This window comes from Tenrec ecaudatus, chromosome 15, assembly GCF_050624435.1.
Source record: "Tenrec ecaudatus isolate mTenEca1 chromosome 15, mTenEca1.hap1, whole genome shotgun sequence".
NCBI lineage: Eukaryota > Metazoa > Chordata > Mammalia > Afrosoricida > Tenrecidae > Tenrec > Tenrec ecaudatus.
In genome coordinates this window covers 87,586,366-87,658,454 of record NC_134544.1, presented here as the reverse complement: position 1 = coordinate 87,658,454, position 72,089 = coordinate 87,586,366, and the positions used below count along the sequence as shown (strand labels likewise).

Genomic DNA, 72,089 nt, shown 5'->3' with positions numbered 1-72,089 from the left:
CTGTGAACTCTCATATGTTGAATGAGGTGTGAGGATTTAGTAAAAGTTTTCTCACATTCCTTGCATTCATAAGGCCTCTCTCCACTTTGAGTTCTCATATGTTGATTGTGGCTAGTCATTTCAGTAAGTTTTCTCACATATCCTTACATTTATCAGGCCACTCTCCTTTGTGAATTCTCTTATGTTGAATGAGGCATATGTAGTTGAGAAAAAGCCTTACCACACTGCTTATATTCATAACACTGGAAACTCCATGAAGAGTGTTTTCCTTATATCTTCCCCTAGATTTTACTGGAAAATATCTTCTGTTGAAAACAAAAAGTTAAAAAGACATTTTTTACCATTTCATTATTAACATGGATACTAAACATTCAATTTTCTCCCTCAATTGTCTAGTAAACCATTATTTAAATATCTGGGTGTGATACAACAATAATGGTCACAGGGTTAATGAAATATATAGTGATTCTATATATGAACATAAGAGAAACATATTTCAAATATTCATAATATAATTCACAAGTACATAGTGGCAGTATGGCTAACATATTAGTGATAGACACAAATTCAAACACACACAAACATATATAGATATGAAACAAAGAAAGTATAACCAAAGTCATACATACAGGGTATATATTTTTATCTACATACATATATATGTATAATTACGAACATACTTAGAAATTACACACATGTAAATATAGATAGAAATATAAACTGCATTCTATTCAGTAACCCCATAAGATAGACTATAAATATGATTTTTATAAGAATAGCCAGCATCATATGTATGATAGGGTGTTGCTGATATGCTAGAGGCACTCTCCATTCCGTTACAGGCCAGATGGTTAATACAATGCACCACCAGGATCATGTTCCTCTGTCTACATGTTCATAATATATAAACATATATAATACATTAATCTACAAATACATAAGAGGGGCATCAAAATGTGGAAAATTTTCATTTGCCATGATCTTTTCTATGCTCCCAGCATATGTTTCAAAATTGCCTTTGATTGAGTTGATTTTGACTCATATCTACTTTATAGGACCATACATAAATGGCCCTATAATTTTCTGAAACTATAGCTTCTTGTGGACGAAGGCCTTATTTTTCTCCCCAGGAAAATGTTGGTTTACCAGGCCAATGATTAAGCACTACACACAATGAATTAGGTGTTGGCCTCCTAAATGATGGTGCTGTTGAAACAAAGCTGCTATCCAGACATAAGAGGAGGTGATCTACTTCCATTAAGTTTAACATCCTCAAAAAATCTTATGCAAAATTCCACCATGTACTATGCTGTCACTATGATTTCAAATGCACAAACGAGCAGTGGGTGAAGATGTGCAGACGATGCATTGCTGGTGCACAGATAGTTGTGGTATATATCATACATAACAACTGATTTTATGTATAATATATAAACATAACTATATGTAAAATATTATTAGATGATAAGACAATTTTGGCTCATAGTGACTTACATGGAAAATTGAAGGAGATCACCAAAATATTTCTCCCCCATACTCAATGGAAATTCTGATGGCTATTTTGTGTTATTAGCTGAGAACATAATCATCTGTACCACATGGATTTAATTTCTGAATATTTGCTCATCTTTCCTTATAATACTGGTAGTAATTGAAATATTGGTTGGGTAGAGTCCAGAATAACAACATGCAAGATTTGACAGTGTGGCAAATAGACAAAGTAATGGTAGACTGCAATATGTAGATATTTGTGATCATGGGAAGCCTGTGATATAATTGTCCTGGAGAGAAAATTAACTTAATTGGCATATCTAACCAGGTATTCCTAAGCCATTGTTGTATATATTTGGTAAGTAAGGAATTAATTTGAAATGATGAAGTTCTTTTTACCTACAATAGCTATGTTTGTGAGGTTTTCAACAATCACATCTCTGTAGAGACACTTCTGAGAAACATCCAGCATTGTCCATTCTTCTGTGGTAAAATCCAAAGTAACATCCACATCAGTCACTGAGTCCTAAAAGAGCCCACATAATCTCTTTAATCTGAATCCTAAGCAATCAAATACATGTTAAAAGAAAGATGAGGCTTATAATCTTGAGGGATGTTCATTTCATTGTGATTTTGATACATAGTATGAGTTCCATAGCACTATTAGGCTTTACTCATTGTTATCATTCTCTAACCATATACATTTACTTCTCAAAAGATTTCATCTCATCTCATGGACATATCAATAGGAAGAACCTTCAATATTTTTGTAACAAACTTCCACTAATTACCTTTAGTTCCACTTTATCCCACTCACTTTGTGAAGTCTCCTCAAGTTTATAACATAATAAGCCCATCACTTCCCACTTGGACTGTCCGATTCTGTTCTAATCCTAACTTAAGATTTTATAATAGCTCAGAAATTCTCTACTATAAACAACATATTCCATATCATGTCCTTGCTCTCTTTATATCTCTCCCTTTCTGTGGTATTATTGTGTGTTTATGAAGGGAGGGGAAACACCTTCCACAGGAAAAATGAAATATATTTCTTTATAGACTAAGCAAACATAGAAATATTAACAATCAAGAAATACACCAAGACTGGCATCTTGTTTATTTGCTATTGTCTAGGCATGAGCTTGTGAAGCATGCTTCACCAGGAGCTTGGAAGGGTAGGAAGACAAAATAAATGTGATGGAAAGAGGTTATGCTGCAATAAAGTAGGGAGGCATTAGCCTGAATGGCTACATAGTTATCACTGGTATTGCTCTTTTGCAAGCCCGTGAGTTTCTGAAGGCAGGGAGTTGTGAGGTGGCAGTTACTTGACAGTGGTGTAGGTTGGTGCCCCTATAGAACTAATCTGCAAGTTAGGCTTGTAGAAAAACACACAATTCTCAACTTTCTCCATGCTTAGTCATCGTGCATATGTGGAATATAAGGTGCACCATTCCCCTAGGTCTTAAATCCAGGTTTCAGTTTCAGAGGTTTTAGGCAGGCTGATTGAAAAGTAAGGTTGAATACCAGGTGGCTCTTTGATCAACATTTTTAATCTAAGTTTTAATTCCTTCCAGAAAAAAGGTTAGTTTATGCAAAAAAAAAAGTTAGGTTATATAAAAAAACAAAACAAATGGTGAATCAATAGATACATTAAATTTGATAAATTTGTTGGAAAATGCCTCTTTAGAGTGTTGGGAAGCAAAGATATTACTTTGAGGACTGAGTTTACCTGACCTAAACATGCTATTGTCAATGGTTTCATATGCATGTGAAAGATGGACGCCGAATAAGGAAGGATGAAGAAGAATCAATAAGTTTGAATTGCAGTGCTGGTCAAGAATATCCCAAGTACCATGGACATCGAAAAGGACAAACAATTCTGTTCTGGCAGATGTAATGTCAGAGTGCTACTTAGAGGTAAGGATGGTGAGGGTTAATATATAATTTGGAAATGTTATCAGAAGAGAACTGTACCTGGAGAAGAAGAATATGTTTGGTAAAATAGAGGGGCAGTGAAAAAAGTAATCCCTCTACTAAATGGATTAACAAACTGCAACAATGGGTTCATCTTAAATTGAGAGGATGGCACAAGAGGACCGTGTTTTTTTCTGTCATGCACTGGGTCCCTGGGAGTTGGAATTGACTCAATGATAGCTAACATAACAACAGACTGAGAAACCTCTAATGATCACACTAGACATACACAAAGACATGCTAATGTGTTAGTTATATTTACAAGTTATTATTTCTCTAATTTATAAAAGGGACGGGTTTCTTTTGTTAAAAATTAGAACAAACAAAGTGACTACAAAATCAATGAGGAATTCCTAAACTTCATTAAACCATTCCTCTGGAGGTTAGCTGAAGGAAATTGTCTAAGGTCCACCCAGCATGACACAAGGCAGGACATTTTCACAAACTTGGGCTTTATTGTGATGGCAACACACACTTAGGTGTGACTGGCTATTTGTCTGTCAAATGGAGTGTAAATTATTTAATCCTCTATACTGAGGTGTCAGCTGGAAAATCAGAAGGTCCAACAGAGCTATGGATCCATAGTAATCACTGTTTCAGGCTGTTTAGAAGGTCAATAATTGTGGGAAATTAACACTTTGGGAAATATGACTAGGACTATATTCCCTAATTTATAACAGAGGGTATCTGGAAAGCTAGTATTCCACGGTAGGAAAGCCACCACTTTGGTAAGTTAATGCCCAAGTACATTATCCTGCATTAAACATCATTCCTTAAAGTGAGCACATGTTTGATTCTATCTCCCTATACAAGTGGACATTCCTTTGCTATCTTCTCCTGCTGTGGCACCCATCCCCCTCTTTCCTTCTGCCCTGAAGCAGGTATTAGTTTTTCTCACCTGTGAGCTTAGAGACCTTATTGTGGTTGCCACCCACCTTGTGATGGATGTAACTACTGAGTATTCATATATTATGGCTACCTATAAATATCCCAAGATAGTAAAGACTCTCTCTCTCCTATCTCTTCTCCCAACTCCATGTGGACCAGCAAGAGAAGCTGAGGTGAGCATGCTACCACAAAATGTGTCCGACTCCTTTATTTTATTCTCTCTCTTATCTTCTCTAACTTTACTATGATCTTTATATATTATATCCGTACAATTGTACCTGTAGACGCCTCGGTTATTAGAGGCTGGTTTCCATTGACAGTTATTCAGTTGAGTCCAAAGAAAATTTCGTGAGAAACTTGTAGCCTAACTGTAAGATAAATGAAAACTGAAGATCTGGTAGCTAACGACAAAAGTTTTCAGATATGTTGAATAAATCCTTTAAAAAATCATTTCATTGGGGGCGCTTGCATATATCATAACATAGCTTAATCACATCAAGCAGTATTGTACAATTGCTACCACAGTCAATTTCAAAATATTTTCTTTATTCTTGAATTCCTCGATATCAGACCCCTTATTAAACACCTTTTTACTGTTTTGTTGTTTAAGTTCGAGTTATTGGGTTGAAACAACATTAGTTTGGAAAGAACACTTACTAACTTTCTATGAGACCAGAAATAAACTGATACCAATGTCAGATAAAGCTATTTCAAGAAAATTGTAGACTAATAGTCATTGAGTCATTCATTCTTGATACAATATTCAATTGTATCAATATTGGTAATGGATCTGCATGAAAAAGTTCTTTAAGAACTGTAATCTGAGTCAGACATATTACTAAGTATCATATACACTTGAGAATAATCTGACCCGAAAAATCAGCCAAGGCACCAAATTTTACCACAAAAACTGCATTAAAAATGTGCTGAGAAAACTGGACCTATACACGAGTCTATACGGTATATATCATGATTAATCAAAAACAAAAAATTAGCATTCAAATATACCAATTGATAGGGGGAAAACTATTCAATTAAAGAGACAGAATATATACTAAACAAAGCATGACTTTTCAAATTAAAAGGAAAAAACACAAATCTAACATGAAACAGGTCTTACACATATGCTAATATACTCATAACAAAACAAACTTTGAAAAATGTCATATATAGCAGAAAGAGATAAAAATATCATCCAACCTCAGAAACAGGACAAATATACATGTTCATTTTCAACACTCATATTTAAATTTATACTGTATGTTCTAGCTAGGCCAATCAGAAAAATAATCATTAAAAAAAAAAAGAAAAACGACTTTGAAGGGGAAGAAATAAAAATTCCCTATACATCATAAATTAATGTGTACATATGTAATACATTAATTAGTAAAAATAGAGGTATTGGCCTATGTACATGTATTTATATGGCAATACACTGGGGTCGTGGATGGACTTTGGACCACTGTTGGAGCCCTCCCTCAACACAAGAACACTTTGTTTTAACAACTTGGCATTCTGTGATGCTCATCATTCCAACATGATTGCTGCAGGAAAAAAAATGGGTGCACAAGCAAATGTGAAGAAAGCTGATGGTGACCAACTAGTTAAAAAAGCAGAGAAGCAACAAGCCCACATGGAAGAATCACACCAGCCTGTGTGATCCTGAGGTGTCAGTGGGATCAGCTAAGTGGTATCAGAAGACCCAAAACAAACAAACAAAACATAGAGATCCAAAACGCATCTGTAGACAATGGGACATCCCATCACAGAAGCGTCACAAAGAAGGGATGAGTCAACCAGGGTGCAGTATAGCTCCAATGAAACACATTATTCCTGTAGTTCCTTGAGATTTCCTCACCCTCTACTATCATGGCCCCAGTCTTGCCTTTCACTTTGAGCTACACAGGAGCATGTACACTGGTACACATAAGAGCTTACCACATGTATACCAATGATAAAACCCTTTAAACTGGCCATAATACCTGCCTCTTAACTCATGATATTTATCTCCCAAATCTATCCCTTGCCTCCTGTTCTTGAACTGGGAACAGTGATTAATCCCAGGACCTAGATTCTGATCTTAAGTATAGACGCTGACTCTAGCACTCTAAATCCCTGGAAAGAACCCCAAACCAAACCCATCAACAAACTCATGTTGTGAATTATGCTTGTGGAGGTGTCTCCTCTCTCACGTTTTACCTAAATGAAGTGAACTGCTGTAGGTAGACAAGCAAACCCAGGAATCAGACATATATCGTCTCTTCTCAGTTAACTTTTATATCATTTGCATATGGTTCATTACCCTTGGCAAAATAAAGTAGTATATAAATGTTTAAATATGACAATATCATGACCAAGGGTTCTCAAAGCTCTCGTGTGGACCTGTTTTACTGTGTCCTGCCCTCAAGGAGCCTTCTCTGCTATTAGACATATGCAGGGATGTGTTCCCATATAAGCAAGGTGCCCAAGGGATCAATTATACTATGTTACTAATTTGTAGATCACAACTGTATTCTCCCTGGAAAATGTGGTGAAGCTCATATTAAAGAAAACAAGTTCATTACCGGTTATTCTATCATCCATCGAAACCCTCCATCCCTTTATTCCCAGGTGATCCTATTCTCACAAGATGGAAGAGGTAGCAAATTAAAGGTGCTTACATTGGAAACATTGTCTCCATTTTTCAAAACGAACAATTTACCTTTTACTCAGACCTAGGAAAAAGGGTCACAGGAATACTTTGTACATCCCCTCTCAGTTTGAGCTGGCAACCCTAATATTTGTGTCCATGGCTCTAGATTCCTGTGAGCCAGGAACTTAACCTCACAAGACATCCTGCACAAGTGGGTGCTGTATCTTCACCCCCAAATGGAAAGATGTCAATCCCACATACACCCTGTGTGTCCAGAGCCAACAAGTCCCTCTCTCCCAGCACATTGGGGCTCTCTACTCAGAGAAAAGAGAAGTCCTGAAAAAGTTACTCATGATAAAAACAGCGGGTCAATCCCTCTCTCACCTAATGGGCTAAATGCTGGGGAGACATCCTGGGTGCATGGATATCTAAATATATCCTGAAATGCAAGGGAGACCAAATGTGGACAAATCAGCAACTAAGTTGTCATTAGTGGGAGTTTCATTATCTCTACTTTTGGCACAGGACTGAATGCCTTTGAGCTTCCAGAGGCAAAAGGCAGGGTTCCTGTCTGAGCCTGTCTTACATACATACTGGCTGAGGATACCTCCCCTGAGATAAGTCCCCCTGCCCATGTTCCAGGCCCGCTTACCTTCCAGGAAGCACATAACATCCAAACAAGGTTGATCCACTACACTTCTTTTTGAGATCCTGCCTCCAGGTCTACCTGGGTCCTGAGAGTAAGCTGGGAAATCAAGAAGAAAAGGCTATAGACAAATGAAATGGCAATCACTTGTAATTACTTCAGCATGATTAATAATAAATCAGTAGGATTTATCTTCCTTGAACCTTGCTTATTGGAATAGCCATCCTTGGGTGAGTCCAGCTGAAAGCAGAGTGGACCTCATATAGATTGCTTTAGGTTGCTGCAGAGAGGCCTTCTTAGGTAACACAAGGCAGTCCTAGAACACCTTTGCTCACACATACACTCACACACGCAGGAAAACACTCATTAAACTGATAAAAAACAAGGACTTAACTAGAGAGAATCAGGAAGCTACGTGAGAGTAAGAGACCATGGATAATATTTAACATCAAATAAGGGTACACCTACCACCCACAGCCTAACACCGTGTTCTGAATATTTGCTCCATTAGAAAATGTAATCTTTGATGAGCTTCTTTCTGTTTATATACATTATCAGACTAATTTTGTATGTTAGTAAATTAATTCTTTGTCTAACTTTATTCTTCCTTGATCGACCATGATTGTCCCTTAAGTTTTATATATGGCTTCTCTCTCTTCAGGCTTGGACAGCTTAAAATTATTCATGTTCTAAATTTATGAGTACTGAGAGAGAATTATAACATGTGGCAGAGCATAATAACCAATGAAAACCAATTAACTAATTATAAAGTTGTACTGGCTTAATTATGTCTTTTTAGTGTGCTGCTTATTTGAGGATATTTTAATTAAGGGGATTCACAACTAATAGTAGGTTATTTTGTATTCACAATGTCAACAGTGTCTAGGGGTCCTCCAAGATTTCTTTCTGGGAAAATGGATATGTTTATTCATAAGGTATAAGTAAGTAACATGTAAATATTGTGGGGTTTTTCACTAAGAAAGCCCAGAGCAATATACTTTATCAATAAAACACATATTTTAAGCCTTATAGTTTCCACATTAAACAAGAATTCCTTTCCAAATTAGAAAACATTTTAGTTGTATAAGTATTATTGGCATGTTCAAAGAAATTTTTAAGTCAATATATACCCAATATGTAATACCAAGTTTAAAAATTTTTAAGAAGATTGATGCCAGGACAATTCTTAAAATTTACATTTAAACTGGAATTAAGGTAATCCGTGGGTAATTTTTTAATCCTCCTATTATTTGGCTGTAATCTATGAGTATATTTTAGCACCTATAATAAATACAGTATTACAATGAGTGAGTAAAATGATGTACAATTTATGAAAACATTTCTAGCCTTCTAAAGGCAGCAGCTTTAACCATGTTTAACCACCACAATGACTCCCTTTGATGACCCACTATCAAGTTTGGAAATCCCATTGAATACCCTATGAGACAGTACACGTTTACTGTGCCAACATGGTTAATGAACACATGTGGGATTAAGTGAAGGGTGGAAAGATAAATGGCTCGGCAAGCCTCGCCTTTCTTGTCTCTTGCCTTTTGATCATCGGACCAGTGTGTGGCTGCCTTGCTTGCTCTGTGCCTCAATTTGCAAGCTACACAACCTGTGGGACACCTAACCCATAGACTGTGTCACTTTAATTTGAGGTTCCCTCAAGACCTGTATTGCCACACTATTGGAATTTATATCTCTTGAGCTGGGGACTACCAGACCCTGTCATCTGGCTGACTGTTGGTGACCTACCTGCCTTGTTGTTTGCTGTCTGTGGCCAGGTAACCTGGACTGCTATACAGAGGACTACCCAGCGGCCTTAAAAACTTGAAGAACTGCCAGTGTTTCACAGCTGTCTCACCAGAGTGAGTTGCACTGTGCCATTTATACTGCTTTATAGATTAATTAACAGTTTATTTCTTATGGTTTCTATATCTACATAAATACATATATAAAATTATTAGTGTTCTGGTTTTGTTTCTCTAGAAAACCCTGTCTAACATACCCTATTTAGGAAAACATGTCTGCATGTGTTCTTATGGTCAATAACTTTGTACTAAGTGTGTATGCTTGCCTCAGTGAGATTTAAGTGCATGCACTTAATTGGGGAAATGTTTGTAAGAGAAAGTGCAGAGAATACCATGGAGGCTGGAGGATCACTCAGCTAAGACGCCAATCTTACCCTGAGAAAAGGAAGAAAAAATGAGAGGTAGGAAAAACTTTCTTAAATGTCAGTGTAACCCAACAGATGTCCAGTAAGTTGACCAGGTTACCTCAAAACGAAATCACCCATTAGAGAACCGCCTCCTTTATCATAGACAAATTCCTATGCTTCGTTTATATACTAGTCTTGAATTGCGCTTTGGCTAGTCCTGAGAACTCCAGTTCTCCGCACAAACATGCTGATGCAATTTAGAAGCAATGTTTCTTCATTGTCTCATTATGCTCATTGTGGTTGGAGTAGAATTACATTATTAGGTTTTATCATGTTGTTGTATTTTTATATATGAAAATGTGTTCATGTTTTCTAGTAAGATACATAGATATATAGGATGGTTTTCCTTCTGGATTAGGTTGAAAGAAATGTTTCCTCATTAGTGACATTCTTATGTGTATTAGTTACAAATGTTCCCAAACAATATCCTGCTCCTGTTTCCTGGGGGCTTTCATTTCATTTCCTGAAGACTGGCTCACAGAAGGCTCAATCTCTGTAGTGGGTGCTCAGGATCAAATATGCACAGGAACCAGACTCTGAGGCAGGTACAGATGAGTTGCCAGGGTGGGTTTCCTGTTGTGCTCACGGAATTCTCAATCTCTTATTTTCCCCTAGGGAACATCTCTTTATTATTATTTTCCATGTCCTGAGACCTATGAATTCAATTTTCTCACTTCTTATAAATTAAAATAATCCTGTGTGAACTGTTTGCCTTCAGAGGTCCTCACTTCAGTCAGAGCCGATATTCATTTAAGAGAAAGTATAGAAACCCATGACCAGAAAAGAAAGCGTTACCTGCTGGTCTGAAGGGAGTGGTCTCATTTCATTAAGAAACAAACCCTAGACAAATGTTTGTCCTTAGAGAAATGCTCAACTTGCCATGCAGAGGCTGCCAGTGAGAGAAGTTACCTTGTATAATGTTATCAATCCTGTAATTAGGGAAGAACTTTTTTCTCTGCTTTTAAGCGATCTAGGCCACATGCAGTAGGCTAACCAGATTTTGCCATTCAGTGTGTTTTTTAAATACAGCTTTCTCCAGAGGTCCCATCAAAAAGACGGATTTTGAGGACCTCACTGTGTGAACTGGACTTTGCCTTCAACACACCTGATGCAGGAGAAAAGACCCTGAAACACTCCTTTGGACTTTAACCAGAAGCAGCCAAGCTTGAGAGGAAGCAGAGGATTACTATCCTCAGGTCCTGAACTTTGGATCACTGGGCATTGGTTCAAATCTCTATTGCTTTGATTTTACACAATGATAAACAACTTGGAACTTCCTTTTACTGGCCGTGTTCACGTTTCCTTTGCTGTCTATGATGTCTCAGTTCAGAAAATGGTTTTGCCTTTTCCTGTATGTCACATCCATATTGTTTTCAACAGTGTTCTGCCAATGAAATTTGGAATCTTTATAAGTGTACTTTTAGAGGTGGGGGGAGTGGGGAAAATGAGCAGCAGATATTAAGGGCTCAAGTAGAAGGAAAATATTTTGAGAATTATGATGGCAACAAATGTACATATGTTTTTGACACAATGGATGGATGTATGGATTGTGATAAGAATTGTACGAGCCCCCAATAAAATGATTAAAAATATAAGTGTACTTTTAGTGTAAAAGTCTACAGGAATTCAGATTCTACATCATTGGCCAAGTTGTTATTGTTCTTACAAATACCAAATTTACCATATAAATTCTTACATTATTTTCAAGCTGATAATGCTGCCTCTATAGTGGACCATAAATGTATACGTATACCTTAGATGCATGCAAGTATCTTGAAATCACATTTGATCAAAGCCCTCACCTAAGAACAATTTGTTCTTCTCATGTGACTCTGCTCAATACTCAATCCCTCATTCATGGATCATTGCAATGTAAGTAAATGGCAATGTGTGGCGAACAGATTAGATGGTGGCCAGTTATCAGAAAGAATAGTGTCTAAGGTCTTAAAGCCTTGTCCAATGACAAACATCCCTCTAAGTTAGCGGTTCTCAACATGTGGTTCGTGACCCCTTTGGGGGGTCGAACGACCCTTTCACAGGGGTCGCCTGATTCATAACACTAACAAAATGTCAATTATGAAGTAGCAATGAAAATAATTTTATAGTTGGGGAGTCATCACAACATAGATGCTTCAGCGAGCATTGGACACATGGGTTTCAGTTGGACTGGGATGGGATGTTCTCTTAATAAAATTTTACTTTGTGATGTATAGCTCTTTCTTATGCATCTGAGCATCTATACTTTCATATTACTAGACAACCCAGCCTAACACCGTTTCCCACCACACTGGTGTCAAGTGAGGGAGAAAAGGTGTATCTGACATACTGCTCTTGGAGAAAGGCACATCACAAGGAGTCTGGAAAGATAATCAACACTTCCCTGACAGCGAGCCAATGTTATATTCCTGTAGGAATGTGGATTTTTTGGTGGGTGTGAATCTTATTTACAATAAAAGTTTCATGTTAAACTTGTAAAAAAGAGTGTTTACAAGGCACAAGGCACACATATTCTCTCTGAACTAAAGAAGGTCAACACATTTAAAACATGTAAGGAAACTTAGTAGACTTGTAGTCACACTTGATATAAAAAGTTAGTGTGATACTAAGAGCTTTATATTCACGGGGAAGGCATGACATGCATGCCCCTGAGAGAAAATTCCACTTGATTATTTAAGAAAGTATTCCCATTACTGAGCCCAAAATATTGGAGTAGCACTGATGAGAATGACTTATTTCTGTTTAATAAAAATATTCATACCTACTGAGGCCAGATTGTTAAAAATTTGCATCATCACATGACTATAGAGTTTCCTCTAAGAAAGGACGAGCAATGCCCATTCTTCCAAGAAGTCCACAACCACCTCTCAAACATCCAGTGTCCTATAACATCCCATATATTCTGGTTCAGCAAGGTTCCATGCACTCCAATAGGAAAGCAGGGAAGATGGCCATCCTGGGAAATTGAGACTTCACATGGGGATTAGACACATGGGTCTGTATTCTACTAAGGATTTCCATCAGGGTTTAGCTCATCCCTTCACTCACTAGACTCACTCACTAATTACACGCTATCTCAAGTACTGCATTCTTCTAGCACAATAAGCTTATCTCTGCAGTTTGTCTGGGACAAACTGTAATCTCGCTCCTTTCTATATTTATGGTTCAGAATAGAGAACAGTCAGAACACATAACATAAGCCAGACAAATGATCAAAACTAAAACCCCGATTCCACATTCGAATCATCTCTTTCATTGGAGGGGAGAAATTCACCTCCTTGCACAGGACCAACCAGAATATTTATCAAAATATGAAACAGTGAAAGCAAGGTAACAATGAGGCTGCTGTGCTTCTTCCATGTGGGCGTTGTTGCTTCTGAACTAGATGGCTGCTTGTTTATCTTCAAGCCTTTAAAACCCCAAATGCTATATCTTTTGATAGCCGGGCACAATCAGTTTTCTTCACCACGTTTGCTTATGCACACATTTGTATTCAGTGATCATATCAGGAAGGTGGGCACCCATTTATATGATATTTTTTTCTTTGATGTCTGATACCTGGTCCCTTCTACACCTTGTGACCACAAAGGCTGGTGTGCTTCTTCCATGTGGGCTTTGATGCTTCTGAGGTGTTGTAGGGATCAGGTATCAGGCATCATCAGAACAAAAAATCATATCATTGTAAATGAGGGTGAGTGCAGACTGGAGACCCAAAGCCCATTGGTAAGCAACTGTACACCCCCTTACTGAAGGGTAGCAGGGAGGAGACGAGCCAGTAAGGGTGCAGGGTAGCAACGATGAAACATAGAACTTTCCTCTAGTTCTTAAAGTGCTTCCTCCTCCCACTATCATGATCCCAATTCTACCCTACAAATCTGGCTAGACCAGAGTATGTACATTGGTACAGATAGCAACTAGAAACACAAGGAATCCCAGACAGATGACCCCTTCAGGACCAGTGGTGAGAGTGGTGATACCTAGAGGTAGAGGAAAGGTGTAGAAAGGGGGAAACGATTACAACGATCTACACATAACCTCCTCCCTGGGGGATGGACAACAGAAAAGTGGGTGAAGGGAGAAGTTAGACAGTGTAAGATATGACAAAATAATAATAATTTTTGAATCATGGAGGGTTTATGAGGGAGGGGAGAGTGGGAAGGGTAGGGGGAAATGAGGAGCTGATATTGGGTCTCAAGGGGAAAGCAAATGTTTTGAGAATGATGATGGCAACAAATGTACAGATGTGCTTGACACAATGGATATATGTATGGATTATGATAAGAGTTGTATGAGCCCCCAATAAAATGATTAAAACAATAACAACAACAACTAGGAAACACTGCAGAATTTCTCTTTTTCCTTTTAGCTTCTCATTAGCCATTGGAGAACTTCTGGTATGAACTAACAAAGTAGCAACTCAAGGCCCTGGATTTATGACATCCTCTTGAAGAATTCTAGGTGACTAAAAGGTGACACATTACCTCATGAAAGAGATGATTAATTGAGGGAATTATGAAAATGTCTGTAGTGTTTCTGTTACACACCTACATTTCAGTCACTGTATGGTTGCACTCTTGAGTATTTTGTAGCTTCATGGAGACAGGCCATGGTATTGAAAAGAGAAACAGCAAAGTGAAAGATAGGTAACAATAGAATACAGATATCATCAAAAGTTTTCCACTCTGAGACACAAAGCTACAGTAATGCAATTATTATAGACCGCTCCCTTCAAAAAGTACCTGGATACTCACATGAATACACACTAAGGTTACATACTGAAAAAAAAAAGCAGGGAATGAAAGTATCACAATAGCATGCCCTTCTGTTTTCTGATTGAGAAACTGTAGTTAGATTCCAGTTTTCTTAGAAGTTGACTGAACTTAAATGCATAGTACTGTTAAACTGTGCAAGGATCCTAGGACTTATACACCAGGCTTTGAGATGGTCCACTCCAAGATTTTTTCACATTTGCAGACATGGAAGGCAATTAGTTGAACATGATGTGGGACTCTCAGTTGTGGGACTGAACTCTATGACTTGTCATACATTTGTTCCCACATTTTTTCAGGACAGAAAGGTCCCTGGAGAAGGATATCATGCTTAGTAAGGGAGAGAGAGGCAAAGAAGAGAAAGGCCTTTGACAAAATGGATTCGCACAGGGGCTGTAACAATGGGTTCACACATGGGAACATTTGTGAGGATGGTGCAGGATAGGGCAGTGTTCCTTCTGTTATATAAAAGGTTTTATGAGCTAGAATGGACATGATGACACCTAACAACAACATAGAAAAGGCTGTACTCTGATGCTAACAGTTCACAGCATAGCCAACTGAATATATCATACAGTGACACGAGCTGCCATGGTCACTCTACAATTCTGCTGTGACAGTGTAATGTAGATATAGATCCAATAAGTCTTTCAAGAATTTCGTACACAGCAATGCATCAGGTGACATATTTTAAAGTCTCCACAAGTCTAAATTCCATTCCTTTACGATGAAAAAAAATCCCAAATGTAGTGCTGTCAATTCTAACTCATTTTGACCATGTAACAATGAGTGAAACTGCTCATTAGTGTTTCCAAGAATGAAGATCTGCATGGGTGCAAACAGTCTCATCATCCTCCTTTGATGTGGCTGGTATGCTTGAACCACAGAGGGTATGGTCAGCAACCAATCAATTAAACCAATGAATCAATAGGGTCTCTTCCACACAACAGTTCATGATAAAACATTGCACTTATTCAGCCACTACAAATTTGAAGCAATTTCCAAAAAAGATTTTGCCACACTAGCTTTTAGTCCTCTTGTCTCTTTTAAGCAGATGTTGCTTCCAATTGAAACAGGTGAAGAAAGTCACCAACATTAATCACAATTTCAGTATTGCTCAAATGGTAACTTGTTGAACTGGGTCAGCATGCAGGCCCATGTGTCTACAATTAAATTCCTGGCAACTACATTTCTGTTCATATGCCTATAGTTGGTTATTCTGTCAGTCATAAATTACGATTACAGAGATGATCTAGAGGTCTTCTGTGTAGTACAAAGAGGAAACAAAGAAAACAGCCTATTCAATTCAGACAACTAGAACTCATTTCCCTGGAAAATCCATGAATCTCAGATAATACTGCTTACCTCAGGCCCATTTATCTGGCTCTTGCATTATTAGGTTGATTGAGGTAATATTAACACCCAGGCAAAACAGACACAGCATTGAACACATCAAAACAAAACAAGACCAATCTGTTCTGAGAGGGCACACCATTCCAGAACCAATGGAGTTCTACCCTGGACACATGAGGTGACTATGAGTTGAAAATGACTCCACAGCAATGAACAAGAACAAAACCACAATGTTAAATGGTTATCAATTGTATGAGAAATGCAACAGAGATGGAGCTTAAGCAGTAACACATGCATATTTATATTAGGGAGCTTGTGTACGGATTAACACAACGATCATTCACTTTAAGACACACTAGACCATGAACCCTGGCTTGATTAAAAAAAATTCTAACAACATAGAAGGGTTCTGTGATGCGTTTAAAAATGCACATTTAAAAAAAGAGAACCTGATGCAAAGGGCTTAAGTGGAGAGCAAATGCTTCAAAAATGATTAGGGCAAAGAATGTACAGATGTGCTTTATACAGTTGCTGTATGTATATGTATGGATTGTGATAAGAGTTGTATGAGCCCCTAATAAAATGTTTAAAAGAAAGATTATAGTAAACAACAACAACAACAACAAAAACACATTTAGGTTTCAGTTGCTCAGACTTCCATTCTCAACATAAGGGCAAAATAAAGCTCCATTGTCACTCACCAAATGAAAAGCTCATTAGCAATTAGTTTACATGAAAATTCCCACACTGGAAAAATAAATGGATCATGAAGAAGCACTAGCAACAAAGTAAACCAAAAAGGGAATAGTTACAAGAAATGCAAATGAGGACTTTCAAGTTTATGATCAATATGTGAAGAGCCCAAAGCCACCATTCCAGTCCCAAAGGAAAATGCTGACCATATTGAATTCAGAGTACTGAGATCACAGTGCATGGTTTTGTTCTGTTGTACATTAAAAAAATAATCAGTCACTGAGCCAATTCTGGCATATAGCATCCCATATACACTGTAGAACAGCCCCTGTTTGTTTCTGAAACAGCAGCTCCTTAAGGGAGTAGGAAGCCTCATCTTTCTACTGCAGAGCAGTTAGGGGTTTGGATTTCTGAACCTGTGGTTAGCAACCAAATGCATAACACACTACATCACCATGGGTGCATAGTATTGCTATGAATTGGAGAAAACTAGATGGCAGCTAACAACAAGAAAGGCTTTCTTTTCAATGACTCTAGTTAATTGGTCTACTTAGCACCCAGAATAAACAACTGTCCTAAAAATGAGGGGAGGCACACATAGGTATTCTCTCACCTGATTTCTACTGTGTTATCATGCTGTGTATCTGCCTATAGGATCCTTTTGTCTAGTGGTGGTTTTCATCTTGTGCCATTAGTCGTCTAATTAATTGAATTCATTGAAAACAGTGATTTGAAGGATGTGATGGAATTAACTAAGGGAATAGCCAAAAAGAGTTTGTTCCAGGAGGGGACAATATCTGACCACAGGGGATCAGGAAAGAGTATATTTCATGTTTTAAGGATAGTCAAATCTCAGGATGATCAGATAAATATTAATAAGGATGAATGGTGTCAGAAAGGTATGATTGAGACTTCAATGAAGAAATGAATACAAAAAGACTGAAGTCAATAAAAAGGTAGCATGTTCCAAAGCAACTGTCCTCCACAAACTGATTAGTTTCCAAAACTGTCACACACAAAAATTTCTTGCACTTCACAAGAGTCCACAAAAATGTGGATTTAATTGCATTTAGCCTAAATAACAATAAATGGTAAAGAATAAGGCCTGGATTGGTCCACACATAACTCCCTGCCATCACGTCTAGTACAACTCACGGCATAGCTATCAGAGTAGAGCTTCCTATAGGAGTCCCAAGCCAGTGTATCTTTACTGGAGCAGGCAGACTCATCTTCTCCTGCACATTTGCAGCTCAATGTGTAACCCACTGGACAAAAGGGCTCCTTTGTTCATATATTATACACATTACCCAATCAAGTATCAATACAGGAACACATGAAAGGCCAACAGAGAAAGATAAGCAACCCTAGAAAAGGCCTACCAATTTGTAAGGGAAGCTAATTCATGACACATCAGGCTCTGACAGCAAGTACTCACACTTTAAGGTGTGGGTCCCTAAATGGAAGTTCCTGAGTAGTACCAACTCACCAACAGCTGAGTGCTCAGTTACCAAACAAAAGATTGGAGGATGAAGACAACACAGAAGTACCTTAGAAGAACGATATGGCAACCAACTCCAACTATACCTTACAGTGTATAGTTTTACTCTGGAACCACATACAGTCACCATATGGAATTAAGTGGTAGGCAAAATGACTGATATTTATCAAATTATTATCTAATTTGGAGAGTCTATTCCTATGCAAAAATAAACTCCAAATAGATTAACATAATTATGATCATGTAAAACTATACTATTTTGGAATTTAAAAAATAATGACAGCAGGACAGAGAAAAACTAAGATGAAAACATAAGAGGATAGACTGAAAAATTCATCTGTATTAACATTCAAAACAATTTACCAGAAGGCAACAAAAAAGAGTAAGATATGCAATGGATGCATGTATATGATTGTGATAAGAGTCGTACAAGCCCCAAATAAGACAATTTAAAAATAAAAAAGAAGATACAAATATCCTGAGGCAATTTTACAAAGTTTATAAATCTGCTGTAAGTTGTCAGAGAAAAATAAACTAAGTGTGCAAAAATATGAGAAGTCTTCTCGGTAGTAGTTTTAAGAGATTTGAAGTACAAAATCAAACTAAGAAATCACTGTACACGTGGATCACAAGCCCTCAAAGTACTTCATCAGATAAGCAAATGGAATAACTATACATGCACATTTTGGGCAGGAAAATATATTAAATACTTCGGCTCTTTTAGTAAATTTTAACTTGGATATGATGTTCAACTCAACAATTTCCTCTCACCAGAAAGTGCTTTCCAGAGAGCAACAGAAGTTCAGAAAGGGAATGACGAGAATAAGGGCAGTAACATTCACAAGAGTAAAATTACATTTGAACCACTTGAATCCTTAAAGCGCTACAATAGGTAGGTATAGCCTGGGCCAATCACACATTGGAAACTTGTGTATGAGTCAACACTGATAGACCAAAGACAAAACAACCAACATGTGAAAAACTCAAAAGCATTCTGAAGAAAATAAATCAATGAGAACCCAGACACAGTTTATCATGGAATATACAGAAAGCTCAAAAGAGGCAAAACTAAACTACACAGTTTATGGATTAAGACATGGGTGTCACAGTTATGAATATTTCTTGGACATAAAATAGTCTCACGGGATAGCTAGATTACTTGTCTTAATATCATCCAAGCTTTTTTTTCCACGCTGAACAGCAGCAGGAGCTGGTGTCGGAGCTATCCGGTGCCATCCATGTCACTGCTGCGACCCCCGCACCCGCTGCCACCCTGACTGAGCAAATGACCCTTCGTGGCACCCTCAAGGGCCACAACGGCTGGGTAACGCAGATCGCTACCACGCCACAGTTCCCCGCCATGATTCTGTCTGCTTCGCGAGATAAGACCATCATCATGTAGAAGCTCACGAGGGATGAGAGCAACTATGGCATTCCCCAACGTGCTCTGCGTGGTCATCTCTTCTGATGGCCAGTTTGCGCTCTCAGGCTCCTGGGATGGAACACTACGTCTCTGGGATCTTACAACGGGCACCACCACACGCCGCCATGTTGGCCATACCAAGGACGTGCTGAGTGCGGCCCTCTCCTCTGACAACCGGCAGATTGTCTCAGGCTCCCGAGATAAGACCATCAAGCTGTGGAATACTCGGCGTTTGCAAGTGCACCGTATAGGACGAGAGCCACTCTGAATGGGTGTCCCGTGTGCGCTTTTCGCCCAACAGCAGCAACCCCATCATCGTCTCCTGTGGCTGGGACAAGTTGGTCAAGGTGTGGAACTTGGCTAATTGCAAACTGAAAACGAACCACATCGGCCACACAGGCTACCTGAACACTGTGACAGTCTCTCCGGATGGATCCCTCTGTGCTTCTGGAGGCAAGGATGGCCAGGCCATGCTGTGGGATCTCAATGAAGGCAAGCACCTTTATACCCTCGATGGAGGAGACATTATCAATGCCCTGTGCTTCAGTCCCAACCGCTACTGGCTCTGTGCTGCCACTGACCCCAGCATCAAGATCTGGGACTTGGAGGGCAAGATCATTGTTGATGAGCTGAAGCAAGAAGTGATCAGCACCAGCAGCAAGGCCAAACCACCCCAGTGCACCTCTCTGACCTGGTCTGCTGATGGCCAGACTCTGTTTGCAGGTTACACAGATAACCTCGTGCGAGTATGGCAGGTGACCATCGGCACCCGGTAGAAATGTGTGGCACAGCTTTTTTGAAATTCAAAGACTGGCTTTCTGAATATATATATATATATATATATATATATATATATATATATATATATATGTCAATCATCCAAAAGTGTAATATTCTACATTCTACTTTGGAGAGTCATGTCTGGGATCTTATCAGCTGTGAGTGGCCATCTGAGATAAATTATTGGTCTTTACTCAACTGGCATTAAAGTGAAAGATAGAAGTCAAAGATTCAATGAAGAATCTAGTCTACATTATCGAGTCTGGTTTTATCTACCCTGAAACCAGAACTAGATGGGATTGTGCAGGTTACCATGACAGATCATTCTAATTAAGTTCTGGACAGAATGGGAGTAAAATGTCCAATAGTATCTCAAATTCCTGAAAAAGAAAAACAAGTAAACAAACCAACAAACAATGAGTTGAGACACTTTTTAAAAAAATCATTTAAGACACTCTTTAAACCTTGAACCCAAACTAGCCTCTGCAGTCACCTTTTAGCTAAATAATGGATTGGCTCATAAGAGAGTACTTTAAGAGTGCCTGTGAGTACTTTCCTCCACTAAAAAAGTTAATTCTATGAGACCAAAGGACAATTATTTTTAAGTAGAGGTGAGGATGAAAGGGAGCAGGGAAACTAGATTAACTAAAAGAGAACAATAAGAACAGAAATGCTGAGAATGTTTTACAAATGATGAAGAATGTAGCCAATGTCACTGAACAATTTGTGTAGAAAATGTTGAGTGACAAAACACACTGCTGTCTAAATTATGACTGAAAAACCAAAATAAATAGTCAAATGGTAAAAACAAACAAGCAAACAAAAACCTCAGAATGTGTGGTAGTTATAGAATCTGTTATCAATTTGAGAAGATTAATGGTGAAGGGGTGGAGCCTAGCCCATCAATCAGGTCAATGAGGCCTCTGTGTGGGCATGGCCTTCTCCTGATTCTGGGAGCCCTGGTATTCCTCCTTTAAGGTGGAAACACTCTCTCACTGCTCACTCCCTGGGAGACATTGCAGCTGAGAAGACTCATGGAACTAAGCTAGTGCCCTGAGCTGGAGAATCACGTGGAGACCCCTTGTCAGCACTGAGATGCTTACAGTGCCACGGGATCGACAAGACTTCCTACCCATTGGCCTATGATCTTTCTGCATTCGGTGTCATTCCATGTGTTTTGTGAGTCTGAAGAAGACTTTATAAATTGGAATTGGGCAATATGGACTAATGTCAGACATATGGACTTGATCTGGACTGGGGCTGGGACTGTTTTCTCAATATTCAATTGCTTTTGTATATAAACCTTTCTTATACACATGAATGTCTATGAATTTGTTTCTCTAGTCCACCAGCACTAACACAGATTGAAACATATTATAAGAGCAATAATAATAATAATAATGTACTGCAATAAAAACTTCTCAAAGGCATATAATCATAATCTCCAAGCAGGTAAGAAATGTGATCACAGTAGAACACTGGAAGGACAAAAAAACCCTAATGGTTTCTATGTATTAGCAGGGATTTCATTTCCTATAAATGAAGAATGGATAGTTTATGGACCTCTTGTTTATCACATAGTTGACAATAAAAGTGCTAAAAATAGTATACTATAAAAGAAATAATATAACACCTGAAAACTCCCAATTTTCATAAAACTTTATTTCAGAGGGTTTTTATAGCTAAATTTTGATTAACTCATCTTGGAATTTACATTTTTATTCACTAGATTATCCCTGATGGAAACTGTGGTGAGCTGCTAACTGCAAGGTCAGTAATTCTACCTTGTCCTTCAGGGTCACTATAAGCTGGAATCCACTGGTGGAGTGGGTGTCTCTGGGCATTTAAAGCTGGGTTTGCTAATCTATGGAGCTGGAACTGAGCACCTTTGGGTTGAGGCTCAGAGCAAAGTGGCAAATGTGTTGTGCCTTTATCAGTCCCAAAGAACGCTGTTGCATGCCCAGATGACACAAACATGCAGGCATGTTACACAGGAGATTCACATGTCTGCTCACTTGTGCATCCCTGTTGCAGGAAGAGGAGATGTTCTACCTCCACGAAGAGCGCTAACCTTGGACACACACGGGCAATTTTCACCCTAGCTCTCAACAGCTGCTGAGTAGGAATCAACTAGACGACAGTGAGTTGATTTCCAGCCTTCATGCTCAGCCCAACCTCATACATCCTTAATTTTTCCATTTAATATGATAGTTTCTACACAGCCCGCAACCTGAGTGAAAAATACAAGGAGCTTACTGGTAGCCAATCCTTTATGCCACGAATGCACAAAAGGCCTTCAAAAAGGTCATGACCCTTCCATGGTAAAGGTTATGGAATTTATCCATGAACTTTTTGAATTCACTGCATATCTGTTCCTAATATTTTATGCTAAACAGAATAATGTAATAAATCTTTGGGATGCCTTTTGATCTTCCATGAAAACTCAGAGTATTAAGCATTTTACATATAGCATCTCACTTCAAGATCTATTAAAGTTGATATTAATTTCATTCTCAAGTTACTGTAGAGTCCATTTAGGTTACAGTATATCTGTACAATTCACATAGAAACTTGTGAGAGCTGGAAATTAACAGAAGGACTTTATTTTTCTGAGTCTTGAAACTTGACAGATTCAAGTGTGTAGTTTCTCATGTTAGTTAAAAAACTCAGCCTTGGAACTGATCACAACGATTTACATGTAACCTCCTCCCAGGGGGACAGACAACACTAAAGTGGGTGAAGGGAGACACTGGTAAGTGTAACACATGAAAAAATAATGATAATGTACAAATCATTAATGGTTCATGAGGGGAGGAGGGTAAAAAATGAAGAGCTGATACCAAGGCCTCAAGTAGAAAAAAATGTTTTGAAAACAATAATGTCATCATATGTACAAATGTTCTTGACACAATGAATGTATGTATGAATTGTGGTAAGAGCTGTACAAGCCCTCAATAAAATTATTTTGAAAAGAAAGAAAAAGCAACCACAGTACTGACTTTTCAAAGTGTGTGTACAAGCAAGCATGTGTGCCTTGTTTAGTTTTTTATGTCCCTGAGCATTACAAATGGTTAACATGGATAGGTGTTCATGGAAAGATTGGACGTTTGTTTCTACTCAGTCTCCAGGGAAGAAAGACTGGGTGATGCACTTTGAGAAACCTGTCACTGAAACCCCTCTGCAACATCCCGGTGCAATGACACACATGGAGCCTCCAGGAGTTGGTGTGGATTTGATGGCATCTGCTTGGTTTGCTTCATTTCGAGAGATAGAGAATTCTGGCTTCATTTGCTACCTTCAAGCTGGCACTTCAAGGCAACCAGCAGCTCTGTAAGAGGAAACGAGACTGTCTACTCCGGTATAGATTTTGAATCTCAGACACCTATAGTGGAACACTGTGAGTCAGAATTGACTTTGTGGCAGTGAGTTAGTTTTGGGGCTCAGAAACAATGAAGGGTTCTACAAACAGCTTGCACTGCACTGTTCAACTGAGGATTGACGGGTTAAACAGTCTGCATTACTGTGGAAGAAGACAGGACTGGAGATCTGCTTCCACAAATGTGACACTCTGGAAACACTATGGAACTTTTCTGCTTTATAACACATGAATTTTCCACAAGATGGAATTAGCTCCAAGGTACCAAACCAAAGGGAAAATTAAACATGATAGCATATTCAAGTCTATGTATGCACATTGGCATTATGTTGAAAATATAATTAAATAACTAAAACAATACTCATTAAGAATCACCATGTCTATAATAAGAAACATGTAAGCCTGGTGAGAACTTGGCATATCTAAATTAGTCAGTGAAGAAGTCCTACTGATCCAGTGGTTAAATGATTAGCAGCTACATGAAATGAAAGCAGTTTTGGCCCATGAGATGGCAATCTGGTCACAGTGAATAAAATAAGCTTCTTATCAAGACCACTTGGCTAAAAGGCTACAACATTCAAGCATTACCATGCAGTGGGGCACAGAGAAAATGGTAGCTTATTTTAAATACGATCATATCTACTGTATATGAGTTATATGTCTGGATCTTGCCTTCTATTAGGAATAGTTATGACACAATTTTTTAAAATGAGGAGCTATTAGTAGGACACAGTTCTTGCACAGTAAATTCAAACAAATTGAAGGTGAAACAGTTAACATATGAAACCAATCAAAAGGATAAAAAGTATTTACCTACTTTGAATTTGGTTCCAAGAAACTGTTATATCCGGGCCTCGAGACCAATGAGGGCCACATCGAAAAGCATCAAATGAAAAGCTTTACTGGAGGCAGCTGCCAAGAAACAGGCAACAGCTAGCTCTCAATACATCTGGGCCCCAAGCACCACTCGGATTCTGGTTTATAAAGCAACACACCCTGAGTGGGTGGGAACACTTTCGGCTCCAATCACAGCTGTACACACTGACTAGGGGGATGGACCAGCTAGGGAACTTCCTGCTGGTATCCAATATGGGCATGGGCAGCAGCCCACCAAAATTTTGAATCTGGTGGGTCTGGGGACCAATGCAGAAATAGCAAGCTTAAGCAATAAAAAAATAGAGAGGAGAGTGTCAGCAAGTTAGCAAATGAGACTTAATGTCCTTCAGTCAAAGTATGCAGCTGTTAGGATGTGGATGTATGGCCCACCACTGATGATTTCAAACTCAGTCTTGTGAGGAGAAGGGGTTGGGGGAATTGAGGACCAACTCAATTAAGCATAAGTTGGAAAATATAGAAGCTAAATTTAGCAAATTAACAAAAACGTGCTGACCTTGAGAGCATATACTACGAAAATATACCAATTCTGACTCATAGTGACCCTATAGGACAGAGAAGTACTACCCTGTGGATTTTCAAAACCAAGACACTGAAGCCTATTATTTCTCCAGATTAATACAAAAAAGGACCTAAACTAAATAATTTCTGGATTCTGCAAATCAAAAGATGTAAAAGGAAAGCAAAATTCCCTGTTGATAAAATGAGTGGACACTAAATCTGGGCCAGCATTGCTCTAAGAGTCAAAAGGGATGATAAAGGGGGTGGTGGAAAGCATTGATAGAGATGAGCCATTCACACAACTAATCTCTGAGTGGAGGTTTATTAGGGGAAACATCCCCATGTGGGGCTCTTCACACTCCAAGTGGAAAGGTATAGCATCACAGAGACCAATCTCAGGAGCTGTAGTAGAGAGTAAAGTCTTAGCACTCCAGTGAGGAAAGGGATATAGATGGCTGTGCAGCTTAAGCCTCCACTGAATTATTTCTGATCCTTAAGCAAGCATATAGATTAAATTTTCCCAGGAGCAGAGGAACTTGGAAAGTTGATACCTTTCACCAATCTCCAGCCAGTCCAGGGGGTCCTAGAGTCAGGAGCCATGGCTTATCAGTTGAGCCCTGACTGCCTGGGTCAGATGGCCCTGGAGCAATCTTGTAAAATCCTCTATCTGGCAACGAAGGTGGCTCAGTTATGGTCCTGTCCCTGCTTTTGTAGTCCCATTTATAACAATACTGTACTGAAGTTCCACCAATCATAAACTTGCGACAGTTTCCTCTGCTGCTGTAATAGTTAGCGTAAGTAAAGCCATTTATACTAAGCAAACATTCTGCCCCAGTCCTAAAATGCAACCACAGGCCTTACAGCATTCTAAAAAAAAAAAAAATAGCCCCTTGTTCTTAAAATCAGCAAAAAACTATCCTGGACCAAGAAATTGTGCAACTGCAAAGTCTGCTTCTGTACCAGCTTGATCAGCTGCGCTGCTTAACAGCAAGTTCTGCTTCTGTACAGCTCAGCAGATTAATGAAACCTTATAAAAACCCAAGTCTGTAAGCAGGAGGGAACCATCCAGCCAAGCTTTTTTTTTTTTTTTTCCCCTTTCAGGCTGCTGGTCCTTGCGCTGATTCTTCTTCTTTTTTGTTTATAAACTTTTCTATTTCTTTCAATCTCACATCTCAGTTGTTCTGGTCCAGCTCATGTACAACACTGCAATCTTACTTAATTAGATTCTCGACTTGAATGTTTCCCTAAACTGTGCTAACGATCTCCTTCATCCAGTGACAGGTCTGTGTCTTTGTATTCTCTTTGTCTCTTTTAAAACTTAATAAATGTTCTTCTTAAATTATATTTGAGATTGGAGTTCCTTTTACTGTCTAAAACGGAGCAGAAGCTAGTTTCCAAAAGCAGAAATGGTTAAGAAGGATCATGCAGCAAGATCTGTTACAGAGTAAAAAGGAGACCCCATTTTAAATACAGTTTAAAGAGAACATTTATTAAATCTTATGAGACAAATATAGCACAAAGACACAAACAGATCATCTGAATAAGGGAAGCCACCAAAAGGAGGAGGAAATGGCTTCCCAGGTTCACAATTGAGATGGGAGCTAAAGAGGGATTGGGGGAGGGGCAGAGCAAAGGAAACTCACAAAAGCATGGCTGGTGGCCAATGAATGCATCACAATGACAGACATTCCATCCTTAGATTGAGGGTTTACAAATGGGTCCAGGGCCTCCTGACTAATGCAGTCAGGGCAAGACTGTAGCACATGGCTGCTGTTTAGGAGACTCCCAGTACTTTCTACAGTTTGGTGACCTCCATCAAGGGCACACACACGCAGACAAACCTCCAAGAAAGACTGCTTCTCCCTGGGCTGCCTGTGTAGAGGTGAAGGTAATCCACACTCAAGCCTGAGGGCAATTACCTACTACCTTTGTTCCTCGGCAGAAACCATTCAATGGAGGCTTACTCTTTGAGGGGACTGCAATCTAAGTGAGAACTTAATCTGTGCCGAGATTTGGGGCTGTCACTGCTATTTGGGTTTGTCACTGCTATTGTCACCCTTTTGGAAAACAAGGTGCTGAGAAGTTAAACTCTAATACAGACCTCAGTCACCAAGGGGGTGACCTGATGCCTGCAAGGCTGCCCTCTCCTTTCAGTAAAGGCCACTCTATGGTCCCCATGCTCTCATGCCCGCGACCTGACAGTGAAGGGACCGGGCCCTGGCAAGAACCCACCCCCAATCACGCCTTTCTGGAGTGAGAGGTGAGGGTGCAGGAGGATCTCTGAGCAAGAAATTCAGCCAGAATATTCCCGGGCCCGAAGGCAGAGGCCTGTAGCCAGCTCAGAAAGGGTTTAACTGGAAATGTCCCAGGGGGTCGTGGCGATCTGGAACAATGGAACACCAGGTGCGGGATCTATAAAGTCCGCAGGAACCCAGACACAGCTGGGGACGCCAGGCCTGCGGGCGATTCCGCGCCGGGGATCAGCACAGAAACAAAAACTCACTCACCCGTAGGAAGTCGTGGGATGCTCACTCGGATCCTTCTCACTCAGAAGTGAGTTCTGCAGGAAATTGCATCACTTGGGGAGGGGGGGTCGGGTGGTGTCTATGCGAAGGGGTGGGGCCTGGAGATAATGAGGGAGACGTGGAGGGAGGGGCCTAGAGGTGAGGCTCAGGGCCTGGAGTGGCAATGGATTCATTCTTAATCTTTTTAGGCTGGAAACCCTGCTGACACCTGTTCTCTTTGGATGGCTCTGTTTGCATTTGAAACACATTTGCATTTGAATCGCAACAACACACAAGCCCAGACAGAAAGAAGAACTGAAAGAAAAATGGTGGAAAACAAAAAAAGAAAAGTGGTGGGTGGAAGGCATGCTACCCAAGTGGAATTTCCCCAATTGACAAGCCAGCTGCTAGGGCCACAGAGACCCACACTTGACAGCATCTGATGCCATCTGCTCCACTTGACCATCTCTCTCCTGGTTTTCACCTGAATGCCTCTCAAACTCAGACACTGATTTCAGGTTCTGCTCCCAGTGCTGCAGCACTGAGACTCAAGTCTCCTCAGGTGAGCATCAATATGGGGAATTCCTGAAAATGCCACAGTTGTCCAGTTGTCATCTCCTCTTCTTCTCTTCCCCTGCTCTCTCCCTCTCCTCACTGCTAAAGATTTATTTCCCCACAATCTGTGGGTTCTGTATTACTCTTTTTATAAGGTGTCCAGGTTTTAACATTGGTAAAGTAGAACATCATTGACAGGGGCGGGGGGGGGGGGGGAGCGGGTGTTCTTGATTAAAAATTTGGTCTATATGGAGCAATAATAATTTGCATAGAACACAAAATAGTCTTGTAATATATCTACAAATATAATACATTAAAAATTATGTATAGTATTTTATTCTTTGGCATATTTCTCATTTGAGTGAATTTTTAGTAGATTGCTGCTGTTGTTTAAAAGGTCATGAAATTTTTCACAAGAATTCGTTAAATTATATTTCACACATAAAATGGTTTCAATGTCTCAACACTTAATTGCGATTTTTCTGATGTCCACACTTTATTTACTGTAGAAAAAAACGCATTCAGTCACAGCATTAGTTCCTGGTAACGACAGCATCCGCATATTCCACAATTTTTAGTGCATTATTGTATGGAACATGGTTTGTTTAAATTGATAAAATATTTCTAACCATTTGTTCTCTTTTGTGATTTTTGCTGATGCCCATATTTAATCTTTTCCTTATCAATTTATTTTTAAAGTAATGATACCTATTTTAAAAGATCATTTTTTGAAATATTACTATATGGGAAATTTTGAGTAATATGATCGAAATCGAATGATTTTTGCACATCATTCCAATTAAGTTGTTGTTTTAATGTAGCCCAATGAAAATGTTCAATATCACTGAAATGTACCATCCAGTCTTCTACGTAATCTATCCAGTTACTATAGAACTTTTTAACGTGATTCATTATATCTGCACGATTTATTGCACCTTGTTCTTCTAGCTGGCTTATACTATTACGGATAATTAATGGGAGAAAATTATTTTCTAACTGCTCTTGATATTGAAATGTTAAATTATTAACTTCATTTGCTACTTCGATTACTGAAATTTTGTCACCGTAAGTTTTATAGCATTTTGAAAAAGAGCTGCTTGATTGTGTTCCAACTGTAGGCAAATTTTTGAAGATTCTTTTTCAGAAAACTCTTCTAAAATTCTAGGACATTTATCCTATGATAGAAAGTAGGACTTCAAAGGATCGTATATTTTCAAAATTCTTTTGACAGCTGGCAAAAGAGCTAACCAGTGTGTTTTACTATATCCAAGTATTTTCTGATATTCGACTTCCACAGTTTCACAAAATTCTTGAAGTATTTCAACGCACACAGTGTATATATAGAGATAAGAATATATTTTAATAACAATATTTTCCACATCTATGGGCAACAAATCAGCAGCTGTTTGAATGGCGTTATGTATTATGTGCACTGCACAACCAACACCAATATTTTGATTAAGGTTTTTGTTTAATTTATAAAAAATATTATTTGTTCCTCTTTACTTTTCCTCCAAAATTTGTGTTTGTGTTGTCTGCACAAAATGGAATTATTTTATGTTTCAAATTGTTTTTTTTCCAAAATATTAATAATGGAACTGAAAATTATTTCAGAAGGTTCACCAGGCAGAGAAACGAAATCTAAAATTTTAATTTATTCCAGTTTCCGAATCAAAAAAATCTAATAATTGTTGGAAATAACTTTATATCCTTATTAGATGCATCAGAATATATGGATATAAAATTATTTTCTATATTTTTGTTTAATTCTGAAAATGCATATGGGGAAAGCACATTACACACAGTTGCCTCGGATTTTGTTCTAGCACAGGCAAATTTTTGTTGAACAACTTTTTGGAATGATTGTGATTAATAGCATGAAAAGACATAAGTCCTTCTGCTAATGCTAATTTCTTTTCTTCATCTCCATAAGTTATTTTCCGAAAAAAGAATTTCCTGTATTTTGAAGGAAGATGCAGCAGTATTTAAATATCTTTTATGTTTCTGTGTCTCCAAGTGCTTTGAAATATCATTCTTCCTGCCGTGCGAAATAGAAAACTCACCATTACATTTCTCACATTTTACCAGGTAATCGCTTTTGTTTTTTTTAATAAAAGGAAATTCACTTCTTAGATCATCATTGTATTTGCATCCTCTTTTCTTACTCATTATGTTAAAAATCTAAAAAATAATTTAAAATTATATTATACATTATTATATACATATTGCTTAAAAACATATTTTGGCAGGAGAGACCTGAAGGTTCCCACATCATTCAATGCGATGCTGGCAGAAGCCCCAGTCATTCCACTTGACCCTCTTAGAATTTCAAACTGCCTTTGGGACTTGCAGGGATGTGATGTGTTTGGCTAGGCTGGAACATAGGTGGCCATTATTATTCACAGCTATATTAGGGAAAACAAAAAACAAAAAATATTCTATCTTATTTATTCAACAACTGTCTCCAGGACAACTAGGAGAGGTGGGGGAGAAACCAGACTGGGGTGATTCTGTCACTGTTTTCTTGTTGTTTCTTTAAGTTGACAGTAGTGAAATGGGTGTTCCCTAATAAGTCCATAGATCAAAACAGGTCCCTTTTAACAAGTGAACTTTGAAAAAGTAACATGATCTTCGTCCAATAAACAGTCACATAGATGAGTCTTGAATTACCCTTCAGCCTAAAACAGTAACTTAAGAGCCTCAGACATAGGTTTTTCTAGATTATTCCTTGAAGGTCTGTTGCCAGATTTGGAGAGTTGTTCTTAATCCTAATTTTCTTGGTAAGTGGTTTGTTTTTTCTCGCACTATTATAATCTGATTGTTCCATCTTTGCTGATTGGGTGCTGAGAACAGAAGGAATAATCCTTGTCTTCCTCTCCTTCCCCTCTAGCACCCAAAGGAACTTTACATAGATAGATGTTTGCACAACTTTCTGATGCAGTGTTTTGGCACTCAGCAGACAAGCGAGACTGAAGAAGCGCTCAGAAGTAGGCACATGTTACGTGCCCGGAGGAAAGGAAGAAGGGCACGAGTCCCCATGCTTAGACCTGTGCACAGCAGGAAGCAGATATGACAAGCACAGAAGCTAAGGGGTTGGGAAGTTAAAAGAGTTGAGAGTTTGGCAGAAGGCTGACCCCATAACTATGGTCAATGGACGCATACAGCAGGGATGGGGCCTTCTACGAAACAAAGAGCAATGCTTCCCTATTGGGGACATTTAATGAAAGGCCTGATGAGTAACTTCATAAATATCAGCCATTGAAAATGCTTGGGGGAACACAAAGAAAGAAAGAAAACGCTTGGGAACACAGTACTCCTTTGACAACACATGGGGTGCCAGAAGTCAGATGTGGCTTTTGTGGTGGTGGGTTTTTTGTTGTAGATGGGTATTTTTCCTGCTTGTTGTTTGGATTTAGGGGTAATCGGAGTGTATAGTTCTTACACTCAGTGCTGTGAGGTTAGAGGTTTGAATTCACCCAGAGTTGTCTAGGAAGAAAGGCCTGGTGGTTTACTTCTGGATAAAAGAATCTGGCCGTCAGAACCCACCTGGAGCACAGTTCTACTGTGACCCACATGGGGGCACCACGAGTCAGAGTCGACTGGACAGCAACTAGTTTTCTGGTGGTTTCTCTGTTTATTGCAAAAGTATAACTTTTCTCATATTTACATGAATGGCCCAGGATGCTAGTTTCTTCCCATGGAACTCTGTTTCCCTGAATTCAACACACATTGTGTATAGTATTTAACTTAAAATTCATCAGGAGGAGCCTGCTGCTCTACCAATACCTAAAGTCCCATCTGCAGGGACCATAATCTTTAGTGCCTCCCAGAACCACAAGATCAACGACAAGATGGCCAAACACAAGATGGGCGCTGTCTATTGTTCTTTGAGCACGGATGGCAACTAAGTGTGTATTTTAAATGCTGCTCTACCTTTAAAAAAAGAAACTTAGCATCACCTATAGGACTGGTTTCAAGATGACCATATTTTTCACATGTCACATGTCAAAGCACATAATATGTATGTGCATATAGCGTGCATAGCACATATAGGAAACTAATGGGATTGCATTGTTTGCCAAAAAAATAATTTAAAATTACATTATAAACATATTGCTTAAAAACACAGCAAGTAGGTACATAATTACATGAACATATTTTGTTAGGTTATAAATTAAATTAATTTGATTGCTGTAAAGTAACTATATTTTAAAATTATTTAAATTTTAATCCTATATTTCTTTCTAAATAATAACAATACTAACTTGTATTATTTTTTCTCTGAATTTGCTGTAACGTAAGTCGTGTCATTTTCAAGGCTGGCGCTAGACTTTTTGCCGCCACTATAAAATATAAATAACACGGGTACTTTCTGCTAAATTCAAGAAAATGTATGTATTTATTGAAATAAATAAATTACCTAAATTATATGCATATCTAATTTGTTGACATCACGACAGTTACAAAATGTTTTCATCGTTGCCAATGGCAAAAATGCCATTGTTCATTAAGTCCAAACAATGGTGGTCGAATTCTAACAACTGATCAGCAATGCGAACTTTGATAAGCAGTTCTTGATAATCAGTTCTCAACAATTATTTGTTATTATTAAAGTTTAACATTATAAAATTAACAAAAATAATATAAAACTCATATCCTGGCGAAATAGCCACATGGCAGCCAAAAACCGTATATTCCCTTCCCGTTCTCCCGCTGTTCCCTAGCTTGTTGTGCATTCTTTTCAAAAATCAGGACTTTTAAAAAATGCCACAGGACGCCAGACACATTGTTAGAAATCGGGACTGTCCCACCAAAAGCAGAACATCTGGTCACCTTACAAATAGCTATGCCATGATCTGCATCCACCAGGCTCTGGGGAAGCATCTGCAGTGGGTCTCAAGAATTAGTACTGGGGTGGTGGTATATAATACAAAGACTCTGTGAAGGGTCAATTCACTATCTCCAAAGACGACTCCTAGAACATATTGTATCTGTGTATGAACAGGCTGAAATTCGAGGACATGCCTTTGTGTTACTGTGCTACCATCACAGTGAGGAGATTCAGATTCAACGGGGATACAAGCCTCCCCTGCAGGGAGAAAACAGGCCCCCACAGGGGCACTCCAGACCCACAGAGCACAGGTCTCAGGTCCAGGAGCAGGTGCAGATGGAGGGAGGTTCAGGACTGCTTTCCTGTTGTGGTATTGGTGTTCTTCTCCATGTCTTGGTTTCCCTCAGAGAATCTCTCTAATATTACCATGACTATCCCTGATACATTTTAAAAGTTGTATTATAAGAAGAAAACATTCTGTAGAAAAATAAGTCTGTTTGGTAATGGGAGGAAAATTACTCAGCATGTGGTTCTAAGGATCAGGCTCCAGAAGAAATTCAGGGAAACTTGGAGGTTCTGTTCTAATGAGATTTAGAGAAGATGGAGTGAGTGGGTGCTGCCAGAGGTTAGCTTTTGAATTGGATCAGAAAGACCGGTTTTTCAAACTCTCCAAATGATGCCTGAAGAGAAAGACGGTGCTGTGCTGCTGAAAGGACAGACTGAGAGCAGAGACTTCCATAGAATTCCCCCATTGTGACATTGAGTTATAGGTTAGAGTTATGTAGGTGGCTCGGTAGGGAAAAACCACATTAAAGCAGAATGTGGCTCCCCTATGGCTCTCATCTTCAGTGGGAAGTGTGCAGGTCAGACTCAGCACTGGTCCGAACTCTCTTTGTGTCTTAATCTGTTTTCTGTCTCTCTTGTTCATCAAGATGACATGATTCATGAATGTTTATGCTTCCCAATGCAAGTCTGTTCACATTCTCAATATGCCATTTTCATGGATAAAGACGCTCAATACTAAGGAAATGTCATAACTAACGCTATCTTTAAATACAATGCTGTCCTGATCCAAATGACATCATAATCCTTTAAAGAAATGAAAAATGATTACTCCATATGGAGAGTCCCAAAATAATCAAGGGACCCTCCCCCCCCCCCAAAAAAAGAACAAAGAGAGACCATCACACAAACCAACCTCAAAACTATTGCACAACCACAGCAGTCAAAACAGTCTGGCACTCGTACAATGATAGGTATGTTGACCAATGGAACAGAATAGAAGACTAATAAACAACCCATCCACATACAGGCAACTCATCCTCAACAAAGGCCCAAGGGACTTTATAATGGAGAGCGACCTTCTCTTCAACAATGGGGCCAGCACAATTGGGTCGCCACCCTCAGAAAAATGAAAGACAACTGAAAGCTCAGCTCATGTACAAAATCAAACACAAAGTGATCATCACAGACCTAAATATAAATCCCAGATCTATAAAGACCATCTGTAAGGAAATAGGCATACAAATAAGTGCCCCATTGCAATGAAAGTACACACAAAGAAGACAACATGGATGAGTGACCTTCTAAAAATCAGATTTATGTGCATCAAAAGAGTAAAAGAGAAGCCAAGCAACAAATAAAAACAAGCAAATGAAGAACTGTTGTAATTTTAAGCTGCAATGTTGTCTGCCTATTGAGTGTACGACAATAGACAATTGCAGCAAATATGATTGCATTTTCCTTGGACATATTTTCTATCATTTCCATCTTTCAGAATTTTGAGAGACACAGCGCACCTTGATTACGTGACTGACCAAGCCCAACCCCAGGAGATGGGGGACTGCAAAGCAAACCCAGAACATCTGCACTAGATCTCAATGTGTTCTGCTTCAGAGTGCAGGGAGCACTCAGGAGCTCATTGGGAACATGTGTACCAACCCTGTTAGGAAAGTGATGTGCAGATGGATACTGTCATGAGGTTGACACTTAAGACCTCTAGCAACCACTGCTATGAAATTATGAGATGATCATGGTAGTCATACTCAGAAATGGAGGTGACCTGAACTCGTGTGCAGCAACATCACGGTCTCAAGCTTAAGTCGGTCAGACAAGCAGCAAGAGCAGACAGTGAGATGGGGGTTTGGTGAAATGAACAGGATCAAGTGATGCTCTGCCAGTGTGCATGTGAAAAGTGAACCAACTCAATGATCTCCAAACGAAAAATGCGAGTGTCCTGTGCTTGAACCCCTGGATTTAGTGAAATCGATGTGTCTTCATTTTAAAGCAATGGCGCATTCCCTTCACCAAATTCGGGCCAAAGAAGTCCACATGACCAACACCTTGTGCTTGGATTTCCCCATTGTAAAAATATATATTCATTTGGAAATATATAGATTCTAATTCACCAGGAAATGAGTGGTGTCAGTCTTAAAACTGGGGAAAATGTTTTAACTTTGTTAGGAGGAAGGAAACAGAATGGGGTTTGAGCTTTAAAACTGTATGTTTAGAAATAGTGTCACAGCTTCTATAGTCAATAATATGAACAATTTTTCCAAAATTAGATAATCTTTGAGTTTAGGGAATAAATTTAAGGTGAGACCCATGAGCACTTGTGATGGGGCTGTGCCCAGAGCACAAATGGAGAGGCTGTTCTGGTTGGAGATGCTCACATTTCAATTGAAGCAGAGCCTTCTGGGTAAGGAACATTTACAAGCGTGTCTGCACTCACTCTCTGAATGTTGAGGGTCAGCCGCATTGATGGACCTAATTTTAATGGAGAGTGCCTGTTGGGTCTCAAGAAAATATCTTTTCATTCAAGATGTAAAATATTGTTCTTGCCTCTTATTTGTATTCTGATCCTGTTTTTAAATGGTTGTTTTCCACTTACTGCTCTCCTGAATCTTTGCACTTGAAAATCATGGCTCTGATTTTGCTGATTTTGCATTCTTGTGGATATTCCAGCAAACAAAGGCAGTGTCTTTATTCAGAATCTTGCATGTTTAGAGGCTACAGAGTTAAAATACTGTCTTGTCTGGGCCCAACTTTTCTAGGTGGCACGTTCTTCCCTGAGACCCTACGACACGAATCTCTTTACTTGCCCTGAGGTTGACCTCAGTCGTCAGGCTCTGGGATGGAGTGTGTGTATTGCTTATAAGAGCAGTGGGGTTGGTGATGATCATGGCCCAAGGTCAGAAAAATCCTGGCTGAAGAAGATTAGTAGGGGACAATGCCGACTGGAAACATTCTGCAGAGGCTTCTGGTCATATTGCATACATAAAATGCAAAGCTAAGAATGGAGCGTGTCCTTTGGACCCAGTGCCTGGTATACCCTTTCCTGACCCTCAGAATTTGGACTGAACAGAACCCACCACCACATAATTCATTTCCTCAAACTTTCATGAATTTCTGTTGGACATTGCAGTGATTCGCAGAACCCAGAAGCATGAGGGGATCTCCTCAAGGGAGGAGGGGGTGGGAATCGGAACTGAATGGCTTCATAGAAGAGTTGGACCTTTGAGGAAGTATCAACCCTAACTCCTTGGGACTAATCTGTAAGTTCATGCTTCTCAAAGATGTTGCTTCCACACAAGGAAAACTACCAAGTGCTATGAGGAGGTTACTTGGGTGTAAAAGAATAATATAAGAGATTTTGGAAAGTGTGAGGTTTGAAGATATCTTGGGGTCCAATTTCCAATTTTTGGTTTCAACAAACTATATCCTGCCCACTCTCTAGGGCATAGAACACATAAGAGCCCAAGGCAGGGAAGGAGCAATGAGGGGCTGGAAGGAGAGAACAATGGGCTCAGAAATCCTTGGCTTTCCATTTACCTTTCCTACACACCTCTTGGGGAAAATCTTCTCTCACTATAGACTAACATGCTTTTGATTTCAAACAAAGGGTTACACTAGCATGGCTCCGAAGGAAGAGGGGAGTCTGTTCTCTATAAATTTCTATGTATAAGGCCAAGGGTCCCTCACACGCAAATTATTCTCAGGCAACCGCACAATTTCACCTTTAGGCTGGGAAAGCTATCAGTTCTCTTTAGACAGGGCTGTAGGTCTCTTGGGAATCAGAGCTGTGGTCTAAAGATGCTATTTCTGTGTGTTCTCCTGTGCCTGGTGATAGTTCCCCAAGATGAAATTCAGATATGCGACCTGGGTCTATTGGGATGGTTATGACTTCAGGTGACTGACAAGGACAATATTATTTTGTTTGCAGGTGTCCTGTCCCAGGTGCAGCTTCAGAAGTCTGGTCCTGGACTGGAAGCCCTCCCAGAAGCCGTCGCTTCCCTGCACTATCTCTGGTTTCTCCATCATAAGCATTGGTAGCTGCTGGAACTGGATCCACCAGCCCTCAGGGAAGGGGCTGCAGTGGATGGGATTGATATGCTCTGAGGGTAGTACAGATTATAACCCGTCCTTCCAAAGCTGACTCTCCATCACCGGAGACACATCGAAGAAACAGTTCTCCCTGCAGCTGAGCTCCATGACTACTGAGGATGCAGTCGTGTTATTACTGCACAAGGGAAACACAGTGAGAAGTCAGTGTGAGGCCAGACACAAACCTCCCCTGCAAGGGAGACACTGGGCAGCAGGGAGCGCGCAGGACCCACTGAGCACACACACCCAGCCTTAGACAGGCACAGATGGATGGCAGGGAGGATTTCCTGTTAGAATGAGGGCCTTTTCTCCTTACTCTCAACATCCCCAGAGAAAAATTTGTCTTTTTCTTTTTTCTCTTTCTCTAAATGTTCTCCTTGCGGCAAGATTGGAAGGAAGAACTAGCATTCTCTGTTTGCAGTACCAATAATAAAAGTGACGCTGACCTTCATTTTCATCCTATAAACCTCAGTTTCCTTTGTGAGAAAGAGATAATCATTCTCACACTCTCTGTGACTCAAAATCTGTTGACAAGGAAATGCAGGCATGTACAGATTCATGAAGGCAATGCATGATTTTAAATGCCCTGAGCTCATGGCTCTTACAGTGCATGGTCTGGTCTCTGGAGGTGTCTGTCTGCATTATTCCCTGTGCACTGTGGGTAGTGGTTGACTCATGTTCTCTATGTCTGAGAAAATAATTGTGGAGACATATGGATCTAAATTTGTGATGTGTCCTTAGTTATGTTTGGTACCCCTTGTCTCCCTGTATGCAGAAACGGCGTTCCAGGCATAGAGAGCCCCATGACATTGGGAACAGGTGAACTGGAATGACCTGCTTAGTGGGCAGAGTCATTAGTAAGATCATTCATTGGAATCACAATGAAATGAATACTCATTGGAAGGGCAACTTGATTCCAAAAGATAGCAAATGAGTTTCAAGAGGAGGAAATTGCAAACTAATATCTCTCAATGTTCTTTATTCTCAATTGATAGTAGTGAGACTTCTCACATATTTTGAACAGGTCATTAGGGGAACCATTTCCTAGAGAAGGACATCCTGTTTGGCAGAGTATCACCAAAATAGAGGAAATCACTCAGTTAGATGCACAGACAGTGGCTGCAAACATGGTCTCAGACTTAAGAGCAAATGAGGATGGTTCAGGACTTGGCAGGTTAGCTGTTCTCTTGTGCACAGAACCATTGTGAGTCAAATTGACTCAAAAGCACCCCGCAAATCTTTTATGGAGTGAGGTGCAGAAAATTGAGATTAATGTTGGTCAGTCACATGTAATTACCAAAATTATCATAAATTATACCATTTAAAAACTGTTAAAATTATTTAACATTTTAAATACAATAAATATACCATTTCTTAGTTATAGTTTTATGCCTTGCAAATAATTAGGAAAGCAAAGTGCAATAAATAAGAAATACATACTGTAAAGAAATAAATGTTATATAACAGTCCACTCTCCCTGGTGGCATAGAGGATTTCACATGGGATGCTACGTGCAAGGTCAGCAGATAAAATCCACCAGCCATTCCGAGGGAGACAGATGAGGCTCTCCAGAGTTTTACAAGGATTGAGAATTATATAATCCAAAGGAGGGAATAGTGTCAGAGCTTACACTGTGAGATTCTGGCATGCAGAAGGCTGTGGATGACAGAGGAAGCTCAAACGCATTTGCAGGATCTTCACAGGGAATACACCTCCAGTGATTTCCCTCTAACCATGACTGAGGGATGGAACAAGCTGGTGGTCAGAGAGAGAGGGTATTGGAGGGATGACTATAGTAGGGCAAAATGACACATCTGACTTGGATGGTTAGAAGCTTGTCATTTGATCTCCCCTTTAATATACTTTGTGATTAATCTGGGTTTTAATATTTTCTAGTTTTGTTTGCTATATTTAGGGTTTATTTCTGCTGTGTTTAGTCATTGTTGGTAGCATTTTTGACACTCTTGATATCTTTTTCTATGTTTTTCAATTTATGTAGTGCAGGATGGGTGAATCTACAGAGACAATAAGTAGAATAAGGGTTCCTGAGGACTTCAGCAAGAGAGATGGGGAGAAGAGGGAAGTTAATAGAAAGGAGTTCAAAGAGGAAGAACATGTTTTCTAATGGATTGTTGTAGTGATTGTAAATACTGCTTCCATGATTGAACTATAGAATGGTGTGATGTCTGAATTAGATATTTTTGTTTTGTTTTTATTAAAAAATTTTTTTCTTTAATTGGTTTACAAAGACGCTACAGACTACATCGAAACTAATCTTTGTACAAAAAGGCCAAAAAAGAGAGAGAGAGAGAGAGGAGGAGCCCCAAAATACCCAGAGACAAAGGTGGGGATGGGACGGGAACAAGAAAGGAAGATGAGAGAGCAAGATGAAACGGAAAGACAAGAGAGTAGCTTCGTACATAACAACAGCAAAGAAAAGACAGAAAAGCGAGTAAGATGAGTGAGCATTTTAAAGTGGATTAGATCTTAATAAAAGGATTTTTAAAAAGAAATAAAATGTTAAAAGTTATTAGTCGCAGGACAAATGTAAAACATTTTTATTTTGAATACTGTTAAAAATTATTTTAATAAAATAACACTGCAACTAAATAATAAATCTAACATTGATATAATGTTATCTAATATATATCATTTAAATTTTTGCCAATTTCTCAGTTAAAAAAATTTTACAGTGCCTAAAACCCTAAGGAGTTCTGCTCTGCTCTAGATGGTCACTCTGAGTCAGAATTCACTTGGTGCCTGTGGGGTACAGTTATTGACCTTCCAATAGCTAGTTTGTTTTCTGTTTATTCTGTATTTTGTTTAAACATATTTAATACTATTGTCAGGAATTGTTCTTTTTTTCCCCATTATCTTGGTTTCCATAGAATTTCCCACATTGTGTTTTGAGGTTAATGATGCATCTTTTTCTGTGGCATCATTTATGGTTTTCCTTTTAAATATATTTTTTCTAGTGTGCTTCAATTAATGAGGTAGCTTGATAAACATAACCATATTCTTCCTTCCATTTGTATTGTCCCCTTCTTTTGTAGTGTAAGGACATCTTAACAGTATATTTCTGTTAAAACAATGTCCTAGGTCACCAGCAAAAGTCCAGCTTACACACAGGCATTGTGTACAGCAGTAGTTTTCTCACACGGGGAAGAGACAGAGTCGGCTCATCATCAGGAGTGGGCACCGTCTCCATAGACAGCAGTCTCACTCAGCGGCCAGTGCAGGGATGGAGGTTTGCAAGACTGCCTTGTTTGTGCTGCAGTTGAAGAACAGTGCTCCCTCCTCACCAGCAGAGATAACAAAATAGGGTTATGCTATGAGGCGGAATCTACTGGAAGGCAGTGAGCTGATTTTGTTATTGTTGTTGTTTTGTATATTCCATGTAATGTGTATAATAATCACTTTGGGGAAAGTTAGCCTGTGTTCAGAAGAAAGTAGATGATGTATGTTATAGGATGCCAGTGACTAAAGAGTGTTTTTGGATCCAGAAGCTTTGGGAAAGGCAGACAGACAGCAAGGTCACGTTCCAGTAGCCAGACTGACACATTTGGACCTAAGCACACCTCAGTCTATGATGGACTCTGGGGAAGGACAGCAAACTGCACTTGGACTGCCTGCTTCCTCAATTTCCAATTACTATTTGCGTTTATCTAAGATGCATTTTGTCATTGTGGGTAATATTCTTGAATTTTTGTTGTTTCTCTGTTTTACATTAGATGAAAGCAGGAATAGATGAACATATAAAGATAGCAAAGAGAATAAGGGATTCTGGGGCCTACAGTGGGGGGCGGGATAAAAGGGAGCTGATGCCAAGGATTTCAAGAAGGAAGAGGGTGTTTTGAAACTGATTTTGGCAGCAAATATACAAATACTGCTTGATGCACTTGAACCATGAATTGATATGATTATTAGCTCCAAATAAAAAGGTTTTGGGGGTAAAAATGAGAAAAATAAAACATTAAAGACTTTTCCATTGCTAATAACATTTTAAATTCAAATTTCTGCTTATATCATAATCTCTTTACTGGTTCAATATTTTAGCTAGTTTTTTGAAGTGTTGTAAAAAGCAAGGCTTTCCATCAGTTTCTGATTGTGTGGAAAATTATCTTTCACTTTTTAACTTATTTTTCTCATGGTACATGTATAAGCAACAAAATAATATTTTCAACATTCTTCTCCTGCATAATTCAGTGGCATTAGATTATCATTTTGTTCAAAAATTGATAACTGCTGTAAAATTTCCTATCACACACATCACAGAAACCCATGAAAAAGAATTCTGACTCAACAATTTCCTCCTTAACATAGAATAAATAGATGGACATGTCTGATCAGAGCACATGGGAGCAAATAAAGGGGGAGGAAAAGAGAGTGGAGCACATCCTGGCCCAACGAGCCTTATGGATATTCCAGCTCAGAGCAGCCAATCCACAGAGAAGAACATATGGCTGGCCCCACTATGAAACAGGACATCCCTCACTGACTCCTAGCCCTACAGGGGACAACACTGGAGACATAGTGTGGGAATTTAAGGCCAAACACAAAAGGCATGCAACAGAACACCAAGGGTAACAGAGCAACAAAGTCCCCAGGGAATACCAAAACTAGACTTTGGGGCCAGGGTGTGGCACCCCATCAGACTCCATGGGAAAACACTTCTAAATGCCAACAACGAGTCCTTGAACTAACTACAGGCTCTTCTTTTTTCTTGTTGTTGTTTTGTTTTCTTTTGTTGCTTTGTTTTCCCTGTCTTGTTTTGTGCATATTGTTATCTCTACAGGTTTGTCTAAATAAAATAGGTTAGATAAACAATCTGCAGGAGAAAACAACAGGACCCACAGTTCCGGGGGATATGCGAGAGGGTGAGATGGGTGGGGGTGGGGGGATAAAGGAAGTACTGTTAACAAACCCAGGGACAAGGGAACAACAAGTGATCCAAATCGGTGGTGAGGAGGGTGTAGAAGGCCTGGTAGGGTGTGATCAATGGTAATGTAACCGAGAGGAATTACTGAAAACCAAATGAAAGCTGAGCGTGATAGTGGGACAAGAGGAAATTAAAGGAAATAGAGCAAAGAACTAGGAGGCAAATGGGCATTTATAGAGGTCTAAAGAAAGGCATGTGCATATGTAAGTATATTTATATGTGAGGATAGGGAAATACATGTATGTGCATATATATATATATATATATATATATATATATATATATATATAGTATTAAGGGAGCAAATGGACATTGGGCCTCCACACAAGTACTCCCTCAATGCAAGAATACTTTATTCTATTAAACTGGAATTCCATGATGCTCAGCTTCCCAACACAATCACTGAAGACAAAGTGGTTGTATAAGCAAATAGGATGAAGAAAGCTGATGGATACAGGCTTTCGAAAAATCTAGCATCTAGGGTCTTAAAGACTTGAAGGTAAACAAGCAGTCATCTAGCTGAGAAGCAACAAAGCCCACATGGAAGAAGCACAATAGCCTGTGAGATCACGAGGTGTCGAAGAGATCAGGAATCAGGCATCGAAGAACAAAAATCATACCATTGTGTGCTCACCTACCTGATACGATTGCTGAAGACAAACGGGTGTATAAGTAAAACTGGTGAAGAAAGCTGATGGTCCCTGGCTATCAAAAGATATAGCCTGTGGAATCTTAAAAGCTTGAAGGTAAACAAGCGGCCATCTAGCTCAGAAGCAACAAGTCCACGTGGAAGAAACACATCAGCCTGTGAGATCACGAGGTGTCAAAGACATCAGGTACCAGGCATCAAAGAACCAAAAAATCATATCATTGTGAATGAGAGGAAGTGCAGACTGGGGACACAAAGCCTATCTGTAGGCAAATGGGCATCCCCTTATAGAAGGGTCCGGGAGAGGAGAGGAGTCAGTCAGGATACAATGTAGCAATGATGAAACATACAACTCTCCTCTAGTTCCTAAGTGCTTTCTACCCCTACCCCACTATCATGATGATCCCAATTCTACCTTACAAATATGGCTAGCCCAGAGGATGTACACTGGTACAGACAGGAACTCAAAACACAGGGAACCCAGGACGGATGATCCCTTCAGGACCAGTTGTGTGAGTGGGAATACAGGGAGGGTGGAGGAAAGGTAGGGTGGAAAGGAGGAACCCATTACAAGGATCTACATATAAGCTCCTCACTGGGGGATGACCAACAGAAAAGTGGGTGAAGGGAGACATTGGACAGTGTAAGTTATGACAAAATAATAACAATTTATAAATTATCAAGGAGGAGAAGCAGGGAGGGAGGGGAAAAGTGAGGAGCTGATATCAAGGGCTCAAGTAGAAAGCAAATGTTTTGAGAATGATGATGGCAACAAATGTACAAATATGCTTGACACAAAGTATGCACGTATGAATTGTGATAAGAGTTGTATAAGCCCCTAATAAAATGTATTTTTTAAAAAAACATGGAATAAATAACCCTACTACTTTCTTGCTTCAATTATTTTGAAAAGAAGTGTGCTTTAAGGCCTTTTCTCTTCCTGTGGAAAGAATGAAGCCTAAACTCGTGTGTTCGTCTGGGGACTTTAGAGAAACAAATCTACAGCAACTCACGCATAAGAGAGCTTTATCTAAAGGTTAAATGTACATCGAGAAAACATCCCAACCCAGTGCTGCCCAAACCCACAAGTCCAACCTTAACCCATATGTCCAATACCAGTCCACAAAGTCCTCTTCTATCTCACAAAACAGATGCACTGATGCTAACTGCAGGAGGAAAACCAACTCAGTGAATGTGTAAACATCTCATCGCTGGCCGGGGTCTCCAAATGGGAGCTCCAACACCCAGGGCTGCATTGGGGTAGGTCCATGTGGCTTCTCCTCAGGGATGTCTTGCAGGAAGTGAGCCTTGCCAGCTAAAGCAGGGGACTGGCTACGGCAGCTGCACCCTGGTCTGACCATCAGAAAGCAAGAGACTCAAGAACTAGAAAGGCGAGGCTCACTGAGCCATTTATCCCTCCGCCCTTCAAATTAACACCACATGTGTTTATAGGCCAGGTTGGCACAATAAACTAACTACCTCAACTCTGTTCAATAACTTCATTGTCTTTCAGGCAGATTTCTTTCTTAATCAGTATTTTATTGTGGAATATATTTCAATATAATATCCATATAAATATCTATATCTATAGATCATACTTACTCCTGCTGTAACCAATTCAGATTGTTTGCAAGATGTAGCACTCTCTACCTCCAAAGCTGTTCACAGTGCAGGAGAGTGAGTGTAAGTCCAGAAAGAAAACTAACCTCAGGGAGAAAGCTGACCTAGAGGGGTGCTAAGGACCCACCAGCTCTGGACCAAATGAAGAAAGAAGTGAGGACAGGAGCCTGGGTAAGGACTTCAGTGTCTGGTCAGCTAGAACTGCTGTGTTGACCGCTATGGTAGCTCTACTGCCTCAAACATGGTGAGGATAGAGATTGTATTTAATTTCAGTAGATGAGAATACACATAAAGTTACATTGAACATGAAATCTGCACAGATGTTCATATGATTGATAGAGTGAAGACCTCAGAGAGAGGACTGTGTTCTCCCAAGGACATCTCGAGCACTGCTTTTCTAGTCTGAGTCCCAGAGCTACGGGCTCCATTCAGCCCTTTCCACCTTTACATACAAGTGCACCTCTCAGTCACATGCAAATACCAGTCCCATGAAACCACAGCATGCATGTACTTAAATTCGTATTCCTTCTCACCCTGGAGAGCACTCTCTGGGTGTCACGAATCTTATCCACATGAACATGAATTGTGTGTGGGTTTTCCTCTTTCTGGTGGCAACTCCTGGATGTGAGTGCTTCAGGGAGTCATACATGAAGTCTGGGGACGCATCATCTGAGCACATGACTCTCTGTGTTTCTCTTTATCCCCAGGTGTCCTGGCCCAGGTGCAGCTACAGGAGTCAGGCCCTAGACTGGTGAAGCCCTCACAGACCATGTCTCTCACCTGTGCTGTCTCTGGATTCTCTTTAACCAGCTATCATGTAGCTTGGGTCCGCCAGGCTCCAGGAATGGGACTGGAGTGGTTTGGTGTAATAGATACTGATGGGGGCACAAAGTATAATCCAGTTCTCCAATCCCGAGTCAGCATCACCACGGACACCTCCAAGGGTGAAGCTTATTTAAAACTGAGCTCCGTGCATCCTGAGGACACAGCCCTGTATTACTGTGCCAGAGACACAGTAATGGGAAGTCAATGTGAGCCCAGACAAACCTTAGTACATCAGGCCATGGGTTCAGCAGATGTGAAAGAGACAAGTCAGTGATATTTTCCTCTCAAAAGCTGTGGTTTCCTCATCTTGTCAGCACCTCTCTAGGGACCACCAAGCACAGACTCTAGGGAACCTTCATGTATCTGAACTTGCCTTCTTTTCATTGGAATGGACTTTGTCTATTTCACCATTTATGAAAAGGAAGACTTAAAAAGTAATAGGCATATATGAAATCTCAGTTTACAATTCAGGGTACTAACCAGTGTTGTTCCTTGTCAAAGTTAGAAATATTTTTTAAAAACACACCCAAATTCACTGCCATTGAGTTGATTACAATTTATAGTGACGCCTCTATGGGTTTCTGAGATTATAACTGGTTATGGGAGTAGAAAGCCCTGTCTTTCTTCTTTGGAGTGGGAACTGGCATGCAGATCTGAGCCCAACACAAACCACTATGCCACCAACCTCATTATAATAATATGAATGCAGGAAAAAAATTTTCATGTTAGCTCCAAATCTTGTCCAAGCCATCAGATGAATGTTCAATGTTTTCATTCTAGTGAATACTCACCAGTGTACATTTATGTAATAATTTTAACTTAGAATGACCTAAATAATATTGAACTTGTTGAATTGCTAGGTACCGTTGAGCCGGCTTCAACTCGCAGAGATCCCATGTGCAACAGGATGAAATGCTGCCCCAAAGTGCACTATCCTCACAGTCATTCCTCCGTTTGGACTCATCATTGCAGCCTTTGCGACAATGCATCTCCTGGAAAGACTCTCTCTTTTTCATTGACAGTCTACTTTACCAAGCACAGGACCATTCTCCAGTTGTGGTGCTCCTAGTGACATGCTCAAATAAGGGAGATAACGTCTTACTTGAATGCTTGGTCCCGGTACACACTAGTCTTCAAATAGACGCTGCTTTTTAAATGTTTAAAGAAGTCTTGGGCAGCAGATTTGCCCAGGGAAATGCATCACTTGTCTATGACTTCTATGAATATTGATTGGAGATCCAAGTGAGATGAAATCCTTGACAACTCAATCATATCTCCATTTTTCATGGCAATTTTTATTGGTCCCGTAGTGAGGATTTTGGTTTTCTTTCATTGAGTTGTAATCTGTAGTTAAGACACCAGTCCCTGGTCTTAATCAGTAAGTGTTTCAAGTCATACTACCTTATGGCATGTGGTATTATGTTATCTGTGTACTACAGGGTATTAATAAGGTTTGCTCCAATCTTATTTCTGTGCTCTTCCATGTTTAGGACTTCTTAGATTATTTTCTCAGCATATCATGATGCACAGAGAAACTACTGAAATTTTTGCTGATGCCATATTACTGTCATGCACAATTAGCGTGCATTTAAGAAACAAATGAGAAATCACACCACAGATTACACTGAACATACATGCTAAGAATGACTGAAAGAGTTGAAAATTCTTCTAGGAAAACACATTCAAACACTCAGTAACCACCTATTCGAAATAAAGATCTCACAACAAACAAACAACACCCCTGCAATAAAAACCAAACAATCAAAAAACAGAGAAGAATAAAAACCCTCTTTTGAGTTTCAGACATTTTAGAGGGAGCAAGCTTGTTCAAGTAGTCCGAGAAAGTGTCCATTTCTAGGTGGTCCAACAAAAGTCCATGCTGTACAATCCCTCACCCAACACTCTTTTCTTCAGGACTGAAAGAGAGAGAGGTGAGCTCTGTCCTCCATCCACACCTGCTGTGGAGGACAGTGGAACCACTTCCTCTCCCATTCCCTGAGAGGGAGTTACCTCAGGAAGAGGGCAAAGCTGGCTGAAAGCAGCATGAGAAAGGCTGTGATTAGTTCAATCCCTGCATCTCTGTTGTTGTTTGGGGTCATTCAGTCTGTTTCCCCTCATGGAGACCCTATGTACAACTGAAGAAATGCTGCCTGTGTGTGCACCATCCTCTCAATTGTTCTTATATTTTATTCCAGTGGTGCAGCCTCGATGTCAATCCATCTTGTTAAGGGGCTTCTTTTTCACTGACCTCCTACTGTAACAAGAATGGTGTCCTTTTTTTTTCCCTTTAAACATTTTATTAAGGACTCATACAACTCTTATCACAATCCATGCATGAATCAATTGTGTAAAGCACATTTGTACATTCTTTGCCCTCATCATTTTCAAAGCATTTGCTCTCCACTTAAGCCCTTTGCATCAGATTCTTTTTTCCCCCTCCATCCCTGCTAAACCCTCCCTCATGAGACCTTGATAATTAATAAATTATTATTTTTGTCACATCTTGCCCTGTCTGAGGTCTCCCTTCACCCCCTTTTCTGTTGTTCGTCCCCCAGGGAGGAAGTCACACGTAGATCCTTATAATCAGTTCCCTCTTTCCAACCCATTCACCCTCTACCCTCCGAGTATCACCCCTCACACCCCAGGTCCTGAAGGTATCATCCACCCTGGATTCCCTGTGCCTCCAGCTCCTATCTGCACTAGTGTACATCCTCTGTTCTATCCAAACTTGCAAGGTAGGATTCAGATCATGATAGCTGAGCGGGGGAGGAAGCATTTAGGAACTGGAGGAAAGCTGTATTCTTCATCGGTGCTACATCGCACCCTGACTGATTTCATCTCCTTCCCTAGACCCCTCTGCAAGGGGATCTCCAGTGGCCAATAAATGGGCTTTGGGTCTCCACTCTGCACTTCCCCCTTCATTCACTATGGTAAGATATTTTTTCTCTCTGATGATGCCTTATACCTGATCCCTTCGACACCCCGTGATCGCACAGGCTGGTGTACTTCTTCCATGTGGGCTTTGTTGCTTCTGAGCTAGATAGCCGCTTGTTTACCTTCAAGCCTTTAAGACCCCAGACACTATCTCTTTTGATAGCCGGGCACCATCAGCTTTCTTCGCCACATTTGCTTATGCACCCGTTTGTCCTCAGCAATCGTATCACGGAGGTGTGCACCCAATGATATGATTTTTTGTTCTTTGATACCTGATAACTGATCCCTTCGGAACCACGTGATCACACAAGCTGGGATCTTTTGATAGCTGGGATCCATCAGCTTTCTTCACCACATTTGCTTGTTCACCCGCTTTGGCTTCAGCGGTTGTGCCGGGAAGGTGAGCATCATAGAAGGCCAATTTAATAGAAGAAAGTATTCATGTATTGAGGGAGTGCTTGAGTAGAGGCCCAAGGTCCTTCCGCCACCTTAATACTAAACCTATAAATATAGTCACATAAAATGATGCCCTTCTTGAAGGACTGGTTTCTTCTGCAACATGTCCAAAATATGGGACATGAAGTCTCATCAACCTCGCCTCTGAGGTGCATTCTGGCTGTATTACTTCTAAGATAGCCCTGGAGTGTGTTAATGGGTAGGCCACGCAGTAGTTCCCCTTTAAGGAGGGAAGCTTTCCATTGACCTGGAGCCTTGTTGCGACATTCATTTGGGGTGAAGATAAAAGCTCCAGTCCCTCCACTGGGAAAGAGATGGATACCAGGTGGGCAGTTTGAATGTCTCAGGCATTCTTTTCTTCCTTCTTTCAAGACAATTTTTTAGAAGGCACCATTTTTGTCATTCACTTCCACCCCTGGCAACTACAGAAGCCCACCTGAGACTGAAGGGGATTAGGGACCACCCTTAGTTTGTCAATCCTTTCTCTGAATAAGTTTGAACATGCAATAGCTACAACACTTGAACTTTCCATAGCTACAACTAGTGCAAAGGGAATACTACCAAGTCCATTTCCATATGACCAGCAAGAAGAGACAGTCATAGACACAGGAGATTTTCCAGATTAGAGCTCCTCATGAGGGAGCTCAGAAGAATGATATTCAGCTGTTTTAATCAAATATGGGAATGTTTTAAAAAGAAAGGTACATAAAACGAAAACAAAAAGGGCTACCGAAAAATTTTTTTAAATATCAAACAAAACCGATAAAATTTAGGAATAATTCAACAACTCCAAAAACAAATCCAAAAGAGAAACACTAAGATAGTTGAAATAAAGAACTCTGAAAGATAAAAGTAGTAAAATAGAAACAATGGAAACCTGAATCAATGAGCTTAGACAAATCTCTCGACACTAAATTAAAAGAAATATCTATTTTTTAAAACCCTAATAAAATATAAGAATTTTGTGGGACATTATTAAATGGAGCCATTTATATTGATGAACACCTTTGAAGAGAATGGAGAATAAAAGGACACAAAGGATATATAGTACAGGAAAATGATTTTTTTAAAAGAAAATAAATCTGTTTGAGAACTCAGGAGCATGTACTATTTTCAATGGCCCCATAAAGCCCACAACAGACCTGAGAAATGAGAATCTAAGAAATACTAAAAAGGATCATCAATGAATAAAAAGTATGAGTAACGTTCCATGCTTGTGAGAATGACAATGACCTATCTGTCTTGAAGGAAATATAGCCAGAATTCTCTTTAGAAGCCAGAATGGGGAGGTGTCCTGCCAGATACTTTGCATATGTAATCAGGAGGGCCAGTCCCTGGAGAAGCGTGTTGTGCTTTCTTGCTAGGACTCCTGAAACAGGGGTTCAGGTAGAAAGAAAACAAACAGCCCTCCACCGTATTGATTCACATGATCTCTGTAAGAATGGGTTCAAACAGAATGGTTGCGGGAATGCCATAGATCAGGATGTATTCTGTATTGTAAGAATGAGCGAAATCCAACTGGCCATCATCTAACAAGAACAACACCAATGAGTTAATATATTTTTGTCTGCGTTTGCTGGCAACTGAGTGTATTCTTTGGTGAAGTACCTATTCATGTCCTTTGTCCATTTTGAGTCTCAAAACTGTACCACATGTTCGGTCCCGACTGATGTTTAGTGAGATGTTAGGATAAAAAAAGAGGAGTGAACTCCCCAGAGAATGTGCTGAGAAATGTGAAAATAGGGTAGACTAAATGTCCATATCAGTCAGGGTTTCTAATGAAATAACATTTTATTTTCTCTATGCTCACTGTGGACCAACAGTTTCTCTTATCCTCAGGTTAAAGCTCTTGATTTCTCAATGAATGAAGACCCATCCCAGGGAAGAGGAGGGCATTAGACTGGACACTTCTCTACTTCTCCCATCCTATCCCCACGGCCTCACACATCAGGTCTCTTATCCAATTTCCAGGTTAAATCTGAAAACTGAAGGAAAAATCATATGGTGGGCAGAGTTCTCTAGACTTAACAGACCTTGTCCATAAGTCTTGTTTTTATTTTGCACATTCTGCAGTCTGGAGGTTACTTCTCTCCGGTAGTGTCAAGAGATTCTAAAAATGGGCTGACATTAAAGAGATTTCCATTATTTGCCATTATTGATTGTTTTTCCCTTCTTAGGTGTCCTGTGACAGGTACAGCATTAGAATTTGAGCCCGGGAGTGATAGCTCTCCTTAAGGTTGGCAATCTTAGTGACTCTATACTTCCAGAGCTGGATCTGCCAAAAGAGGCAGGCAAGGCTGGAACAGCTGTTAACAGTATGTTTTTGTAGCAGACAACAATCTTCCTTCCATATCAAAGGAGTTGACTCTCAAGCTCCAAAAAAAAGTCCAGACAGCAGTTCTCCTGCCGCTGACTGAATGAGCACTGAGGGAGCAGCTGTCTATTACTACATGAGACTGACAGTCAGAGGACCCAGTGCCATCCCATCCACAAACTGCACTGCAATAATGGGTTGTACAAAGCAGAGTATCAGGCTACTCCGGCAAGGGCAATAGCGGAGTCACGGGAGCCAGGAGGTTCCTCTTCAGTTCTAGGGCTTCTTTCCCTCTAAGGTATTTTCTCAATTGATATACTCCACCTTAGTATTTATGACTACATCCAATATAGTTTATAATATTCATTCATTTATACATTATATGCATATTCAGAATTACATGAGTTCTGGTGGCATAGTGATTACTTACTTGGCTGAAAAACAGAAGGTCAGGAGTTTGAAACCACCAGCTGCTCCACAGGAAAAAACCTGGGCTTTCTGCTCCCATATAGAGTTACACTTTCAGAAATACTCAGGGGTAGTTCTCCCCTGTCCTGCAGGGTCGCTATGAGTCTGCATTGATTCGATGGGCGTGAGTGAGTGTGAGTGAAGCATACATTGAGATGTATGACTGATAGCTATGACATGTATTTAATGATTTTTACATCTTGCAGGGCTGTATTGGGCTGAATGAAAATGAAAGCACAACATTGTAACCTGTGGGATTCAACCAAAGAGAACTTAGTGGGGAATTCATAGCCACACACATCTGTATCATATAGAAATACAGCTCTCAAATTAATTACCTCAGTTTCCATTCATGAGACTAGAAGAAAGGAATAGTATGCCCCAGCACAGGTAGCAGGGGGAAATAAATAAGCATAGGGACTGAAGTAAATGAGATGGAAGGGACACAACTAGTAAGCTGATTAAATGAAAACGGCCTCTGTGAGCAGACGAAGTAAGGAAAAAAACACACACTTTTCCTGATCATGACAACAGAGGGAGGACCCGAACCTCCACATCGGAAACTAGACAGCAGATGCCATGTCGCATATTTATGGATAACTTCATGCCCACAGTATAAAAATATCACTTCAATGGAGAAATTCCTTGGAAGGCAGAGGGGGATATGTTCTCATGAGAGAAACAAATAATAGAATCGTCCACTATCATCACACATATCCACATCTTAAAGGGGACGAGAGGATGCATTGTGAGCTCTCATATCACAAAGTTGTTATGTATGTAATATAAAGTTTATAAACTGAAAACTACTTTTAAAAATATTGATAATATACAACTAAAGGAATGCTTGATAAACAACCTGTTGAAAAGCTTTGTTTTCCCTTGAGAGTGCTGGTACTTCTCTGAGTCTGAGGGAGAACTCTTGCCCATATTCTCTTCTCATCTCCTTCTAATTATCAGAGGACATGCAAATGCAGCTCTCTGGCTGCTGAGAAACCGGCCATAGGCCCTGATGTGGGAGAGCTCAGAGCACAGTCCCAGTCTCTGGGTTCTCTGCTGTTTCCATTTTGCACCCAGGAGCTAGTGCAAAGGACACATAATGAATTTTGTACCAATCTTGGCTTTCATTTTGACCATTTTACATGGTAATCATTGTCGACCCTGCTGTGTATGTGTGTAATTGTGAGTACCTTAGTATATATGTGTGTGACGGCTGATCACGGTGCCTCTGTGTTTGCAGGTATCCAGTATGGGGTGCAGCTGGTGGAGTCTGGGGTGATCTGAGAAAGCCTGGGGGTCTCTGAGACTCCTCTGTTGGGCTTCTGGATTCACCTTCAGTAGCTATGAAATGATCTGGATCTGCCAGGCTCCAGGAAAGGGCCTACAGTGGATCTCAGGTATTAATACTGGTGGTAGTGCATACTATACAGACTCCGTAAAGGGGAGATTCACCATCTCCAGAGACAACTCCAGGAAGACGCTCTATCTTCAAATGGACAGCCTGAAAGCCGAGGACACGGCCATGTACTACTGTGCAAGACACAGCGAGGGGGAAGTCAGTGAGAGCCCAGACACAAATCTCCCCAGCAGGGAGGAGAATGGTCTGCAGGGGGCGCTCAGGACCCACAGAGCACAGGACTCAGACCCAAGAGCAGGTGCAGCTGACGCTTCAAGTTTGCTTTCCTGTGGAGATCTGCTGATTCCTATAAATCTGTTTCCCTAAAGAATCTCTCTCTTATTGAAAAAAAAAAAATCCGTGCCTATGCCTTTTAGCTGTGATTTCAAAAGTTATAATGTAACAGGAAAATATATTCTGTTCTACAGCAACAATTGGCCTGTTTACCCTAAGGAGAGAAAATGACTGTGTCAGGGGTCTCTGCATCACAGTTCCCATGTCTCTCACATAAATGCTTCCCAGTGAGACTCACAGTCAACTGGAGCCTTGGCAAAGGTAACTATAAATAATAGGTGTTTGAATATTGGCTGAAAATGTAACACTATATTCTTCCCTCATACTTTCTGAGGTATTCTGACAACCATTTAATTAAAATCTAGGCAGTCAGTCTATTTTTATTTGGTTGTTTCTTCAGATTACACTGTTTGGTTTGATTTGGTTGTTTTTCCTAGCAATGGTAGCCTAGTATTTTATTTTTTTGTATTTTCTGGAAACCCATCTGCAAATAAATAAATTCACTAATTGTATTTCATTCTGTGGATGCTAGTATTTTCTGTCTATCCTCCAGAACATTCAGCCCAGGATCGTCAAAACAGATAAGAACTTATCTGCAAATTCTGGACTCAGAGAGCTCACCTGCTCAGTCCCACAGAATGTCAGCCCACTACTTCTGGTTTCACCCAGAGGGCTCACATTTGTCCTCTAGTCAGCTTACCCTGCTTATGCTTTAGGATGACATGTACACTTTCCACACTAGAATGACTGAAAAGACATCGGAGTGTAGTTGTTGAAGAAAAGTTCTTCCTTTTTGGTGACTCACAAAAGCCATTCCTATTTATAGCACACATTGAATTGGAACCACTTTCGGCTGAATTCACTGAGATTGCTAGAGTTAGCTGATGTTCAAACTTCTGAGTATCTAATGATGTTACCATAATCTAATGCATAAAAGAAAATGAGTATCTGACCATTTACATGTCCTTGGATTTATTATGAGTGGCTTATAAATATATACCAGTAAGTCACTGAAAACAGAGGAACACAGCCTTTATTCCTAGTCATTCTCAATCCTATAGCCACAGATACCTCCTCAGCCACAATCCACTTTCTGTGGGCTGAAAACACTGGTACTGGTGAATGGAGAAGTCATGGACAGGACTGAGTTCTCTGAGGAAACAGCCAACATTCTCATCCCAGATGAAGCCCTTCTTCACTTTATTACAAAGGGACCACTCATGATGCATTGTTTAACGTAGGGCTTACTCACTCAGGATAATACACCTGAGAATCTGGACCTTGGTCGCAAGAATATTTCGGCTTCTTCGGCTTCTTGGGGGCAGCTCTCAGAGGTGAGAAGCTCAGGAATTGAAACATGAAGGTTTGGGAGTGCTTTACCATCACACTTGGCTCACTGTCTCCAGGTGCAGCTGCAGGGCTTGAACCAGGCTTGTAAAACTCACAGATGTTGTGTTTCACCTCTTCTGTCTCTGGATTCTCTTAAATCAGCTGTAGGTGGGTATGCTATGGAGTGGTGAGAGCACAGACTATTCTCCTACCCTGATGTCTTGAGTACACATTCCCAATGACCCCTTTCATAGTCACATTAACTGAAGGCTGAGTTCCATTCCTGTGCAGGCCATTGCCATGAATCCCTGTGAAATGAGGTCGGGAGAAGTCAACGTGTTTCCAGAACTCCAGGTGAAGAAAGGGGTCTGAGCTGCACTCTGCTCCATTATCTTCTCTTCTGTGTGGGTCAGATTTGTGCTCCTCTAAAACTAATCAGCAAGTCAGGCTACTAGAGAAAACCACAATTGGTTTAATTCCCAGTTATCAAGCCTACCTTAAATATAAGGCTCAACACACCACCAAGTCTTAAGAACAGGCTTCAACTCAGGGATCTTATTTTGGTCCATTGCAGAGAAAGGTTGCCTTCCAGACCCTCAGGGAACAACATTCTTAATCTACGCTTGACTAAGTTCTAACTCTTTCCAGAAAACTGTTAGCGTATGCAAAAAATCCAACAACAAAAAAACACAACAGAATGGTGATAGTCATTCTATCACCAGTCTAGAGATCAATAAATACATTGTATTGGATAAATAAACCTTATTACGCTTGTTTAGAGTGTTGAAGAGCAGGGATCTTACTTTGAGGAGCAGGTTCACCTCACCCAAACGACCATATTGTCAATTGCCTCATATGTGGAAATTGATCACTGAATAAGGAAGACTGAAGAAGAATAGCTTTGACTGAATTGTAGTGATGGCCAAGAATACTGAAATAACATTGGTCTCCAAAAGCACAAACAAGTCTGTCCTCGAATAAATGAGCTCAGAATGCTAGTTAGAGGTAAAGAGAGTGAGAGCCCATATTACATACTTTGGACAATGTTGTCAGAAGGGAGCTGTCCCTGGAGAAGGACAGTATGTCCGGTAAAGTAGAGGGGCAGTGAAAAATAGGAATCCCTCAACTAAATGGATTGACACAGTGACGGCAACAATGGGTTCATCCTAAATTGAGAGTCTGTTAAAGGAGAATGCAGTGTTTCCTTCTGTTGTGTACTGGGTCCCTGCTATGTGGAATCAACTCAATGACACCTAACATTGACAACCTCAGAAACCACTAATCAATACAGAAGACAGGCACAAAATAATAGTGTGATAGTTATATTTACAAAAGTTATTTCCATGGTAACAGATGCCAAATCTTTCATGTGAACTTTGCCGGAACATAAACTCTCTTATTAAAAAGAAGGAATGGGTTTCCTTTGCTAAAACAAAACAAAACAAAACAAAAAAAAGTGATGATAAAATCACTGAGGAATTCCTGTCCCTCATTGATTTAAACCATTCTCCTGGAGGTGGACTGAAACAAATTCTCTACGATTCACCCAGCATGTCTTATGACAGAGTATTTCCCATCTTGGGCTCAAGTGTGAGGGTAGCACACAATCAGTCAGGTGTGAGTGACTATTTGTCCATCAAGATTACTGTAAATCATTTATCCCTCTGCGCAAGTAGTTCTCAACCTGTTGGTCACAACCCCTTTGGGGGTCAAACGACCCTTTCACAGGGACGCCTAAGAGTATTGGAAAACACATATTTCTGATGGTCGTAGGAACTGAGACATTTTCCATCACCAGGCAGGTCTGCGAACATGCAGATACACCCACATATGAGTCCCTGACGTGAAGACTCTTACCCATGCTACACCAGGCTTCATCGTGAAGATTGTTACCCATGCTACACCATGCTTCAAGACAAATTTCCATTTATTTATAATTAGAAATATTTCACAATACAATAATTACATGTTTTTGTGATTTATCACTATGCTTTAATCATGTTCAATTTGTAACAATGGAAATACATCCTGCATATGAGATATTTACATTATGATTCATAACAGTAGCAAAAATAGTGTTATGAAGTAGCAACTAAAATAATTTTATGTTTGGGGATCACCACAACATGAGGAACTGTATTAAAGGGTCACAGCATTAGGAATTTTGAGAAACACCACTCTACACTGAGGGGTCAGCTACAAGACCTGAGGATCCATCCAGAACAAGTGATCTATGAGTTGAGTGGGTTTCAAGATGCTCAGAGGGTCCAGAATCAACTGAATCAAAATTAAATTCCATGAGAAACTTCAAGGCTAAATCTAAAATAGATTAAAGACCAGAGGATTCACACACTATGAATAAACACTTTTTTTCTTAAGTTCAAGCTGTTGGGTGAAAACATAACAATAATTGTGAGAATACACTTACTATCATTTTCTATGAGACCAGTAATAAACTGTTAACACGGTCATCAATAAAATGTAGATCAATATTTATAATGGATCTAAATGAAAACGTGCTTGAAAATATTGGGAACTGAGTCAGACAACATACTGAAATAATTATATACCATGATTAATTGGAATCTTCCCCAGAGTTGATTTAACATAAGAAAATAAGCTCTGTAATATAGCAATTAATGCAAAAAATGATTAACTATCTAAATAGACACATGAAAAGTACTAAACAAAGTCGGAGGCTTTTCATGTTAAAAAAAACACCTCTGCAAATCTAACATGAAACAATATAGTTCAATATGTGAATATGCTAATACACATTCCTATTTTTAAAAAGTCAAAATGTCAGACTTAGACGAAAGAGCAAAACATCACCCCACCTCAGAAAAAGGACAAACATAAATGTTCACTTTCACCACTGATATTAAACATTGACTGTATGTTCTAACTAGAGCGATCAAAATAAGATTTTTTAAGGAAGAAAAGAGGCTTCCAAAATGAAATAAAATTTTCTCTAATCATAAATTAATGTTCATATCCATAAAATATTCAAAATATTTTAGGTAGGTAATAAATATAAAAACGTTGTAGGCTACATTTCAACAGGCAAAAATAACTTTTGAAACTTAACCCACTAACTATTAATTGCTAATCAACAACTCCCAAACCATTAACCCTTATACCTTAAGACGCTGAGCATCCTTACAGCTCACTGATAATATCCTAAAACACTGAACCCCTAACCACCTGAAAAGTTCTTTACCATCCACAATGTCTACTAACACCCTGAGCATTCCCTGATACCCACAGCCAATTAGGAACAAAAATTAGGATTTCCTTAAGAAATCCTAACACCATACACCAGGGGTCCTCAAACCGCAGCCCTCAGGTCACATGACATGAGGCCTGCCGAGGATATTTATCAGGCCCACCAGTTGTTTTTGCCACCTCTGCCTGTCCTGCTTAGCACCAAACCTGTCCAGTGTGCATATGAATTTGTTCATAGTTTTTTTAAAAAACTATTGTTTGGCCCTCCAACGGCCTGAGGGACAGTGAACTGGCCCCCTGCATAAAAAGTTTGAAGACCTCTGCCATACACTCTCAAACTAACCTAATTCAATTAACCCAATTGTTTGAATCAGGAGCACAACTTTGAGTATATTCTACAATCTTAATCCTAACTTTATCACACCATGTCTCAATATCAGAAACCACCTTCCAAAACTATACTGTTTAAACCATGACTCTACATCTTTATACCATAAAACAGAAGCCCCTAAGCAACTCCAAACATAAGCTGGTAGGCACGACACATTCTAAATATAAAGCCCTTTAATCTGTTCACCAACATCTGACTCTTAACTCCTGATACTTATGTTCTGTTTCTATCCATTGACTCTTGTTCTTGAACCGGGAACATTAATCCCAGGACCTAGATTCCAATCTCACACAGACTCTGACTCTAGCACTCTACAACCCCAAAGTGAACCAAAATCTAACCCATCAAGAAACTCACATTGCTAATTATGTATGTGGAACTGTCTGCTCTTTCAGACTTTACCTAAATGTAAGGAACTAAGGTAGGCAGACAGGCAAAACCAGGAATCACAAGCACGTTTTCAGTAAACTTTTAAGGCATTTGCATCTGATTCATGGAAGGTGGCAAAATAAAGTGGTTTATACATGTTTATATATGAATATTTTATATATGAAATGAAAAACTCATTAGCAATAAGTATACATGGAAATTCCCACGCTGGAAAACTAAATGGATCATGAAGAAACACTAGCAAAAAAGTAAAACAAAAGAGGCAATAGAAGAAATGCAAATGAGGACTCAGGTTTATAACCAATATGCGAAGAGCCCAAAGTCACCATTACAGTCCCCAAGAAACAAGGTGACCTTATTGAACTCAGAATACTGAGGTCACAGGGCATGGTTTTGTTCTGTTGCCCATTAAAAACAATGAACTGTCACTGAGTCCATTCTGACTTATAAACGTCTCTACAGGGCAGAGTACAAAAGGCTCTGTGTGTTTCTGAAACTGCAACTCTTTAAGGGACTAGAAAGCATCACCAGTTAATGGTTTTGAATTACTGAATGTGTGGTTAGCAATCCAACACATAACCCACTACATCTCCATGGGTACATCCTGTTCTTATAAACTGGAGAAAACTAGATGGCAGCTAACAATAAGAAAGGTATTCTTTTCAATGTCTCTAATTAATTAATCTAGTTAGGACCCAGAGCAAACATCAGTCCTCAAAATAGGGGGGAGGGACACATAGGTAAGTCCTCTCTCAGTTGATTTCTCCTGTGAACTCATTCTGTGTTCCTGCCTATGGAGCCATTTTGTTTAGTGCTGGTTTTCACCCTATGCCCTCAATAGTCTAATTAACTGAATTCATTGAAAACTGTGATTTGAAGGATGTGATGGGATTAACTAAGAGACAGCCCAAAAGAGTTTGTTCCAGGAGAAAATACCTTCTGAAGTTATCCATTAAAAATCTTACTGAGTATAGATTTACTCTGAAACCACATATGGTCACCATACAGAATCAAATGGTGGGTCAAATGATTGCCATTTATCAAATTATTATCTAATTTAAATACAAGGAGCTCATTGGTAGCCAATCTTTCATGCCATGAATGCACAAGTGGGTTTCAAAAAGATCATGGAAAAATGCAATAAAGATAATGCTGAAGACTGTAGTATTATTATGTTAAACAGAATAATGTAATAAATATTTTATAATTCCTCAATTACTATATATAAGAATTATATATCTGAATGTTACCTTGTATTAGGAATAATATATCTTAAAAATCTTTAAGAAACCTATTCACCTTCCATAAAAATGCAGAAAGAATATTAAGAAATTTACATAGAGTGTCTCTCTTGAAGATCTACTAAAGTTGATATTAATTTTATTCTCTAGCTATGGTAAAGAGACCAGTTAGGTTACAGTATATCTGTATGATTCACATAGAAAATTGTGAGAGCTGGGGGACTTACGGGAAGATGGCAACGGAGTGACACATACCAGAGGGACTCCGCAGATTCCAGCCCAGGAGAGTTGCTCAGAGGGAAATTCAATGCCACTGGATCGCAGGAGGCACATCATAAAGATAAGTAGGCTCAGATCCACGGTGTTTTGAGGGGATGGGGGCTTTTGGCTTACCTCAGTGGAAGCCGGCTGGGGCTCGACCCTAGCCTAGCCACTGTGTCTGCCAAAGCCGGGACAATTTGGAGCCTGTAGCAGGGCTTGGCCTCCGCACAGCCACAGTTTTCCCCTGCCTACCTCAGGGCAGGGACAGGGCCCTTGAGGCTCCACCAGCAGGGATTGGTGTTCAGCTGCATTGTTGCTTCTGTTTGCTTCTCTGCTCTATATTCCCACGCAGTCTTGGAGGGCTTTGCAGGGGCTTTTTTGGGGCACAGCCACAGCTTGCCGCGCCGCGTGGGCTGAGCATGGACTGAACCCAAACCCCCACAGCTCCATAGGCAGGGATCAAGCTTCAGGTACACTGCAGTGTCGGTTAACATCTCTGTCCCCCCACTTCTCTGTCCCCCCACTTCTCTGGGGGCTGCTCAGCTGCTTTCTTGTGACTGTTCTTGGTGCTCAGCTGCGGATTGCCGCTGGGGCTTGGGGCAGGGAGTGGGCCCTTGCAGGTCCACAGGCAGGGAGTGGCACTCAGCTGCACAGTTGCTTTTCCTTCCCTCACTTCCCTGTACCCCGGCACAGTCCAGTCTCACTTTTTAATTTTTCTCCCCCTCTTGTTCCTGAACTGCTCTCTCACACTCCATTGCAGACTTACAGGACACTCCCATTGCCCTAGGGTATTTGCGCCTGGGCCACACCCAGCTAGGTGAGCTCCAACCTGCATAGATAGCCCAAGGCTAGGGAAAGGCCTGCTTGCTCTCCAGGGGATACTCCTCAGGCTCCTCACCAGGGAGTTCCTGCCTGTGTACCTGGGGACATAAGGCAGCTCAGCCAACACTTATCAATATTCAAACCAATAGCAGGGACTTCAGCCCAGCCTCTGCACCACTGGGGCAGGCAGCCAACCTGCCATCTGGGGCACTCCCCTGATAGGGAAGCCACAGGAAGATAAAGTGGTAGGTTAATAACCTAGCAAAATCAGCTGTAGGCAGTTCGAAGAAGCATTCCTATAAGTCTTCCAGAGAGTGACTAGAAAATGGCACCTGGTCCCTCAAAAACAACTCAACGCAAACAGCCATCAGCCCCAACGACCTCAACGAAAAAAACAGGAGAAACAAAAGACAAAGGCAGAAGATGTGCTGAACATAGCAACATACATAGAAGAAGCAGACATTGAGATACCATACAAAGAAATTCTCAGAATGCTGCTTGGAGCCATGCAAGATATGAGGGAAACAATACAGAAAAGAGATGAAACGATAGAGGAGATAAAAGACATACACCAAAGGGAAATACAGAAGTTTAGGGAGGAAATAACGAAAAACAACAGCAAAATCATGTTCCTTGAGAATCTATTGGAGGAATCAGAGAACCACATCAGTGTCTTGGAGGACAGCCAAGCAGACTTTAATAAACGTGAACAAAAATCTAATAAGAGCATCAGAGAAGCCGAAGCAAACCTAAGAGCTATGTCTGATGCTATGAAGAGGAACAACATTAGAATTATTGGCCTACTGGAGGAAGGCACAACAAAGAAGTCATCTGCAACTATAGCGAGAGAATTCTTGGAGGAAAACTTCCCCAGTCTAATGAATGAAAACCAAGCAACCATCCAGGAGGCTGAAAGAACACCAGCACAACGGGACCCCAAGAAGAAATCACCAAGGCACATAATAGTTAAATTATCCAACTTTGAGGAAAAGGAGAAAATCATGAGAGCAGCTAGGGCAAAACAAGCAATCACATATAAAGTTCAAAACATAAGGATATGCTCAGACCTATCAGCAGAAACTATGAAAAAAAGGAGAGAGTGGAGTAACATATTCCAAAAGTTGAAGGAAAACAACGCAAATCCAAGAATACTCTACCCAGCCAAATTATTGATCAAGATTGATGGAGAAGTAAAAGTCTTCCCAGACAAGGAAAAACTCAAAAAATATGTTACAACAAACCCAGCCTTACAAAAGATCCTCGCCGACTCAGTATGAGCAGAAGAACAACACTCACCAAGCACAAATAAGAGACCAACACATAGAACAACCTCACCCAAAGCACAACAAAGAGAAAACAGACCCCAAGACAGCAATGGCTTAGAAAACACAACCCATCAATTTGCTGCCTATAGGAGACACATCTCAAGGCTACAGACAAAAATAGGCTGAGAATCAAAGGCTGGAGAAGGACCTACCAAGCAAACAGCAATACAAAAAAAGCAGGTGTTGCAATCCTTATCTCGGATAAAATTGACCTAAAAGTGCAAACCATAAAAAGAGATAAAGAGGGCCACTATATAATGCTCAAGGGAATCATAGACAATAAACCACTAAGCATTGTAAACATATATTCCCCGAATGAGAGACCAGCTCAATACGTCAGTCAACCAAACACTCCAAAAGATTAAGAAAGAAATCACAGACTCGACAATTATAGTGGGCGACTTCAGCACACCACTCACTGAGAAAGATAGATCACAGGGAAAGAAACTCAACAAGGAGACTAGAGAGCTAATATCCACAATTAGACAATTTGACCTAATAGATATTTACAGAGCTTTTCATCCAAATAAAAAAATTTCACATTCTTTTCAAGTCCCCATGGCACATATTCAAAAATAGACCACATGCTGGGGCAAAAGGTAAATCTACATAAATTTAAGTACATTGAAATAATACAGGCCTCTCTCTCTGACCACTGTGCCATAAGACTGGAAATCAGCAAAAAGAAGACGAAGAAAATAAGAGCAAATAATTGGAGGATGAATAACTCTATACTGCAAAAGGAGTGCATACTGGTGCAGATCAGAGACGAAATCAGGAAATTTCTAGAAACCAACGAAAATGAGCACACGATGTACCAAAACTTATGGGACACAGCAAAGGCAGTCATCAGAGGAAGGTTCATAGCAATACAAGCACACCTAAGAAAGAAAGAGAGACTCATGATGGATACGCTGACACAAAATTTACAAAAACTAGAGCAGAGTCAGCAGGAAAACCCTACTAATAGCAAAAGAAATTATAAAAATCAGGGATGAGAGTCAGGAGAGGAAAAATAAAAACACAATGGAAAAAATTAATATCGCTAAAAGTTGGTTCTTTGAAAGGATAAACAGGATCGATAGACCATTGGCAAACCTAACCAAAGAAAGGAGGGAACAAATCTCAATAGCAAGAATAAGGGATGAAAGAGGGGTCATTACAACAGACCCTAATGAAATCAAAAGGATAGTTACACAGTACTATGAAGGATTGTACTCCAGTGAATTCAACAATTTGGAAGACATGGACAAATTCCTGGAAAAACAATCCCTCCCTAGACTATCCTCAGTGGACATCAAGAATCTCAACAGACCCATAGCAATAGAAGAAATAGAAAAGGTTATCAAGGGATTTCCAACAAAAAAATTCCCTGGACCAGATGGCTACACTGGAGAATTCTACCAAGCATTCAGGGAAGAACTAATACCAATCCTACACAAACTTTTCCAGAACATAGAAAAAGATGGCAAACTCCCAAACTCCTTCTATGAAGCTAGTATAACTCTGATACCCAAACCGGGCAAGGATCCCACAAGAATCGAGAATTACAGACCAATATCCCTAATGAACATTGATGCAAAAATCCTTAACAAAATACTAGCCAACAGAATACAAAAGTATATAAAATAAATAATTCACCATGACCAAGTGGGATTCATACCAGGGATGCAGGGATGGTCCAACATATGAAAGACCATCAGTATTATTCGTCACATTGACATGAAAAAGTATAAGAATCAAATGATTATATCAATAGACGCAGAAAAAGCATTCGACAACATCCAACACCAATTCCTGTTTAAGACACTAGCGAAGATAGGAATGGAAGGAAAGTTCCTCAAGACAATACAAGCTATATATGAAAAACCAACAGCCAAAGTGGTAGTCAATGGAGAAAAGACTAACACAATCCCACTGAAAAAGGACCAGACAAGGATGCCCCTTGTCCCCACTCCTATTTAATATCGTGCTGGAGGTTTTAGCTAACAGCATAAGGCAAAGAAGTGACATCAAAGGTATTCGTCTGGGGAAGGAAGAGGTGAAACTATTGTTATTTGCAGTTGATATGATTCTATATATGGAAAATCCCAAAAGTTCCACAAGTGGAGTACTGGAAGCAATAGAGGAGTTTGGCAGAGTGTCAGGATACAAGATCAACAAACAGAAGTCCTTCGGACTATTATACACATCATATAAGACCACAGAAGAAGAGATCAAAAAGGTCGTACCCTTCACAATAGCCAAACACAAATTGAAATATCTATGGATACACCTGACTGAAAAAACAAAAGCCCTATATAGGGAAAACTATAGAACACTATTACAAGAAACCAAGAGCAACCTCAACAAATGGAAGAATATTCCATGCTCTTGGATTGGGAGACTTAATATAGTTAAGATGTCAGTTCTGCCAAAAGCACTATATAAGTTTAATGCCACCCCAATACAATTACCATCACCTTTCTTCAAAAAAAATGGAAAAACTGATTACCAACTTCATATGGAGAGGGAGAAACCCAGAATTAGCAGAGAACTCCTCAAGAAGAAGGACACTGTAGGAGGGCATGCTTTACCTGACTTTGGCACATACTATGCAGCCACAGTTCTCAAAACTGCATGGTATTGGTACAATGACAGATACTCAGACCAATGGAAAAGAACTGAAAACCCAGAAATAAAAGCATCAGCATACACACAGCTGATCTTTGATAAGGGCCCCAAATATATCAAATGGGAAGCCGATGCCCTCTTTAACAAGTGGTGCTGGAAAAAATGGATATCAACATGCAGAAAAATGAAGGAAGACCCTTATCTCACTCCATGCACAAGAATAAACTCAAGGTGGATCACAGACCTTGAAGTTAAACCCCAAACTATTAGGGCCATCAATGAGGGAATTGGGACCAACTTGAGAACTTTGGCGCAGGGAATGCACAGGCTATCAGAAGTAGGGAAGGACACAAACACAGAGGAGGCACAAATTGACAAATGGGATATACTGAAGATAAAACACTTGTGTACATCTAAAGAATTCACCAAGAGAGTAATAAGAGATTCCACAAACTGGGAAAACATCTTTAGCAATGACATATCAGACAAAGGCCTTATTACTAAAACCTAGAATACTCTGCTAGCTTCCAAAAAACAAAAAAACAAAAACAAAAACCAATAGCCCACTAGAAAGGTTCGCAAAGGACTTGAACAGAAATTTTACAGGGACAGAAATCCGAATGGCCAACAAACATATGAGAAAATGTTCCCGATCTTTAGCCATAAGAGAAATGCAAATTAAAACAACAATGAGGTACCACCTGACACCCTCAAAGGTAGCCCAATTCAAAAAATCAGAAAGCAACAAGTGTTGGAGGGGCTGTGGGGAGACAGGAACTCTCATCCACTGCTGGTGGGCCTGTAAGTATATACAGCCACTATGGAAATCAATCTGGCGATACCTAAAACAGATGGAAATAGAGTTACCATATGACCCAGCAATCCCCCTACTGGGCATATACCCAGAAGAGGCAAGGAACAAATCAAGACCAGACATCTGTGCTCCAATGTTCATTGCGGCACAGTTCACAATTGCAAGGAGTTGGAAGCAACCCAAATTTCCATCACCTGACGATTGGATTAAAAAAACTGTGGTATAAACATACAATGGAGTACTATGCATCACTAAAAAGCAGTGATGAACGTATGAGGCACATAGCGGCATGGGAAGAACTGGAGGAAATCATGCTAAGCAAAGTAAGTCAGGCACAAAAGGACAAGTACAACATGAGCCCGCTGATGTAAGTATTAAAAATTTTTTTTTTAATGCAAAAGTGGCATAGGGAAAAAATCTACTGTATACAAACATTTCTGGGGTGAAGTCTGTGTAGTATGGCAGAGACCAGACCAAAACCAGGGATGCACAAGGTAGACAACAGTGGAGGAGGTGGGGAACGGAAAATAAAAGGATGACTATAAGGAATCAAAGGGAAGTGGGGGCATGAGGTACTAATCCACCCAACGGGAGGGTATTGTTTATATCTTCACAGGAAAGTGGGACCAGACTTCAACCCAGTGCCACAAGGTGTGAATGCAATATCCCGGCATGGAGTAGGGAACCAGTGGAGAGGTCTGGGAGGCTGGCCCCAGCACCAAAAATTAAGTGTATTCCTGCCCCTCCCCCAAAAAGAATTTGTTTCAAAGGATGACATTGATTCTGCAGCTCCGGGAGATGGACATATCTGATCAGAGCACATGGGAGCAGATGAAGGGGCAGGAGAAGACAGTGGAACACAGCCTGGCCCACCAGGCCGTGAGGATGATGTTCCGGAGTAGAGCAGCCAGTCTACAGAGAGAACAACATGGCTGGCCCTACTATGAGACATGATGCCCCTCAGTGGCTAAGGGCGATACAGGGGACAGCACCGGAGACACAGTGTGGGAATTGCACCTGACCTGATCCCACCACACCGAGGCAAAGCACTGGGGGAGTGCAGTGGAACAGCAGGGGAATGGAGTGGCAAGGTCCCCAGGGAATGCTGAAGGTAGACTTTGGGGCAGGGCGTGGTGCCCCAACAGACTGGACTGGAAAACGCTCCTAAGGGCCAGCAAATGATCCTTGAACGAACTACAAGCCTTTCTTTTGTGAAGTGTTTTGTTTTGTTCTTTGTCAGTGGTTTGTTTTTGTTGTTTTGTTGTCTGGTTGTATACTGTTGCTTTGTTTTCCTCTGTCTTGTTTTAGTGCATGTTAGTGTCTCCACATGTCTGTTTGAATAGGACAGGCTGGATGAACTATCTGGAGGAAAAACAATGGGACAGACAGTTCCGGGTGGGGGAGGGGGAGGAGGGTAAGGAAGTGGTGTTAATAAACACAGAGACAAGGGAACAACATGGGACCCAAAATGGTAGTGAGGGGTGAGTGGCAGGCCTGATGGGGAACGATCCAGGGTAAGGTTGCGTAGAGAAGAGGTATAGCTGTAGCCCAGGTGGGGCTGGAGCATGGTAGTGGGGCAGGAGGAAAGTCAAGGGAGATGGAGGAAGGAGCTGGGAGTCAAGGGGCATTTATGGAGGTCTAGACAAAGACATGTACATGCAAACATATATATGAGGATGGGGAAATAGATCTAAGTGTCTACATTTATAGGTTTAATATTAAGGTGGCTGAAGGACCTTGGGCCTCTACTCAAGCACTCCCTCAATGCATGAATACTTTCTTTTATTAAATTGGCACTCTATGATGCTCACTCTCCCGACATAGCTGCTGAAGCCAAAGTGGGTGAACAAGTAAATGTGGTGAAGAAAACTGATGGTGCCCGGCTATCAAAAGAGATAGTGACTGGGGTCTTAAAGGCTAGAAGATAAACAAGCGGCCATCAAGCTCAGAAGCAACAAAGTCCACATGGAAGAACACACCAGCCTGGGTGATCGAGTGGTCCCGAAGGGATCAGTTATCAGGCATCAAAGAACAACTAATCATCATATCATTGGCTGCACACCTCCATGATAGGATTGCTGAAGACAAATGGGTGCATAAGCAAATGTGGCGAAGAAAGCGGATCGTGCCCGGCTATCAAAAGAGATAATGTCTGGGATCCTAACGGCTTGAAGGTGAACAAGCAGCCATGTAGCTCAGAAGCAAAAAAGCCCACATGGAAGAAGCACACCAGCCAATGCGATCACGAGGTGCCCAAGGGACCAGGTATAAGGCATCATGCAAAAAAAAAAAGAATATATGTATATATATATATATATATATATATATATATATATATATATATATATATATATATATATATATATACCATATTGAATGACGGGGGAAGTGCAAAGTGGAGACCCAAGGCCCAAGTGTCGGCCACTGGAGATCCCCTCATAGAGGGGTTAGGAGAGGAGATCGGTCAGTCAGGGTGCGAGGTAGTACCGATGAAGAACACAGCTTTCCCCCAGATCCTGGATGCTTCCTCCCCCCAACTACCATGATCCAAATTCTACCTTGCAGGGCTGGATAGGACAGAGGTTGTACACTGGTACATATGAGGGCTAGAGGCACAGGGAATCCAGGGTGGATACCTTCAGGACCAAGGGTGTGAGGGGCAATGCTGGGAGAGTATAGGGTGAGTGGGTTGGAAAGGGGGAACTGATTACAAGGATCCACATGTGACCTCCTCCCTGGGAGAGGGACGGCAGAGAAGTGGGGGAAGGGAGACTCCGGATAGGGCAAGATATGACAAAATAACGATGTATAAATTACCAAGGGCACATGAGGGCGGGGGGAGCGAGGAGGGAGGGGAAAAAAAAGAAAAAAAAAGAGGACCTGATGCAAAGGGCTTAAGTGGAGAGCAAATGCTTTGAGAATGATTGGGGCAGGGAATGTATGGATGTGCTTTATACAATTGATGTAATGTATACGTATGGATTGTGATAAGAGTTGTATGAGCCCCTAATAAAACGTTTAAAAAAAAAAGAAAATTGTGAGAGCTGAAAATTAACAGAATGACTTAATTTTTCTGAGTCCTGCAAATTTTGCATATTCAAAAAGGTGGTTTCTCATGTTATAGTTAAAAATTCAACCTCATTTTATAGTTTAGAGTTTTCCTTCTTTGAAAGAATGCCAGGTCCCATAGGTTCTGGAATGTGTGCACATGCACGCATGTGTGCCTGGCTTAGTTTTTGATGTCCCTGAGCATTATAATGGTTACCATGGATAGGTGTTCATGGAGAGATTAAAAGTTTCTGTCTACTCAGAGTCTCCGGGAAGAAAGCTTTTGAGAAACCAGTCACTGAAACCCCTCTGCAACATCCCTGTGCAATGACACACATGGAGTCTGCAGGAGTTGGTGTGGGTTTGATGGCATCTGTTTGGCTGGGTTAATTTCTAGGGGTGGGGGAGAATCCTGGTTTCATTTCCTACTCTCAAAGCTGGCAGTTCAACTACACCAGCAGATCTGTATAAGAAAAACGAGGCTGGTTGTTCCTGTATAGATTTTGAATCTCAGATACCTACATAGGAACACTATGAGTGAGAATTGACATTGTGGCAGTGAGTTTGCTTTTTGGGGTTAAAGACAAGGAAGGTTTGTAGGTGGCACACACAGCTTGAACTAGACTGTTCCACTGAGGGTTGATGGATTAAATTCAGCCTGCATTATGTGGAAGACAGGACTGGAGATCTATTTCCACAAATGATACTCCAGAAATGCTATGAGCTGTTCTGCTCTGTAACACATGAAGTAGCCATGAGATGGAATTAACATGACATGGAACCTAACCAAAGGGAAAACAAACATGATGAAAGCATATTCATGTCTATGGACAAACATTGGTTTTATGTTGAAAATATGACTAAATCAGAAACGCAAAATAATTTTCATTAAGAATCACCATGCCCATAGTGAAAAACATGTAAGCCTACTGAGAATTTGACCTATCTAAATTACTTAGTGAATAAGTCCTACTGCTACAGTAAATGTATGGCAACTCCACGAAATGTAAGCAGTTGTATCCCATGATGTGGCAATCTGGTTACATATTAATTATAGCCTAGAAACCACAAGGAAAAGTTTAAGGTCCTATGGCATCACAAACAGTGCACCAGAGTGCACCTGAGAACAATAAAGCAGCGAATAAAACAAGCCTTTTAACAAGAGTACTTCGATAAAGGGTTAGAACAATTAAGTATTTCCATGCCGTGGGAGATAGAAAATGGTAACTTTATTTTCAATAAGAAGATATCTTACTATATATAAGAATTATATATCTGAATGTTACCTTGTATTAGGAATAATTGTGACCCAATATTTTTAAAATTAGGAGTTAACCTTAGTAGGACACAATTCTTACACAGTCAAATCAAATAAATTGAAGAAGAAACAGTTAACAAATGAAATAAATACATCAAAAGGATTAAATCAATTTATATAATTAGAATTGGGTTCTATGAAACATTGTCTGTACCCACTAGGATAACTGATAAATGAACGCTTTAAATACTATGTAACTGTGAAAATAACTCAAAACAACCAAAAAAGTGCTTACTTTGAAGGCATGTGTCACTAAAAGATAATATTAATGCACAAAACCAAAACTCACTGTCATCGAGTCACTTCTGACTGCCCTCTGAATTTTCAAAACGGAAACTCTTTACAGTTGAAGAAAAGCTATTCTTTCTCCAGATTGATACACAAAATGACCTGAAAACAAAATATTTTCTGGATTCTGCAAATCAAAGGATGATAAAGGAAACCAAAATTCCCTGTTAATAAAAAGAGTGGACATTAAATCTGGGTCAGCAATGATCTACGAGTCACCAGGGAAGATAAGGGGGTGGTGGCACGGGTAGAAGAGCGCAGTGATAAAGAGGTGAGCCATTAACACAACCAATGTCTGAGCTGAGGTGCTCTTCACACTCCAAGTGGAAAGGTGCAGCATCAGCAGAGACAAAACCCAGGAGCTGTAGTAGAGATTAAAGTCTTAGCACCCCAGTTAGTAAAGGGCTGTGGATGGCAGTGCATGCCTAACGTCCATTTGAAGGGCATCCCTGTTAGGTTTCTCTCTCCGGCCTAAATCTCAGCCTCGGTCCTTAGCTCCACGCGAGAAAGATTTCATGCCAAAGCCGGGCTTGTGATCCAAGTGAATTTAATGAAAGTTCAAAGAAGCATCAGGTTTACGCGGCACCCATAGGATTCCTTTGACCATGCGGCCTGGCAGAGACTGCTCGGGGACACGCAAGGATCTCTCTCCTCCCAAAAGACCACCAGACCACCCAAACAAGACAAGACCAAGAGACCTGGCGCCCAAGAGACCCTCTCCCTTCTGGTCCCTGCCTTTCCAAGGGTTCCCGGGGGAGGTGTGGTGAACGACCCCAGGTCGATCCCATTGGCTGAATTGCAATCACCCAGCCCAGGTGGGCTGATCCAGGTGTAAAGCCCATCCAAGCCCACCAGCGGGTAAATCCAGCTTTTGTCTTTGCTGGCTCTCCTGGGCATGCGTAATGGACTTCCCAATTCCCTAGGCTAAGCTACCTAACATACCCATAGATTAAATCCTCCACCGAATTATTTCTGATTATTAATAAATGTTCTCTTTAAATTTTATTTGAGATTGGAGTCCCTTTTGCAGTCTGAAACAGAGCACAAGCTAGTTTCCGATGGGCAGAAATGACTAAGGAAGCACACGCAGTCAAGATCTGTTTTAGATGAAAAAGGAGACCCCATTTTAAATATAGTTTAAAGAGAATATTTTTTAAATGTTAAGAGACAAAGACAAAGTAAAGACACAAACAAATCATGTATCTGGAAGAGGGAAGCGACCAACAAGAGGTTGAAATGGCTTCCCAGGTTCACAATTGAGATGTGAATTAAAGAGGTTGTAGGGGTGGGGCAGGGCAAAGGAAACTGCCACAAAAGCATGATTGGTGATCAATGAATACATCACAATGACAGACACTTCCATCCTTAGATAGCGGGCTTACAAGATGGGTCCAGGGCCTCCTGACCTATGCAGTCAGGGCAAGGCTGATTGGACTTGGCTCCTGTCTAGGAGAGCCCCTAAACCATTTGGTGACCTCCATCAAGGACACACATGCAGGCAAACATCCAAGAGACACTGCCCCTCCCTGGGCTGCCTGGAGAGTTGAAGGTAATCCACTCTCAAAAGTCCTCTGCCTGAGGGTCAGATTACCTACAGCCTTGCTTCCTGGGCAGCACACACTCAGTGGAGGTTTACTCGATGTGAGGACTTAAACTGTGCGGGGTTTGGGGCTGTGACTGCTATGCCACCCTTTTGCAAAGCAAGGTGCTGGGAAGTTAA

General features: G+C 40.2%; 1 protein-coding gene and 1 pseudogene across 1 annotated transcript in view; one reads left to right on the top strand and one right to left on the bottom strand.

Annotated features, from left to right (window-relative positions):
• LOC142427578 (uncharacterized) overlaps positions 1-119 on the bottom strand; it is a 903-nt gene extending 784 nt beyond the window's left edge. The window contains exon 1 of the mRNA XM_075532785.1: positions 1-119. This exon is cut by the window's left edge and continues 784 nt beyond it. Coding sequence (XP_075388900.1) covers positions 1-119 — 119 coding nt within the window.
• Positions 120-17,545: 17,426 nt separating this feature from the next.
• On the top strand, positions 17,546-20,393 carry LOC142427577 (small ribosomal subunit protein RACK1-like; annotated as a pseudogene).
• Positions 20,394-72,089: the final 51,696 nt, after the last annotated feature.